Source organism: Chaetodon trifascialis, chromosome 8 (genome assembly GCF_039877785.1).
Source record: "Chaetodon trifascialis isolate fChaTrf1 chromosome 8, fChaTrf1.hap1, whole genome shotgun sequence".
In the NCBI taxonomy this organism is placed as follows: Eukaryota; Metazoa; Chordata; class Actinopteri; order Chaetodontiformes; family Chaetodontidae; genus Chaetodon; species Chaetodon trifascialis.
In genome coordinates, this window is record NC_092063.1 from 27,909,925 (window position 1) to 27,973,692 (window position 63,768).

The following is a 63,768-nucleotide window of genomic DNA, read 5'->3' on the forward strand; positions in this document are numbered from 1 at the left end:
AAAACATAGCCAATAAGGCAGGTAATAATTACTTTTGAGCATTTTTTGAAGGAAGGGAAAAAAGTGCAACCTCTCACTCCTTTTTAAAAAAAATACATAAATAAATAAATAAATCAACAAAAAATAGCTGCTGTTCAGTATGTTCTGCCTAGGAGCAATATTCAATACATTGCTTGAATATTTAAAATAAAGGGCAAATTCACATAAAAATAACTTGAAAATAAGAATATATGTCAGCTTATTTCTGACTGGCTTTTTGGGTGTAAACAAACCAGAATGACAAGTAACCAAGAAAAGAAAAGTATCAGTCATTGTAAAAGATATGAGAGTAAAAAAAATCAACACTTTAACACAATATGATAACGCTGTTGAACCATGTGTTACCTCATTTTGAGCCATTAGCTACCTCAGAGTAAGTCATTGAGGTTGGAAAATTTCTTTTCCATCCACGAACACGCGTCCTCCAACGAAGAACGCCAGTTTGTTCTCTTTCCATGCTTTCGCCACAGCCGGCAGTTGGTTCCATCATCTACTGACAGATCCTCTGCCAGCTTTAAGTTGTTGTACTTCAGCATCATGGTAGAGGATCTGTGAATTGCATGATGATGCCTCTGGGTTGGTTGTTATTGGGTTTCCTGTAACCAAGACGGTGCACCGTATCCATGACGTCTGGTAGTTTCTCCTTTGCCTCTGGTAAAATAGACTGGCATACCTGGATAACCTCTTGCCGCACGTCTCGCTTCTCCTTCTTGGCCAAGCCATAGAGTTTCAGGTTCCATCGGTGTGAGTAGCTTTCCAGGTGAAAGATCCGCTTCTCCTGTATATCAGCATTTGCCTTGAATTTTTCAAGTCATGATTCAACATTGACAACTCTGTCCTTCATGTCATTTATCTCGACACAGACTGCATCAAAAGACTTTTTTACAGCTGTGATTTGTTTTGTGTTATCTTGAACTGCCTTTTTCTGCCTGTGATTCACAATGGGGTTGCCACTGACCATTTTTCCAAAGTATCTGACCTCGAATTAATCAGGCTGGTGAGTGATGAGAACTGAGAAAGAACTAAATTTGTCTCCGTGTCCGCAACTCTTCTTTGCTTACCAGCAGGAAAAGCACGTGGCGTGAAGGGGAGAGAAGGGAACTCATCTTCCATCAGAGCACTTTGTGGTGGAATGGATACCGCATCAAGACAGTCATACATGGAGTTGATTATGGTGTTTTTAGCCTCTGCACGCTTACCGGGAGTAGTTGAATTGTCAGGCTGGCTAACGTTAGCAGGCTTGCTAGCAGAGACGATGTTGGCTAGCGACTTCTTGGCGTCACTCTTTCTTCTCTCCAGTTTGCTCATTTTGGTTCGCTGACTTCAACCAAAAGATGAAGGTAAACAGTTACTCTCAAAATTGGTGCAGATAAAGTCCTTGTTCACCATATTTAGTTTGAAAAAACAGTTAGGTTTGCAGAGCTCAAGAAGACGTGACTGCTCAAAGCACCATCTTGACCACTCATTTTTTGTACAACACCAGATCAACTCTCAAGTTGACCGACCATGGCAAACACAAACACGGACAGCGCCGTCATTGTCTTTTGCGAAGCGTAACAGCACCAAACAGGAAGCAGCAGCAGCAGCAGGAGAGAGAGAGAGAGTGAGAGTGAGAGTGAGAGAGAGAGTGAGTGAGAGAGGGAGAGAGAGAGAGATATCGGCTGGTGCACTGCTACCTGCATTTATGTGCTGGTAATGGCGCTGATTAGGAGCCTCGCTGCAGGAGCGGGACCGGAGGAGATGGGTCGGTAACATTGCCGTTACGGCACTGTGGCCCCCCAGTGGCGGGGCAGACCTAACCTGCATTTGTGATGCCAGGTACACCATCGTATTTGAGCTGTTCCCTCTTGGCTTGCTGTAGCAAGCCAACATCCCTGCTGTTCCACTCAAAAAAGTTGCTACGTGAAGTGATAAATGTCAAGCTTGACAACCAAGTCTGGCCACCCACCAAATCTGTCTTGCAGTTTTGTGCCTTCCCAACAACAGACAGTAAGTGCCTAAAGCACAATCTTTTATTGTTTTTATTGTTTTTTTTTTACGTGACATTAGTACAACAGTAGTATGATTCTTTTTAAATAAAGCATTCATTTCGTATTTCTGACTAGTCTATTTTTGTTTGTAATGCAGGATTTTACAGAAACACCCTGTAGTTTTAACACTTAAATAATTACCTTTTTGAGGAGCCCATTTTGAGGACACTGCCAGAGATGGATGTTATGCTTGCTGTGATATGGTCCAACCTGCTCAGGTTGTGTCCTGTGTGGATACAAGATGGCGCTTTGTTAGGTGGCCACCTGTTGCAGAAGCTCCGTCACTTTCATTTGTTTTTTGTTCATTTAGTGTGTTTTTTCAGTTTTTTTAATTCTATCTTTTTAGCTGTGCTTTTGGTAACTGTGTTGCAATGTTTGCCTGAAGCTTTGCAAGTTTTTTGGTGGTCCTCCTGTTACTTTTTGCACTCTTACAGAGAGGGCTATACAGAGAGGAGTGGGGGCATTGCCTACACATGCAAGCAGCTGTTTGCGTTGTGCAAACCCATGCTGCTGCTGAAGAGAGGATTGTAGTCTCGGAAGAGCTGAAGGGACAACGTCAAGACTGCAGAGCCAGAATCAAATGGAGGGCCAAGGTACAGAAATACAGATCATCCCTTCCGTGGCAAATAAGATGGATGGGCTCGTCGCGCTGGTCAGGACTCAGTGGGAATATCGACAGTGCAGCCTAATGGCCTTTACTGAGTTGTGCTTCATTCAGACGTCCCTGACCGCAGCATGGAGGTACCCGGCTTCAGCTTTGTGTGGGCGGACACAGACATGGTTCGGAGCGGTAAGAAGAAGGTAGGAGGGATTGTGCTGTTTGTGAATGAGAAGTGGTGTAATCCTGGACATGATACCTGAGTATTGTAAGATAAGAACTCCATTACCCAGCATGCCACAGTAGTAAGGAGCATGCGCAGGAGCCCTGCCGGTTGAGAGTTGTACGTAGCCATGCAGGTAGCACTGGACTGTTTGCTTATTATAAGTTTAAGCAAGACAACACAATACCGTCAAGGAACATTTCTGTAGCCCGGACATTGAGCTGCCAGCTGTGGGGATGCAACCTTATTATTTGCCTCTGCCATTGTGATCACTGTTTACATCCCTCCAAAGACTGACGGGGAAGCAGCGTGTGACGTCATCCACTCAACCGTAGCGGTTACAAACTCAGCAACCAAACGCGTTTGTAGTCATTACTGGTGACTTTAATCACAATGCTTTGGACAAAACTCTGCCAACATTCCACCAATTTAATAATTGTCCCACCAGAGACAACATCACACTAAACCTACTGTATGATTATGCAAAGGATGCATACAGTGCCACAGCCTTTCTCCCCCTAGGCAGAGCTGATCACAGCCTGGTGTTGTTAACACTTCAGTATGTCCCTCTTGTCCACAGGCAGCCTGTGTCCAGGAGAACAATTAGGAGGTGGACTCAGGAGGCTAATGAGTCACTGCAGGGGCCCGTTTCACAAAGGAGGTTCAACAAACTCCGAGTTTGATTCTGAACCCTGAGTTGATCTAGCCTGAGATAGGAAACTCTGAGTTTCCGGTTTCAGAACAGGTGATTTGAGTTAGTTCAATCAACTCAGAGCAGGTTAACTCAGAGTTAACTGCGTGCAGTTAACGGGAAGAGGAGGGCTACGTTTTTTACCCCACTAGAACTGGAAATCTTAATGCGCTCATATGGTGAATTTGAACATGTTTTTAGAAAAAAGTGCAACACCGCTGCAGCTGCAAAAGAGAGGGAGATGGCGTGGGAGAACATTGCTGCTCGGGTCAATGCGTAAGTTTAAATGTAGTCCTTTGCAATCACAATAATATTACAGGGGAAAACTGCTTGAATGGTAACTCTAATTTATTTCATGTAGGTGCAATCCCGTGGGGGAGAAGCGCACTTGGCAGCAGCTTAAGATGAAATATAAAAAAATTGTTCAAACAGGTAAGACCTCGGCATAATTTAATGGGGGTACCTCACTTTAATCATGTTTTACATTGTAAAGGAAATATTAAGTGGCTGTTTGAATGTGCAGTTGTTTTATCCCCAACATGTTGGGGATAAAATGTTGTTGTTTTATGTGTTGTTTTCACACACATAAATGTCTTCTCATCTCTATCATATTCTGTTAAATAATTAAGCCTATTTAAACTAACAAAGACTTTTGCTCAGCCAACAGAAAGAAGGCAGATGCCTGTAAAGCGGGTGGTGGCCCAACACTGCCACCTCTAACGGAGGCAGAGGAGCTGGCCCTAAGCCAGAATTTAGGAAGGCCAGTGGCTGAGGGAATCCCTGGAGGGATCTCATCTTCAGAGCTCCCCCCCAACACACAAGTGGCTTGATAAAATGTAATAAGCCTAGGCCTATATATCTTTTTTAAGCCTATTCATAAAAATATTTATTTCCCTTTCATGTCTTTTTTTTTCTTTTGTCCCAACAGATTCTGATGGTGCTATCTGCCTGGTGGAGCCTCCTCATGCCACAACAGAGCTTGTAACTGTAAGTAGGCAATAGTCCAAAGATTTTGCCAAATGGTAGTTTAAGTATACTGAAACATATCACTCATCTAGGATGAAGAGCACAAGGAAACTGTGTCTGCCGCCTTTACAGAGGGGGATCCAGAAAGGCCTATAGAGGTAACATCTTGATATGTTACTGATAGTTCTCTTCCATTTACATTTCCTAACATTCTGTTGGAATATAGAGTGTGACCTTTAGCCTACACTGAAGCATTAACACATTCTTATCCTTTTTAACAGGGCATGGCTGGGCAGCAGCAGGAGAGTCCCTCAACTTCCACTCCACAGATTGACACAGTAAGATGGATGTTCAGTAAACACCAGAGGTTCATTCTGTGGAATTCATGTGCGACTCTATAATTTAATGTCCTCTTTATAATTAAAATTAAAATTAAAATTACTACTCCCATTCTGAGGTTGCAGCACAATGTCATTAATGGAATATAATTTAAAATTCATTTGGATCTCTACACCATTTACCTGCAATCCTGTGGAACTCCTCCTTGATGACTCTGACAGGTTTATGTCCAGGGAAAACCACAAAGATGGGTAATAGCCGTTTCAGCGCGAGGCACACTTTTCTGACCGCCCTGCATACTGTACAGTTGCCTTGCTTAAGTGCTCTGCATCTCCGAAATTATACAAAAAAACTCCCATTTGCAAAGAAACGCAGTGCAACACACAATATCTGCTGGGATGTCAGAGCATGACTACAGCTGGTAATGTTGCAAATGTAAGGACGGATTAGGTTGTGTAGGTAGATGATGGACTGTGACATGAAACGGTACCGCTCAAAAAGATAATTGACTGGAAATGCCAGAACATCTATGCGCGGTCTAAATTTTCAGCTCAGTGTATAAGACAGCAAACATACTTAAGTGCACTCACAATAGGAGCAACAGCAATAACATAAATCTCTTGCATAACGAGTACAAAAAACATAAAACTACCCATATTGTTGTGAGGTGCTTGAACTCCAATTTCCCTGAGGGGTCCTCCCAAAGGGATCAATAAAGTGCAATCTAATCTAATCTAATCTAATCTAATCTAATCTAATCTAATCTAATCTAATCTAATCTTACTGTAAGATGAATGAGGGTGATAAAATGTTGTAATTATGTACTGTTCTTTGAGGAAAACCAGTCTAAAGTCTAAATTAATCTTGACTGTAAAACTGCACACTATAGAAGAAGGTTATGATTATGTATCACTCTGTGAGTACAGAATAAGTACAAAATATTTAGCTAAAGTACCTACAGACGACTTAATAAAAAACAGCAAATCGTGGCAGTAATTAATAATAGTGACAGTATCGACATGCACTGTGATGGTAAGGTTATGCAATGATAATAATGCACAATATCAATCAATAATAACTTAAGAACAGCTTATTAAAAAATAATGCTAACCCCTTAAATAATCATTTGTGTCTTTTGTGATTGCAACAAAAGACAGAAATGGTAAGACGCGATTAGCTAGGAGGAGAATGGAAAGGGGTCGGGAGATTGGACGAGGGTAGCTAGTCTCTCAGTCCCCAGGTACCGCTAGAGCCACCCACACACACAGCACATTTGTCTGGATACAAAGAAAATATTTAAGAATTATCAGGGTATTTTAGTGGCAGATGAAAACGTTAGCTGTTTGGATTCCAGATGTCTTTGTTTGGTGTTTGCGCTCTAACTAAATACAATAAATCACCTGAATCTTTGTATAATACACTCTTTCTTTGAGGCTGTTTTAAATGTTTATTGGAAAACGTGATAAGACCCATTTAGATCTTAAAGAATCATCAAAATTGCATTTCTGTTACGATGCTACAGACCTGTTTTCTCCCAGTGTGTTCTTTTTTCCTTTTCTTTTATTGCTGCCTGTGTGTTGGGCCGCCTTAATTTACTGTTAGGCCTCTGGGCTGAGAAGTATTGTAGGCCCTGTCCCGTCCTCCAAATTTACCGAGTCCCCCCCCCAGCTAGATAATAGCTTAATCAACATCACTTTTCAAACAATGCACAGCCATATCCAAATCATGAAGAATGTCATGCTCAATGGACATAAGTGTAAGGTTACTGACTCTGTCTTGCTGCATGCTTGATGGGAGTCTACAAAATACACTCCCTGCTGATGGTGAGTAACATAGCCATTCTCTACTTACACACTCACCGTTACTGAGTTTGCAGCTGAAATATGTTTTGGAAAAAAAACGTCTCTGTTGTTTATATGTGCGCTCTGACGCAGACATATCAGTGCTTTTATTTTGACAAGCCGTTGGTCCCATTTTTGCCCAGTAAGCGGGTACTTTGGGCCGGTCAAAGTCATTTCCCTTCACCTCTGTGTTCCTCTCCTGTGTCCGTTACCTCCAGCATCGGCGCGGGCCCCGCTGCTTCCTCCGCTGTCATCCGTGTGAGACTGAAAGAATCCCATTTGAGCTTTGGGATGCTCTTTAGTAAATTTTTCTTTCTGTTCTGTTTGTCACGAGCCGATTTTCTTTTGGAAGCACCAGTCTTAAACTTTTTTTGGGCCGACATCTTACACCTGCGTGCGTGACCAAGCGTGACCAGATTGACACATAGGGCTTTAAGTAGGGCTTTAAGTAGGAATAAAAAGGGACCACACCAAAGTAGCTTTTCTTTTTTTTAATTTTTGATGATGTCAGTTTAAAGAAGTTTACATGTTTTAGAAAATATTCAGGTACAAAAATCGAAAATCAAAGTACCTAACAAAATCACAGCATGTTTTTCTTTCTACGCAACAAAAATTGTCTCGCGAGAAATTCCGAGAGCGCGACTTCGCATTTAATTGGACACCTCCTCTGGCGCAATGACGTCGGCAGAAAACAAACTCGGCGCATCTGTGAACGTGAATCGAGTTTGGATCAGAACAGTTATGTTTCGGGTCCTGCTAATCTTTAACTCTGTTCATACAATGGCCAGACGTTGTCATCAGTTCACCCCAGAAGGCACTCCTCTGCGACGTGTAGACGGCCTGGCTGCAGAGCGACTATATCCAGAAAGTCCAAACAATTTAGAGAAGAAACTGCTTTAATCCTTTAGTGGATTGTCTCGGCTGCTAACGCAGCTGATCGCGCAATTGGCGAGGTTGTTGTTGTTTTTACTGAAGCCTGTCTTAATTATTTCAAACGAATATATATTTTCTTCCAGCGGCCTGTAAGACATATTACGAGACGGTGCGGAGGAGCTTCAGGTATGCCCAGGCAGCTCTTTCAGTTCAGGCAGCAGCTGTGAAGATTTCAGCTCTCAGCAGACAGAGAAGGAAGCGGGTAAGAGTCCCATGAATGCCGCTTTATTTTCACAACAATGTAAAAATGGGTTGAAATTTATTTATTGTTTATTATTTCATTGTTATTGACAAACATGGTTACATATGTTATCATGTGTTATTGTTTCTTAGCAGTAGTAATATTATATTAATACCTGTATTTACAGCTGCCGGAAGCAAGAAGGAGTGTCCTAGCTCTCCCAACTGCAAGAGCGGCTGGAGAGCGACCCAAAGTATGTGGGGACACACCGCAAGAGGCTTCGTATTGAGTCCCCTTCAAAGCAACAGGCACCAACTCAGTGTGACCCAGAGGCAGCAAAGAAGCATTTCCAGAGGCCTTAGACTCTTTTTTTCATGCACCATGGACCAGCGGCATGGGCCAACCCAGAGACTCTTATCAGTGAACCCCTCTGCACATTTCCTTGCTTTTTTTCCCCAGTAGTCACTGATTTTATTTGGTTGATCCTTGTTGATGTGTGTTTGCCACGATTTCATTCAAGACTTTTTCAAAATGTTTCTGTCAACTGTGTTCTTTGTGTTCTACTGTGTGGTAGTGTAGTTTTCAGAAGGTGGATAGTCAAACAAATGAATCATTAAAATAAAATAAAATATACATATATATACACATACATACATACATACATAAACATATGTAATAATTGTATTGTGTGTGTGTGTGTGTGTGTGTGTGTGTTGTATATATATATATATATATATAGTATTGTTTTTTTGTGGTGCACAGATGACCAATAACAGCAGAGTTGCCATCCAATTGCATGATCACGCATTTTAAAAGGAAACCCTCATGTGATTGGATAGCAACTCCAATCACATGAGGGTTTCCTTTTAAAATGCCTGTGGAATCATCCAATGGTTGTTTGTGAAACCAGCAGGCCAACCTGAGTAGATCAACGTTGGTAGCATTCATGTGCTGATTAGAGCTATTCTCACCTTCGCGGAGGTGCGAATAACCACGGCCCCACTGACGGAGGGTCCCAGGTAAGCCTGTGCATTAATGCGGCCTTGCCTGTGTGTTCTCGCGTCTGTCTAGCTGGGTGTTCACCTACACAGCTCCGCCTCCTCAGGTGCTCACCTGACGCACATGATCCTGATAAGGCACAGAGTAAAAGGAGAGAACCTGTTGCTGGATTGTCCCGAATCCCTGGCAGTGTCTTTGTTCATTCATTGTGAGTACTATGCTAACCTATCTCCTCTCCTCATGAGTTGTTAATGTTAATTGCTTTTGAACTGCCACTTATAGTGTGCTTTTGTGTTTCAGTATCTGCCTCAGTGTGTGCCTTGCCCCAAACCTGCTTCGTCGGAGCTCCCTTAGTTGCTGTCCCACTCCTTTTGAGTGTGCCTCATGTTATTTGTTAACTACTCCTTATGAGTGCGTTTGTTTCTCCATTTGTGTTTAAAATAAAGTGTATGTATTTTTTATATCTCTGTCTCTGATCTGCATCTTTGGGTCCTAACAAAATTCTCAGGTGAAAGCCTAACAGTCTCAAACTCAAATTACCTGAGGGCCACTGAGCACTTCTTCTCAGACAGCTGGGCCACATGCGCTCTGAGGGGGGTGGCAGTTGAAACCCTCAGTGTGGTGTAAGGGAAATTCTCCTTGTTGCTTGTTGAGAGTTGCTAATTCTCCTAAGAATTATAGACTCTGTGTGATGAATCAGGTCTCTTTAATACGTGCAGCATGGAGGGAAGACTCATGCAGAGTGTTCTCTCCAGATCTCCACAATGTCTTGGCTTTTATACTTTTCAACAAAAAAGGACACACAAACCTGGTAATCATAAATCTCTCCTTCAAAAACAAAGACCATTTGGGGGAGTTCACTCATCCTGTTTCTTTAGGGTTCATACTATACCATAAACTCCTCAGGTACCATGACTTGTACCTTTACCTTCCCCCTCTCTCCTGTGTCCCTCATTGAATGTCCTTTGATCATCTTTCTCCCCACAAAGACAAAGGGCCATAAAGAGTTTTACAATTCATAGACTGATTCCCAGGATTAGTAAGTCAACTAATTCCTACAGTGGCTTGAAGGTAAGACATCACTAAGTTTAGACCTAATCTTTGATGTATATCAATATTTGCAACTTGAAGCTGTAGGAATTAGATGACTTACTAATCCCAGGAATCAGTCTATGAATTGTGCAAGTTTTTGTGGCCCTTTCCCCCAAAGGTGAAAACTAGTTTTCCTTTTGTTGCTGGACAGAAAAGACAATACATTGTGGACATCTGCAGAGAACACTCTGCATGAGTCTTCCTTCCATGCTACATGTATTAAAGAGACTTGATTCATTTCACGGAGTCTGTAATTCTTCAGAGAATTAGCAACTCTCAATGATCAACGGGGAGGATTTCCCTTACACAGCATGCAGTCTTTCAGAAACTGACCTTCAGTGAACAGCTTTCCTGCTTTGGCGATCATCTCACTTTCAACATAACTTGCCTCTAGAGGCGGGCCGTACTATTAGGCAAAGCAGGCATTTGCCTGGAGCCCCGGGCCCCATATAAGGCCTTTGGGGCCCCAAAAATGCATTTTTTTTATAATTTGTCCCCATATTACTTTTTTTCAATCAATATCTCTTCACAGTAGTAGCATCGGGATGTCTAATTTGATCAATTACTCATGTTTTGATGGTCTTTCTACCAACCGTGCACCCCCTTCAGTCTGCACTGCATGGACTATTCCATGTTACGTATCATGCTCGATCGCGCTGTGCTTATGCGGAAACGATAACGGCGCGTAAAATCCAAACAACAAACAAACGGTAAAAGAGAGAAAGAGACATGAAGCAAGCATATGAAAGTGGATCGCAAAAAAAGAAAAAGAGGGACCAAAGGCAGCAGTTCATCTCAAAGCTGCCAAAGCTGTCAAGCTTCTTTACCGGAACCGCAGCAGCGGAGTCAGCGGAAGCAATAAGGACATATTAGGTTAACAGTCACTGTGTCATAATGTGTCACATAACTGATCTAATTGTTTTGTATGCTATTCTCACTTTGCAGGTGACACAAGATTGACCACAAGGCCCTTTCCCTAACCCTGTCTTTCAACATATTTTATTCTTTTTTTAAATAAATCTTTATTCATCCTGGAATAACAATTGTCAAGTCTTTACTAATATTGTATAACAAAGGTCACATCTTTGTTCAGACTTGAAGAGTCAAGATTATCTTGTCAGTGAAACATGCATTAGTCAGGGGTTGAAGAAGACCAGGAAAACTACATTTGAGACAAATTCAAATCTATTTGCACACATCCACGCTTTAAGACAGTATGAGAGTTTGCAATGTCCATGGAATATACATATAAGGTACATTAGACTGGTAGATGCAGGGGCCCCCAAATGACTGTTTGCCTGGAGCCCCCAAATGGCTAAGTTCGCCACTGCTTGCCTCAAGTGCCGATTGGCCTCCTTTCTTGCTCTTTGGAAAAAATTTTGTTGCGTTGACAGCCCTTTCTTTAGCTGTGCAGCTTGTTGTGTCTGCTCATCTCCCTGGTACTTTGCATACTGCTCCGCATGTTCAGTTAAATAATGCCGCCTGAGGTTAGACTGCTTAAGCACGGCAGCGTGCCAAATGTTTGGTTTTTTCCGCTTTCACGTGGTGATTATGCTGTGTTGAGGGTCAACTCGGAAATCAGATACTTTTTCCCCAGTCCCGACACCGAACCGGGCCTTGAATGCAGTGGGCCGTATTTCGATATAAATTGAGATCAAGTGGCAGGCAGTATGAAATGGCCTGGTGGGCCGTGTCTGGCCCACGGACTGGGAGTTTGTCGTCTTCCGCTTATCTGGGTAACGGAGTCGTGGGGCCAGCAGCCTAAGTAAGGAAGCCCAGACAGCCCTCTCCCCAGCCACTTCCACCAGCTCTTGCTGAGGGATCCTGAGGCATTCCCAAGCCAGGCGAGAGACATAATCCCGTCCAGCGTGTCCCTCCCTAGGGAGACGTCCAGGGGGCATCCTCACCAGATGCCCAAACCACCTCAACTGGTTCCTTTCAACGCAGAGGAGCAGCAGCTCTACTCCAAGCCCCTCCCGGATGTCCGAGCTCCTCACCCTATCTCCAAGTGTGAGCCCAGACACTCTGCAGAGGAAATCATGTCGGCCGCCTGTATTCCTGATCTTGTTGATCTTGATCTGGTTCATTACCCATAGTTCATGACCATAGGTGAGGGTCAGAACGTAGATCGAATGGCAAATTGAGAGCTTTGCTTTCCAGCTTGGCTCATCACGATGAACTGTTTGAGTGCCTGCATCACTGCAGCCATCACCCCAATCTGCCTATCAACCTCCCGCTCCTTCTAACCCTCCCTTGTGAACAAGACCCTGAGATACTTAAACTGCTCCACTTGGGGGAGGACCTCCTCCCCGACCCAGAGTGGGCAATCCTCCCTGTTCCAGCTGAGGGCCATGGCCTCAGACTTGGAGGTGCTGATTCTCATCCCAGCTGCTTCACACTCAGCTGCGAAAATGCCCCCGGCAACAGCTGGAGGTCATGGTTCGATGACATCAAGAGGACTACATAATCCTTAAAAAGCAGAGATAAGATCCTCAGGTCACCAAACCCGACACCTTCCAGTACTTGGCTGCACCTAGAAATTCTGTCCATAAAAGTTATGAACAGAAACAGTGACAAAGGGCAGCCTTGGCGGTGCCCAAAAGGTCCGACCTACTACCGGCTGCACGGACCAGACTCACACTCTGTCGGTACAGGGACTGGATGGCCCCCTGTTGGGGGCAATCACACCTCTCCAGGTCATGCTGTCATTGCCCACGTCCCCCAGCAGGACAATGGAGTCCACAGTCAGGGCATTATCCAATACCCATCCCAAGGACCCCCAAAAGGCAGGGTACATAAGTGCATAAGCACAAACAACATTGAAGACCTGTTCCCCAACCCAAAAGTGCAGGGAAGCAACCCTTTCGTCTACCAGGGTAAACCCCAATGTACAGGACAATAGTCTGGGGGCTATCAGAAAACTCACCCACCCAGAGTTGAGGTGAGCCCAACTACAGGTGCTGGTCATAAAATTAGAATATCATGGAAAAGTTGATTTTTTTCAGTAATTCCATTCAAAAAGTGAAACTTGTATAATGTATACATTCGTTTCACACAGACTGACATATTTCAAGTATTTACTTCTTTTAATATTGATGATTATACCTGACAACTAATGAAAACCCCCAATTGAGTATCTCAGAAAATTAGAATATTGTGGAAAAGCTCAATATTGAAGATATCTGGTGCCACACTCTAATCAGCTAATTAACTCAAAACACCTGCAAAGGCCTTTAAATGGTCTCTCAGTCTAGTTCTGTAAGCTACACAATCATGGGGAAGACTGCTGACCTGACAGTTGTCCAAAAGACGATCACTGACACCTTGCACAAGAAGGGCAAGTCCCAAAAGGTCATTGCTAAAGAGGCTGGATGTTCACAGAGCTCTGTGTCCAAGCACATTAGTGGAAAGGCAAAGGGAAAGAAAAGATGTGGTAGAAAAAAGTGTACAAGCAATAGGGATAACCGCACCCTGGAGAGGATAGTGAGACAAAACCCATTCAAAACTGCGGGGGAGATTCACAAAGAGTGGACTGCAGCTGAAGTCAGTGCTTCAAGAACCACCACTCACAGACGTATGCAAGACATGGGTTTCAGCTGTCGCATTCCTTGTGTCAAGCCACTCTTGAACAAGAGACAGCGTCAGAAGCGTCTCACCTGGGCTAAAGACAAAAAGGACTGGACTGCTGCTGAGTGGTCCAAAGTCATGTTCTCGGATGAAAGTAAATTTTGCATGTCCTTTGGTAATCAAGGTCCCAGAGTCTGGAGGAAGAGAGGAGAGGCACAGAATCCACGTTGCCTGAGGTCGAGTGTCAAGTTTCCACAGTCAGTGATGGTTTGGGGTGCCATGTCATCTGCTGGTGTTGGTCCACTGTGTTTCCTTAGGTCCAAGGTCAATGCAGCTGTCTATCAGGAAGTTTTGGAGCACTTCATGCTTCCTGCTGCTGACCAACTTTGTGGAGATGCAGATTTCATTTTTTAACAGGACTTGGCACCTGCTCACAGTGCCAAAGCTACCAGTACCTGGTTTAAGGACCATGGTATCCCTGTTCTTGATTGGCCAGCAAACTCCCCTGACCTTAACCCCATAGAAAATCTATGGGGTATTGTGAAGAGGAAGATGCGAGATGCCAGACTCAACAACGCAGAAGAGCTGAAGGCCACCATCAAAGCAACCTGGGCTCTCATAACACCTGAGCAGTGCCACAGCCTGATCGACTCCATGCCACGCCGCATTGCTGCAGTAATTCAGGCAAAGGGAGCCCCAACTAAGTATTGAGTGCTGTACATGTTCATACTTCTACTAAATCCTTTTTTTGTATCAGTCTTAAGTGATATTCTAATTTTCTGAGATACTGAAATTTAGATTTTCATTAGTTGTTAGTTTAAAATCATCAAAATTAAAGAACTAAACATTTGAAATATATCAGTCTGTGTGTAATGAATGAATATAATATACAAGTTTCACTTTTTGAATGGAATTACTGAAATAAATCAACTTTTCCATGATATTCTAATTTTATGACCAGCACCTGTATATCTAGTCAGTACCACTCTACCTCTTACACTAGCTCCAGCTCCTTCCCCCCCAAGAGTTGACATTCCATGTTCCAAAAGTTAACAAAGCTAAGTATTTCAATTATTATTTAGATTATAATAGAATATTTGTATTAGGGCTGTCAGTTTAACGCGTTAATTAGATTAATTAATTACGCTGCAAATTAATGCGCTATAAAAATTAACGCAATTAAATTTGGCCCTTTGAGTGACCCGTAGGCTGCAGTGGCAGGTCGCATATTACCTGCGCCACTAGTCAAAAGCAGGGTGACAACAGACATGGATGCGACACCGGAGAGCGAGGCAAGCCTACTTGGACCTTTGAACGGCAAGTTTATTTATAAAAAGAACAAAGACGGGACTATTAACAAGAACGCAGTGATTTGTACCTTGTGTAAAAAAGAATTTTCCTATCACCGTAGCAGCTCCAGCCTGAATTATCATTTAAACCCTAAACATGTAGTTGCTGCTAGTGCCGCTAGTGCTACCGTGAGCTCACTCCGCCAACCCACACTTGCTGAGTTAGGAAAACAAATGAGCAGAGCCACGACAGAAAAACTGACCAACTCAATCGCAAAGTGGGTTGCTGCTTATTGCAGGCCGATTTCAATCGTGGAAGACGAGGGCCTAAAAGAGGCGTTTCAGATAGCGTCATCTGACTATAATTTCCAGCTACCGTCGAGAACTACAGTGATGAAAAGAATTCACCAGCTGTAATGTGAATGTCAGTGAATTGTAATGTCCTAGAATTCAAATTCTTTATTTGGGGACCTTTAGCAGATATGAGATTAAAATGCGATTAATTAGATTAATTAATTACAAATCCTGTAATTAATTAGATTAATTTTTTAAATCGCCTGACAGCACTAATTTGTATATTTATAATTAGAATATTTGCTTTCTATAAATATGCTTTTGTATGAATGAGATGTTACATACAGGAATACAGTAAATATGGAAATGAAACCGTGAATATAGTATGTAAGCCGAACTTGGGGACTTAATAAGTTCAATAATTATAGAGATCATATACATAGACTACAATATACTGTTTACCTGAATTCCTTACTGTGGATTCAGATTTTATGAAATGTACAGAAACAGCAGCAGTGGCTTAACTGTGGCGTAGTGGTCTTGGCACATGACACCATTATAATATCAAACTGTACTTTTTATATTTTTACATATATTTCCACACTGTTTTCTGTTCTGTCTAATGTAGATTAAACATATTAATGTGTAAAGGTGTTAATGATTTGTATATGTGCAGGCAGGTGGATTTTATTAACTTTGGACAGAGTCAGACTAGCTGTTTCACCTGTTTCCAGTTTTGGGGTAAGTGAATCTTACCACTTTTATTTAAAGAACAGGTATGCAAATGGTATCAGTCTTCTTATCTAGCTCTCTACCAAAGAGCACATATTTCCCAAATATAACTTTGTTTTAACTTTGTACAAGTGTCAGTGAAAATCATCTCTAAATTTCATAGTGGTTTACTAAAAAACAGACGAAGAAATTGTGATTAAGTGGGACAGTCTACCAGGAGAGGAAAAATTTCAGCTGAGGAGAATTTTGGTATCTAGGATCATTCTTTGCTTCCAAGATGACCGAATGACTGAAACCAAGTGCTGCTTAGTACAAAGTTGCATCAATGGATATCGTAGGTTTCTCATTTACACAATGTTGATTAACAAGTTACTTACTACCCACCATGATAAGGGAGAAGTGGTGGAATCAATGTTTGATTTGTAAGCTTTCAGTGGATCTTCATTGTAAGCACACACACACACACACACACACACACACACACACACACACACACACACACACACACACACACACACACACACACACATTTGTACCTCTATCCTTGTAAGGACACTCATAATGCATTATCTAGTCCCTAACCTAACCCTTAAAACCATGTCTTCACCCTCAAACAACCCCTTTGAAGATCTGTTGTAAAGTTAGAACTGGACAAAATATCTTCACAAGTCATCTAAATAGAATATCCAAAAAGTGCAGACCATGTATCAGGTTTGTTTGTGCAGGTCTCACTGTTGTCTTGGACACAATATATATTTGCCATAACTTCTTATTTGCTGTAAAATACACTACTTGCTTTGGTGTGAAAACTTTGAATTACTGAATATTTTGAGACAGTGCCACAAAGGTATGCATGCATCTAAAATGTGTCTGCATGCCACCAGGATCAATGCAGTTAATCATCAGCAAGCCATTCAGTAAGATGGACAGTTTACAGTCTCCAATAGTACATTAATATAAACTATAGTACTAATACTATTCTCTAGTTAATGAATTAATAGATGCCTAAGACAGAAATGGTGAATGACTTAAGACATGTCCCAACAATGAAAGTTCCATCCATCCATTATCTATACCGCCTATCCCTTTCGGGGTTGCGGGGGGCTGGAGCCTATCCCAGCTACAATGGGCGAGAGGCGGGGTACACCCTGAACCGGTCGCCAGCCGATTGCAGGGCCACAATGAAAGTTCTGTCAGGAAAATACAATGTAGAACTGAAGCAGAGTCACCATGGTAGCAAATTGCTATAAAGAGAATGCCTCCAAAAGCCTAAGTATGTCAAGGAAATTAAATGTGTCCGTCAAATACTTAACATGCTTAGGGAGGATATCCTGCAATGAGTCCATTTTCCTGAAATATTAAGCAAAACCTTGAAATGCTACCAAATCCAAGCCAGTGTACTGCATCGACAGTTCGGCTCACAAAAGTCATATTGTTTCCTGTATCACCTGCTCTACTCTCTGCTAGTCTGTGCTGTTTTGTCACAATGTCTTATCTAACACAGTCATGTGGTGAAAGGATGTCTTATTTCAAACAGCAATGTCTTGAAACCTCTGCGGATTATTTCCCGCACTGCATGACCTTATTGCTTGGGCTATATCACTGACTGCTGTCACAGCCCCTGTCCTTGTTTGCGTAATCTCTGGGTGGCTACATGTGAGTCTGAGAGAGGCTTTTTGTGGTGAGAAGCAGGTAGCCTGAAGTTTGAAGGCAAGTGAGAGTGAAGGAGTGAAGCACATCCAAACACTGTGTCTTCTGATCTTGAGTTTTAATGCCCAAGTGATGTCAATGAATTCTTGTTAATATGTAGTGAAATTTGAAATTGAGGTGTAGTGAAATTTGATGTGCTTACAGGTTGTATGTTTTTCCTGCATCATCATTTGAACAGGCAAAACGCACTCAGTTTTACCACAGTGGACCTTCTAGTTGCCACAATAATGGTGTAGTGCAGTGTTGATGCACTGTTCTCAGTAATTTATTCATAGCTTTGAGGTTTTTTGCCGTACTTTTGATAAATTCTTCATTAAGAGAGAGAGTAAATCACTACCAACAGCATGAGGTTTATTCAGTCATGAATTGTGCATGGCATAGTCTGTTTATGTCATACTCTCGTGAACCTGCTTACATAGAAGAGTTTGAGAAGAAAGGAGTTTTTCCATACTTTGATGACAGCATGATTTAACTCTAAAACGTTAAAATGTTCTCACTTGTACTATTAGCATTCAGTAGTGGTCAGATCTCATATATATTTCTAGTATATTGTGTCCCAGATGTCCCTGGGGTAAGTTAATAAGGACTTGAGCTGATTCCAGTAGCCCCCCAAGTTGATAATATTACTTTCACAATTTTCTTGTTCATGCACTTTTTTCTGGATGTGAGCTTGTGTGTGGAAGGATCTGAGGGTTTGCTTGTGTGGCCAGGAGTTTTGTTAAGGTGGGGAGAGTATTGTTTAAGGAGGGCTGAATGAACTCTGGTGGGTTAGGGTCTCCTCTGTTCTTCCTAATCCACAGCCTTCATCAGCCCAACTTCCAAACATACAATGCCAAAAAAAAGTTCCCTCCCTTAATGCACATATGAGTTGAACTCTAAGATGATTAGAGTACTCGGAAACCTCTGGGGCTTTATCACCAAAAAACACAACTCCCTTTGGGTTCTATAAAAATCCACATGTAGTCAAGACCATGTCTAGTGCCCAAATAATTTCCAAAATTACAGAAAACACACACACAAGACAGAATTGCAGAACTTGACAATAAAAATGGATTCATCTGTAAAATGCGCAATATTAATGGTAATTGCCAAAAAGAGGGTAAAAGAAGGGTAAAAGAGCTAAACTGTTACACAGTGTTAGGTCCGCTTCGATCCAAGCCTTTCAGGTCAAGTACTGACACTGACAGAGTAAATCTGTCTGGGTTTCAAACTAACTCAGCACGATACACTGCTGCCCTGGTTTCCTGTTATAAGAGTGGTTCCTGTATGTTGACTAGAATGTGTTCGAGTTCATTTCCTGCCCCTCACACATTAAATAGATTTAGACTTAACCCTTAAAGCTGCAGTAGGTAACGTTAAAAAGGAAAAGTAAAGTAAAAAAAGTTTTGTTTTTTTTTTGTCATATTTGCTTAAACTGTCCCTATGCCCAAACAGCAGTACATGAAACACTGTAATCTGTTTAAAAAAAACAAAAAAAAAAACAAACAAAAAAACAAAACAAAACAAAAAAAACACGGCTCCATTATTCTCACCTACTGCTCCTACTGCAATTTGCAAGAATCCACAAAACACCCAATCTGAGCCAGAGGAGCGTCTGAGGGAGTGTCTGACATCTGTCAATCACTACTCACTTCACTGCCAGTGAAGTCTCTCCGGGGATGGTGGCATTGCCCTGCATGTTTGCGTCTGGGGCATGCGCATGCGCAGTTGGAGGAAGGGGGAGGGCGGGGCCGGTAGGCTGAAATGGGGGAATGGGTGGATGGCTTGAGGGGATTAATACGGGCAGTGGCTCCAGCGTGTATTGTGTGCTGTGTAACTAAAGCGTGCAGTGGCGTGCTGTGATTTAAATCGGAGTGCTGTGTGTTTAATGCTAGTCCAGTTTCTATCTAGCTCTTTAAGGTGTGGGATGAGCTCTGTAGCCTGATTTGTGATTCTCCCCTCTGGCTGCTTCTGTGTCTTATATAGCCACCATAACCCTGCATCCTAATTTAGTGTAATTTTAGGAATATTAATAAAGTATACATTTTATACACTTGGCTGTCCGTCTTGTGTGGGTTTGTTCAACTCCTCTGACTAAAACTTTACTGGTTAATAAGGTCCATTACACAGTGTTACTTTGCCGTTTCTGAGCCTGTTTCTCTCGTGTTGTCTATGGCATACTTTACTGTGAGTATCAAAAGAGAAAACATGTAGTAATTGTGTCTGTGAGAATTGTAAATAAAAACTTCACTTTTAGTTAAAGGATATTTTGTGCGTTTTTAGTCAGACTTTCGCCCTCTGTTTTATGTTGAATACAGTAAAACGTCATTTTCCAACTATGTAAAAGTGATATTTAGGGAATCATATCATTGCTTTTTTTATATACCTGCAAATGCATTTCCCATTGAAACTAGAACTTGTAGAAAATGTAGACAATACGGGAGGTAGAGCTAAATACTCCTGTCTGACTTGACTGTCTTCACAGACGGTTAAGGTCATGAATGAACAGCGCAGCGCACCGAGCTCTCTCTCCTTTTAAAAGTCACTGTAGCTCACCCAGTACTCTGATCGCTGTGTTTCTCCCTCTCCTTGCAATCAGTTTAAAGAGTAATGCAGTCAGATCAAACAAAAATGAATTAACAGGCATTAAAATGTCTGTTTTCGTAATGAATTGATGTATTGATGTATTGATCCACTTGATCCACAGCGAAAATATAGATAACGAGATAAGCCGCGTGTGTCACTTGTAATAAATACAAACTGTCGCGGTGAAATAATAAGCTACGGCGTTGAAAATGTTTTTTAAAAAGATTTTGAACATGGCATAATCAGCTAGACGTACTCGCTCTCCACAGTATGATACCAGTCATATTTGTTTAAGTGAGACTACCAGTTGGAAACAGCGTTAAATTTTGTAATTAAGAGGCCCACCCAAAGTAACTCTGGCCCACCCAAAATTGAAATCCTAGCGCCGTGCCTGACTTGCATTCTGTCCCCATAAGGCATGTGAATCCCCATATAATGTGACTGTCTAAACAGATTTACTGTGTCCCCAGAGCATGTGTAAGGCAGTTGGTAGCAAAAATTTTGAGAGACCAAGTCAGGAGTCAAATTTCCAGCCAAATGTAATGCAAATTTTAATCATATTTTCAGAAATTCAGCAAAAGATTAACATGTGTTTCCACTCTTGTAGTGTGAATATGGGTTAATTGGTTGATGAAGTTGAACAGTATCTGGAGCTAATTTTCCACAGTGCCATTAAACCATTGCTGAAGAAGGGGACACAACTGATGATGTCATTTAAGGATCTTGAAATATAAAATTACTGTTAATATCATGTATGAATTTGAGGAAGAGTATATTCTCCTCATTGTTCCAAATAGATCTGATGTTTTCAGCACTTCACTGGAAGTGACCACTGATCTTGAAGTCACATTTCATGGATGTCCTCATTTACTCACCAACTCTTTGAACATGCAGTATTTTCAGTCAGGTTCTTTTTTTATGCAAAATTGAATATACACATAAAACAGGTGGGTGGAAATACACTTACAGTTCTAACAAAATAATTATGGCAAAGTTTAAAATGTCAAGTAAAATCTCATAATGATGACCTAGAAAGTCAAAATAACACAGCAAAGATTTTCCATTACCTGTAAAACACCTTTATCACTGTTTACCCATGCCAATGTTACACCAGTCCTTACTGGTGCTCTCTATTATTGTGATAATGTGATTACTTTTTCACAGTGAACTTGTGGGCAACAGAGAATGTTAATATCAATTTAAGCAGTCGATCAAATGCTTCAACATGGTCATTTTAAACTCCAAAATAGAAAATGGAACTGCTCACCTAACATGAAAAAAGAAATCAGAATCAGAATATTACTACATAATATAACTCTGCATAATAATCCCACCTTACTTTTTCTACTGCAGCACATCCTAGCATCTCACAGACTCAATTTACTTGCTCACTGGATTTTAAAAGCCTATTGCATGATGGTCTGTGCTGAGAACTGTGGTACAGAATGAGGGATATCAGGGATATCCTCAGGTCATCCATCTTTACTTGAGCCTAAACCTCTTCTGTAATATTGACCCTAACATTATTTTATGGGATTTCTGAAACATGATGGTAGTGTTCTAAAAGTGTGTCCAAAGTGTAATAGGTAGCTTTGATGTATGTTAGTATCTGCATGAATAGCAGCTTTCAAAGGTCAGGGTCATCCCCCCTAAGAGTGTTGAACTCTTCAGGGGCCGAGTACTTGTCAGCACCTTGACCATGAGACCGGAAACCTGCTGCAATCTCATCAAAGGTGCGGCCCTTGGTCTCTGGCACCTTGAAGTAGGTGAAGACGAAGAAGCCAAGCAGCAGGACTGTGAAGATGATGAAGACATATGGGCCACAGAGTTGCTGCAGGGACATCAAAGGTACAACATGACTTCTTGTCAATGATGGACACAATCTATAACATGTAGTCAGCAGTTAGGAAGGTTAATGGCATCAATGGACTGAAGATAAAGTGAATATAGATATACAATGCCAATATAGTTTTTAATTAAAGCTGTCTTACCTCAACATACTGAAAACACATCCCTACTAAGAAGTTGGCAGACCAATTGGAGAAACCAGCAACTGCAATGGCAGCAGGCCGGGGCCCCTGACTGAAGAGCTCAGCCACAATGAACCAGGGGATGGGGCCAGGGCCAATTTCAAAAAAGGCTACAAAACTGAAGATGGCCATAATGCTGACATATGACATCCATCTGAACTGGTCCTGAGGAACACAGTGCAGCACACACTTTTGGACACTTTATTTGAAAAGTCTAATGGATTATGTAAAGGTGATCTCAAACACTTACCAACAATGTCATGGCAACAGTTAGAAAAACTGCTGAAACTGCCATTCCCATCAAACCAGTAAGATGAAGTAGTCTCCTGCCCATACGCTCCACTACAAACAACTGCACATGAGAGAAAGTATCTTATTACAAAATAAAGGTATAATACAACACCTATACAACAGTCTTTTTTTTTTTTTTTTTGCTTTGTTTTCAAATGGTTCTTTTGTGACTTACGGAAACCACAGTGAAGGCAGTGTTGACCACTCCTGCACCAATGGTTGCATAGACAGGCTGGGACACCCCTGCTCTCTCAAAGATCCCGGTCGAGTAGTAAAACACCTTACCACAATAATATGACACAACAATCAGTTACTTTACATTTACTAGAGTTCAGAGACCTGAACTAAGAATTGAACTCACTAAAACTACTGTTAGAATTGCTACTTAACTTGGACTTGTCTGCTTTGAAACTTGATTGACTTAATATTTGAGTATCTTAAGACTCAATGTGAAACATGATAGAAAAAACAAAATCTTACAATTGAGACAGAATTCATCACCTTCTGCCCACAATAGATTCTGATTAAACCATAAAAATAGTGTTAAACCTGTCATATTTTTAGACTGCTTTTATCCTTTCAACCTTGACAAACTAATTTCAATAATTTCTTCATCAAAATCATCAACCTGTATTTTAGACCCCATCTCAACTAAACTGCTTCAAGAAGTTTTACTCTTAATTGGCTCCTCTTTATTAGACATGATCATTCTGTCTCTATCAACAGGCTACTTACCACAGTCCTTTAAAGTAGCTGTAACAAAACCTCTTCTCAAAAAGCCTACTCTTGTTACAGGGGTTTTAGCCAACAATAGACCTGTATCTAACCTCCCTTTTGTCTCTAAAATTCTTGAGAAAGCAGTTGCTAATCAGTTGTGTGTCTTTATACATAACAACAGTGTAGTTGAGGATTTCCAGTCGAGATATAGAGTGCATCATAGCACAGAGACAGCACTGGTTAAAGTTACAAATGACCTTCTAATTTTATCAGACAAAGGACTTGTCTCTGCTACAAGTCTTGTTAGATCTTAGTGCTGCATTTGACACCATTGACCATGGTATCCTATTTGAGAGACTGGAATACTTCATTGGCATTAAGGGAACTGCAATAAGCTGGTCTAAGTCCTACTTTTCAGATTGATTTCAGTTTGTACACGTTAATGATGATTCCTCTTTGCATGCTAAAACCAGTCACAGAGTTCCACAGATTTCTGTGCTTGGACCAATTCTATTCACCCTATATATGCTTCCGTTAAGGAACAATATCAGGAAACACTCCATACTTTTTCATTGCTATGCACATCATACCCACCTAAGAAAAGAAGAAAGAAAAAAACTGAAGCTATAGTACTTGGCCTAGAAACTCAGGATCTGATGATATACAGTTGTGGAAAAAAATTATTAGACCACCCTTGTTTTCTTCAATTTCTTGTTCATTTTAGTGCCTGATACCACTAAAGGTATATTACCTGAAGAATACAATGAACATGACAAAAAAATGCAGCTGATTCCATAATACTTTATGTCCTATTTGACATGCTTAAGCTTAGCTGTATTTCCAGGGTATATAAGAGGCAATTTCATGTCATAAGCAGCACTGCACATGCAAAGGCCTGGAGTGGTTTCCTGCTTACATTCAAGCTGTAGCACAACTCAGAAGTTGTCAGCTCTCACATAATGCCTAAAACAAAAGAATTATGTGAAGCCACAAAAGCAGCTGTCTTGGCACTGCTGGAAATTGGCATGAGTGAAAGACAGGTAGCCAAAAAACTGAAGATCTCCAGGACAGCCGTTCATCTCACCAAGAAAAAGCAAGCTGAACATGGTACTGCCAAATTGCTAGCTGGTCGAGGCAGGAAACATCTTTCTACCCCAGTAGAGGACCGTACCCTCATCCGTTCCTGTGTCAGGAACCATCGTCAGACCACCAGGGACCTTAAAAATGAGTGGGCACTGTTGAGAAATGTGACTTGTTTAGCAAGGACAGTTCGAAACGACTTCTTGAAGCTGGTCTGAAGTCACACAGGGCACAGAAGAAGCCCTTCATCAACGAAAGGCAGAGGAAGGCCCGGTTACTCTTTGCTACGGATCACAAGGACTGGACTGTTGATGATTGGGCTAAAGTTCTCTTCAGTGATGAATCCAATTTTGAGTTGATGCCCACTCCAGTCAACTTACTGGTTAGGTGGAAGCCTGGAGAAGCCTAAAACCAGACTGTCTTGCCCCTACAATAAAACATGGGGATGGATTGGTGATGATCTGGGGTTGTTTCAGTATGGGTAGAACAGGGCAAATGTAATAGTATGAAGGGTGAATGAACCAGGTCACGTACAGGGCTACTCTTGAAAACAGTCTTCTTCCATCAGCTGATAAACTCTTTCCTGCCTTGAATGACTGGATTTTCCAACAAGACAATGCCCCTCGTCACATGGCAAGGTCAGTTAAAGCCTGGATGGAGAACCAGAACATTGGAACCATGCCTTGGCCTGCTCAATCACCAGATCTAAATCCAATTGAAAACCTGTGGAACATCATCAAACTCAAAAAGGAGAACCAGAAGCCCCAAAACAAAGCAAATTTGTTTGAATTTTTGCAACAGGAATGGGCTGCTGTGACAGCAGAACAATGTCAGAAGCTGGTGGAGAGCATGCCAAGATGCATGGCTGCAGTCATCAAAAACAATGGTTATGCAATCAAGTACTAACTCCTGTGTGTATTGTGACAGAAAAGAAAACATGGAATGCCTAAAAGCACTGGTTTTGGCAATACAATGCCACAGCTATTTGATGTAAGAACTTAAATGATTTTGGTTATTATCAAGAAAACCATGGAAAATGCTAGATACAGCTCTTAAATTAAACTCTTATGAGCTATTTTTGTTGTTAGCATTATATTTGTCCAAACAAATGTACCTTTAGTGGTATCAGGCATTAAAATGAAAAAGAAATCGAAGAAAACACGGGTGGTCTAATAATTTTTTTCATGACTGTAGCACTTATGGATGGCATTGCACTGTCCTCCAGCACCACTGTAAAGAATCTGGGAGTTATCTTTGTTGTGTTACATAACATTGCAAAAATCAGGCACATCCTGTCTCAAAACAATGCAGAAAAACTAGTCCATGCATTTGTTGCTTCCAGACTGGATTATTGCAGTTCTTTACTATCAGGCTGCCCAGATTCGTTGAGAAACACTCCAGCTGATCCAGAATGCTGCAGCACGTGTTCTGACAAAAACAAGGAAAAGAGATCATATTTCTCCAATTTTAGCCACTCTGCACTGGCTCCCTCTAAGAATTTAAAATCCGTGTCCTTACCTGTGTAGCCCGGTGATCAAATATGGGTTAAACTAATTTGTTTTTGGGCATAAGGGGATTTAAATTAATATATTTTTCAAAAAGAAAAGTTAAATAAACATAATCAGGGAGATGGGGTAAAGTAATTTGGCGAGGCCAATAAAGGGTTCAGTGCATTTGATTTATTCTGAAAACCAAAATAAAACATGAGAAATAAGATAAAACCAAGAGGATAAAATAATCTTTAGTAAGAGACCAGAGTAATTAATTGGAAACACTTAAAATATCTGAGTAAATAAGTAAAATATAGGATTATGATGTTAAATGTGCAGGCGTGAAAGGGTCGGGACACACAAGATTGCTGTCAATTTGTGTGTCAATGTGATTGGTTAGCATTGATGGTCAGATCATTCTGTTGGAGATGATTGGAAGGTGAGTGGGAGAGAGACAAGAGAAGTGATAGGGGAAAGCGCACATCACTCGTTGTTGGTTGGCTTTTGTTCTGTGTGTTTTTGTGCAACTTTAAGAACTTCTGGTAAATTTGCCATCGCACATTTACTCGCCAATTGACTTTTGGCTTAGGCGAGTGTTCGTGTGAGTGCGTTGGTGACATCGGGGCGAAGTTATGGGAGGTCCGACGACTGAGCCACTGACGTGCACGGACTAGGTCAACTCGCTGGTGGAGTTTGGCTGCTGCTGCTGTGTGGTTTCCTTCGGAGACGGCCAACACAGGTCGTTCCGCCCGAACTCTGTGCTTGGTGTGCCGGCGGAAGAGGAGGACGTTTCCACTTGTTGTGAGTGAGACGGATGGTTTCTGCACTGCCGGAGAAAGAGGACGTTCCCGCATGCTGTGAGTGCCACCTATGGTTCCTGCGCTGTTGCGGAGGAAGACATTTCCATTTGATGTGAATACAACCGCTACACTCATTCTCGGTGAGGAAAACTGTTCCTGTTGGACCAAATTTCAACGGCAGTACCGGAGCAGCTAACAGGCCTGCAACATTTTTTTTTCTTGTTTAAAGTGTGTGTGTGTGTGTGTGTGTGTACGCACGAGTGCGCGCGTGTGCGTGCGTGCGTGAGTGGGGACACATTAAGTAATAGGAAATTGCATTTATACTGTTTGAGCATTAACTATCTGCAAGGTTTTGGACATTAAGGTTCAGATGTTAAGTGCCATATTAAGGTTTTGCATTTTTTTGATACTCAGTTACAACAGTACTTTTGTCTGATAATTTGTGTTGCCAATTGGTCTAACTTGTTTCTTATTTCAAAGAGTGGTGAACACTTTAAAGGGCACCTAAGGTGACCATTTTGGACTTACATAACAATTTTAATATGTGTGTTCCTGCAGTGTTTGAGTAAAGTTTTACTCTTCTTCACTTTTAAACATTGTCTGGGGTCAGTTAATTTTAATGTTAAGTAAGTGTGTGAGGTGTGAACCAGTTAGAGGGGAGGTGTAACTAAGTTTATCCCTATCAGGTAAACCTTCGGGTAGCTACCTTTAACCTAAACGAACCCAAGTGCCCCATCAGTCCGGTCAAAGTGATTTCTCCCATTTTAGAGAGTGACAGTAGTGGGGTGCTACACTTGCAAAGCCATAAATGGTCAGGCACCTTCTTATCCTAAAGAGCTCATAATACCCTATTACCCCACTAGAATACTGCTTTCCCAAAATGTAGGCTTAAGTATTGCTCCTAAAGTCTCCAAAAGCAGAATGGGAGCCAGAGCATTTAGCTATAAAGTTCTTCTCCTGTGGAACCATCTTCAAGTATTTGTCCAGGAAGCAGACACCCTCTCTACATTTAAGAGTTGGTTAAAACTTTCCTTTTTGATAAAGCTTATAGTTAGGGCTGGCTCAGGCTTGCCTTGGACCAACCCCTAGTTATGTTGCTATAGGATTAGACTATTGGGGGACTTCCAATTATACACCGAGCTCCTCTGTTCTTCTTTCCCTCTCAACATGTACACTTTCATGTCCTACCAGGCACGTCACTAACTTAGCTTCTTCCCTAGTCTTCAGTCTTTGTGCTTTCATGTCTCGCAGGTTCCCATGGATAGTGGTTGAACCTGGAATGTGGACTGTAACTATGTCTCCTGACACGGCCCTGCCTGACATCCACTGCAACTGCTACTACAATTAGTCATACTTTCATTTTTATTAGATCCATAGTACTGTATTATGTACATGTATTATCTGTTACTAATACATACATATGCCACATACATAAATATATATGTGTATACTATGCTATATATATTATATATTATATTAAGAGTCTAGAATTAGAGCTGTCACTGTTACTGTGACTGCATTTCTGTCTCTCTCTCTTCTCTCTCTCTCTATAACCCAACCGGTTGAGGCAGATGGCCGCCCACCCAGAGCTTGGTTCTGCTTGAGTTTTCTGCCTGTTAAAAGGGAGTTTTTCCTTGCCACTGTTGAGTGCTTGCTCATGAGGGGATTGTTGGATCTCAGTAGTAGTAAGAGTACGGCCTGTACCAGCTGTATATGGAAAGTGTCCTGAGACAACTTCTGTTTTGATTTGACGCCATAGAAATAAAACTGAATTGAATAGAAATAGTGTAGGAAAATCTAAAAACTATCAAATATGTACTTCCTTGTGATGCATACAATTGTTACTTTGACCTGCATAAGACTGTACCATCGGGTAGACAGTGACCTCAATGAATAGGACACAGTGGTCTTTTGACTTACAGCATTGATTCCAGACAGCTGCTGTGAGAGGTGCAGCATGATTGCAACAAAGATAGGCTGGTGATAAATGGGGGAGCGAAACAGCTCTAGGATGGTCACTTTCTTCTCTCTCATCATCTGCTGGCTCTCCTCCTTCATCTCCTGCATGTCCTCACTCACTTCATCAGTACCCCGCAGCTTCATCAAGACTGAAAAACAGTAGTTCAGAATGGGATTTATAAAAACTGTCACACATTGAGGTTGCCAGATGAGCTTGGCAGGATACGTGAAATGAAAAGATGAGGTTTTCCTTTCTGGAAGAATTGGTGCCAGTTCATTTCACTATAACTGAGTTATATATTTGAGTAGTGAATATCATGATTGCTTTTACTTCTTTATACATGTGTTTTTTGTGAAATGTGTGTAGGAAATGTGTGCATCCAAGTGTGTGTGTCTCACTGCTGCGGGCTTTGCTCTCCTCGTTGCAATTGATGAGGAGGTATCGGGGGCTCTCAGGGCACAGGGGCAACAGGACAGACTGGACCACAGCTGGCAGCAGAGTAAAACCCATGAGGAGAGGCCAGAGGGAGGCATTTCCCAGCAAGGATTCAATCCCAAAGATCTACACAGCACACACAACATACTGCTTGCACATGTATACAACACTGTATAGTACACTGAACATTATACATGTATAGATCATGGCCAAACTAACAGGAACATTCTTTAACACCAATGTAAAAATGTACACAAGTATTCATTTAGTTTTTGCCAGTTTGACTTTCACAAGAAGCTGCAGCCCCCTCCCCCCAAAAGAGTAAATGAAATCTAAATTTCTTACAGCCCAGATTCCAAAAAAAGTTAAGAAGCTGTGTAATGAATAAATGAAATCAGAATGCAATGATTTACAAATCCTTTTCTACCTATACCTAAATGAACACTATATACACTATATATATCTAATATATATGTTCAAACTAATAAACATTGTTTTTTTATGCTGTACATTCCTCCCTGCTGCAAGCCCCTCTGTGTACTGGTCAACCTTCACCTACAGCCCCCCTTTCCACAACACTCCAATCACACCCACCCTGTACATCCACTGTATTTCCTGTCCAATGCCCTACCCCCGCCACCCACAACCTCCAGCACACAGCCCCCCTCCCCAATCTGTCCATCTCAAGAGACCAAGGGCAATATTCACAAACATTGTAGGAGCACATTCAGAGAGCTTCTGACTTTAGCCTAAAACAATGTAGTAAGAGTCCCAGCTTAGGAGTAATTTAAGAAAATTCTAAGAGTAACTCAAAGCAAGAAGGGACTGAAACTTTTATCTTTTGGAGGAGGCCTGGTAGACCCCGTTGCTAAGTGTGAAGCATACTTTGAGAAAGTGTGATTGGCTGATAAAAAGACATGACCAGTGGCATTGCTAGGGTCTCTTAGGGCTTCAAGCAAGAAATCCCTGGGTGCCCCACCCCACCCGTGAGCGCCGCAAAAATTTGGTTTTTGCACACATAAATGCACAATTTCTGGGACATTTGAGATGAATTAGACTTAGATGGTTTCTTTATTGATCCCAATTTGGAAAATTATTTTGTTGCAGTAGCAATTAAACATACAGCAAACACAGGATGTATACACAATTATTCAGAAAAAGTAACAAAAAATATAAACAGGAATAAAAATAAAAATAAACTAAATAAAACAAAATACAGTTATATAATATGTATTGTAATATATAATACATATTATATAATATCAGAACGGCTGCCTCGGTGTGTTGCTGCGCATTGTTTTGTTTTGTGTGTTAAATCTCACTGGATGAAAAGTCACATTTCCGTCAATTTCCGTCACTGTAAATTGCCGTGGAAGTTCTCCCTCAGCCACTGTGACCATGAGGTGTTAAAATGCAAATGTAAATGCTGCAAAGCTATACAAATGCAAATTGGGATTTGGAGTGCGTGTGTGTGTGTGTGTGTGTGTGTGTGTGTGTGTGTGTGTGTGTGTGTGTGTGTGTGTGTGTGTGTGTGTTCTGTGCCTACAGAATACAAAGATTTTTTTTTTCATGAGGATTTAAAAGTGTGTTTAAATAATTTTATAGGTTACATACAGGATAAGTGTCCTGACTCTCAAAGGTCTTTAATTTTCCACTTAAATTGCTAAATCAAAATTGTGAAAATTAAAGCATCTACAGTTCTTGGACACTGGTCACAATTTTTCACATTTTGCCACCACAACACCAGATGAACAATGTTTGTGTGATTCTTTAAGTAGGAATAAAAAGGGCATACACCAAAGTAACTTTTTATTTTCGATGATGTCACTTTAAAGAAGTTTACATGTTTTATAAAATATTCAGGTACAAAAATAGAAAATCAAAGTACCTCACAAAATCACAGCATGTTTTTCATTCTACGCAACAAAAATGGTCTCGCGAGAAATTCCGAGAGCGCAACCTCGCATATGATTGGACGCCTCCTCTGACGCAATGACGTCTGCAGAAAACGACCTCGGCGCGTCTGTGAACGTGAATCGAGCTTGGATTACAACAGTTACGTTTCGGGTCCTGCCAAACTTTATCTCTGTTCATACAATGGCCGGACGTCGTCTTCAGTTCATCCCAGAAGACACTCATCTGTGACGAGTGGACGGCCTGGCTGCGGAGCGACCATATCCAGAAAGTCCAAACAATTTAGAGAAGAAACTGCTGAGCGTCTTCAGTGGATTGTCTCGGCTGCTAACGCAGCTGATCGCGCAGTTGGCGAGGAGAATGACCGTGATAAAAGCCAGACTGCTCGCTCTGGAGGAGCAGCCCCGACAGAACTGCAGCTGCGGAGACGAAGAGACGGGTGCGTAAGTTACGTACGTAACGTTAGCATTTAGTACCACATTGTGCAGTTTTTAGGGCGCCAAACCGTTATTATTCTAATTGCACTACGTTCTGAACGTTTGGTAATTGTTCACGTTACATTTAACATTACAATGTATTTTGTATTTTAAAGGAAAAGGTGCGACGTCTGCACAATAGTGACGGACACGACAGCCGATATGAACCTGAGCAGGGGTAAGTTAATAAAATACACAGGAAATATTCTGCAGAATATAAGTAAACGTAAACGTTGCATGACCTGTTTGTACTTTTTGTGTTTTACAGACTAAACTCGCCCTACAACGAAACGGTGACGTCATATTTGATGGCGACTTTAACTGGGAGTCCAGACATGGATGGTGTGGACAGCAGTCTTTTAAACCCTTTCTGTTGTTTCTTGTTGTTGTTTTTACTGAAGCCTGTCCTTAATTATTTCAAACCAATATATATTTTCTTTCAGCGGCCTGTAAGACATATTATGAGATGGTGTGGAGGAGCTTCAGGTATGCCCAGGCAGCTCTTTCAGTTCAGGCAGCAGCTGTGAAGATTTCAGCTCACAGCAGACAAAGAAGGAAGCAGGTAAGAGTCCCATGAATGCTGCTTTATTTTCACAACAATGTAAAAATGGGCTGAATTTTATTTATTAGCTGCATTGTTTTTGACAAATATGCTCACATATATTATTGTTTCTTAGCAGTACTAATATTATATTAACACCTGTATTTACAGCTGCTGGAAGCAAGAAGGAGTGTCCTAGCTCTCCAAACTCTGCCAGACACTGCAAGAGCGGCTGGAGAGCGACCCAAAGTATGTGGTGACACACCGCAAGAGGCTTCGCATCGGGTCCCCTTCAAACTGACAGGCGCCAACTCAGTATGACCCAGAGGCAGCAAAGAAGCATTTCCAATGGCCTTAGACTCTTTTTCATGCACCATGGACAAGCGGCATGGCCCAACCCAGAGACTCTTATCAGTGAACCCCTCTGCACATTTCCTTGCTTTTTCCCCCAGTAGTCACTGATTTTACTTGGTTGATCCTTGTTAATGTGTGTGTCACGATTTCATTAAAGGCTTTTTTTCAAAATGTTTCTGTCAACTGTGTTCTTTGTGTTCTACTGTGTGGTAGTGTAGAAGGTGGATCGCCAAATAAATCAATCAATCATCAATCAAATAAAAAAAAAAAATATATATATATATATATATATATATATATAATAACAAATTTTAATATATTAATTTATTATATAGTATTTAATTTAATATGTATTTATTATTATTATTATTATTATTTGTGGCGCACAGATGACCAATAGCAGCAGAGTTGTCATCCAATCACATGATCACTCACTCATGTGATTGGAGTTGCTATCCAATCACATGATGGTTTCCTTTTAAAATGCCTGTGGAATCATCCAATGGTTGTTTGTGAAGTCAGCAGGCCAGCCTGAGTAGATCAACGTCGGTAGCATTCATGTGCTAATTAGAGCTATTCACACCTTCGCGAAGGCGCGATTAACCACGCCCCCCGCCGACAGATGGTTCGTTTCCGACAATTTTCGGAGCCGGCAAAGTTCCCCGTAAACTTGCCGTAAATCGCCGAAAATCAACGAAATTCGCGGGGGTTTACGGTCGAAAATGTGGTTTTTCATGCAGTGTCTGTTTTTTTGTGACGGTACCCAGAGCTCTTTCACCAGAGATGAGCTCATGAACATCAGGGTTACAACACCAGTGGATTTATCTCCTAATTTTCTGCTCCCAACAAAATTTTGGACATTCTGGTCAAAGGTGTGCTCACCTTTGCTCACGCAGTGAAACGCTGGAGGAGAGGAAAACGGGCCGGTGCGCTTGGCCCGCCAGCGCGGACTACACACAGTGTTACCAGGAATATTTCTCTCTAACATGCGTTCACTGCCCAACAAACTGGAGGAATTGCAACTGCTGTGGGGTAAAAACAGAGACTTTTTCCTCATCTGCGGTTTTGTGCTTCATCGAAATGTGGCTCCGTGGATTAATACCGGACTCTGCACTGCAGCTGGCTGGCTTCCAACTCGTCTGCGCTGACAGAGACACAGAACTTTCCAGCAAAACTAAAGGTGGAGGAATCTGTTTCTACATCAATGGCGGTTGGTGCAATGACGTGACAGTGATCCAGCAGCACTGTTCTCCTGACCTGGAATCTTTTACCATTAAATGTAAGTATTTTTATTCACCCTGTGAGTTCACTTTATTCATTCTGGTCGGCGTTTACATCCCGCCGCAGGCCAATGTGCACAGCGCGTGCTCGCCGACCAGATACTGCGTGTGGAGCAGACCAACCCAGGCTCTTTAGTTATTGTCCTTGCCGACTTTAACAAAGGTAACCTCACTCACGTACTCCCCAAATACAGACAGTTTATTAAATGCCCGACCAGAGAGGAGAATATTCTGGATCACTGTTACACCACTTTCAGGTATGCTTATCACGCCATCCCCCGCGCTGCACTCGGCCACTCTGACCACATCATGGTCCACCTGATTCCTGCCTACAGGCAGAAACTAAAGCTCTGCAAACCCGTAGTGAGGACATCAAGGAAGTGGACCAGTGAGGCTGTGGAGGATCTCCAGCCGTGTTTCGACTCTACTGTCTAGGATGTGTTCAGGACTGCTACCAACAGTCTGGATGAGTACACAGAGACTGTGACATCCTACATCAGCTTCTGCGAGGACTGCTGTGTTCCATCATGCACCAGGGTGAGTTACAACAATGACAAACCCTGGTTCGCAGCCAAACTCAGAGAGCTAAGGTTGGCAAAGGAAGAGGCCTTCAAGAGTGGGGACAAAGACAGATTCAAAGAGGCGAAGTACAAGTTGAGCAAGGCGGTGAAAGAGGCTAAACGACTGTACTCTGAGAAGCTCCAACACCACTTCTCAGCTAATGACTCTGCATCTGTCTGGAAAGGGCTCAGGCAAATCATCAACTACAAGCCTAAAGCCCCCCACTCTATCAATGATCGACGCCTAGCCAATGACCTGAACGAGTTCCACTGCCGCTTTGAGAGACAAAGGGACAGTCCAGCAACCATCCCCCACAACACCTCCCAACAGCTCCAGCTCCAGTCACCTCCACCAATTCCCACCTTAAAGGACCTGGACTCCGCAGGAACCTACGCCAGGATCCTGTTTGTGGATTTCAGCTCTGCCTTTAACACCATCATCCCAACCCTGTTTTAGGAGAAGCTCTCCCAGCTGCCTATAGTGAAGCGTGGGGGCAGGAAAAAACGTCATGCCGTCCATGAGGAAGCTGAAGCTCGGGCGTCATTGGACCTTCCAACAGGACAAGCATACCTCAAAGTCCACATAGCCCCATAGAAAATCTCTGGTGGGATTTGAAGAAGGCAGTTGCAAAACGCACACCCAAGAATATTACTGAACTCAAGGCCATTGCCCATGAGGAATGGGCTAAGATTCTTCAGGAACGCTGTCAGAAGCTGGTGTCTGGCTATGCATCACATTTTCAGCAGGTCATAATAGCAAAAGGGTGCTATGCTAAGTATTGAAGATGCTTGTCATGAATAATTTTGAGACTGCAGTAGTTATTAAAAGTAGCATTTTGTATTGATGGATCAAAACCCTTGTAATATTAGTTTCATTGAAATACTTAAATAGTTCTTGTGTACTTTGTTTATTGCAAACAGCTTAGAAATTGTACATTTTGCCAATAAGAATAATTGGGGTTGAATAATTCTGATTGCACCTGTACACGTTTTTCCCCCTTTCTGCAGCAGAGAGCATCAGAGGAACCAGGGCCTCAACAGGGCTCAAGGCAAGAGACAGACCAGCAGCTGGCAGCTTTGAGAGGGCCAATGAGCTAAACCATTGGCTCATTGTATAGGGGCTGTGTGCATGTGTTTTCCACAGTGGAGGTGTGGCCTGGCTGTGCGGAGGGCAGACGGCACACCTGACGCTCATCCACTGATTTTCCCCCTGCATTTAAGCAGTGTGGTGGCATGGTCTCGCTGCCAGATTGTTGAGCTTAATGCTAAATTTTCCAGCCATTCCTTGTCTTGCTGTATTCCAGAGCTTCTTGTTACCCAGTCACCTGTGAGCGTGTCTCAGTTTTTGTTACCTTGTTAGCCATAGTTTATCTTGTCTCGTGTTTATTTTCCCTTGTATTGTTGTGCATTTTATTCCTACCCGCTTGCCACGATGTAATTAAGATTTTGGTTTTTTGGCTGGTTTTGTATTGTGTGTTGTGCTCCTTTTATTTTTGTGCCTTTTGTCTGCCCCTTGGGTCCTACAAAATATACTTTGATTGGATAGATCATAACACTACACCTGTGACTCTCCTAGCTCTTTGCAATTTACTTGTGTTGGTTTTTCCATTGTCTCATTTGCCTACTACATCCTGGTCCTCATTTGTTTCCAGTGTTTTTCCTGAAGATTCCAGCCACAGCCAGCCCTGCTCTACTGTGTCTCAGATGAACAATTCATAATCCAGCATGCCCTGGTATACCACTCTCGATTTATACCACTAACAAACTGCACCCTTGGGCCTTTCACTGATGATTGGGAGAAATGCTGTGGATTCCTACTACAGTTCTCTATGGTTTTCAAATAGCAGCCATTAATCCTCACTTTGGACCAGTCCAAGGTACGATATATTATGAGGTTATTAAGAGGAAGGGCACTGGCGTGGGCTAAGGTGGTGCATGCAAGCAATTCTGTGGGCATTTTGCCACCAAGTTTATTGCTGTGTTTGACCACCCTGATCACTATGGAAATGCTTCTAATCATCTTTTAAGCCTATGACAGGGATCATGTTACGGATTACTCTGTGGATTTTTGGACACTGGCAGTGGATTCCAAGTGGAGTGACAAACCACTGTGAGGGGTATTCATTAAAGGCCTAAGTAAACAATTAAAAGATTAAATGACATCATGTAATTAATCAACCAACCTTGAATTTCTTGTCTCCCTGTCTATCCAGTTACACAACCACCCATAAGAGCAGTGTAATGAAGACTAGCAACACTCATCAGTCCTCATCAACCTCCTGGACCCCATCCACAAGAGTAAAAATTCAACCTATCTTTGGCACCTCTAATAATTCCTCCCTTTCTCAAATTCCTTCAGAAGATGAGCTCAAACAATAAGGCCAGGTGTGGCTGTTACCTGAAGAAGACTGCACCACATCAACACAGGTGAGTGGCTATACTGTGATCTGATCATTTCATTGCAAAATGTAGGGTTCATCAGTAGTGGTGGGGGTACTGGTAAGTCAATCTGCACCCTCATCACTATCAAAGCCCAGACTACAAAATCAGGCAACTTTCTGTTGTCAGACACTCACCACTCTTCTCCAAGATGTAGTTGATTTAGTGGCTAAAGATCATGATTTGGCTGGGATTAGATTGCTTGCGACACACAGGGATTCACATTTAGAGAATAGGAGCATTTGTGGTTACCAAATTGCCTTTGGTTGAGTTTTTATATAGTCTCCAAGTCTACTCTTGGGTCCTGGGTCCTTAAACGTAACATTTCTTTGAGAGTCTCAATTTGTTATTTGGATGTGTTAGCAGTGCCTCCAGTGCAGTGACCCGACCACCTGCCTTGTCCATATGGGACGAGTCTTCAGATTTTCCCTTCTATGTCGTCCACAGTAGCCTTAATTTGTGTCACGCTTAGTATTCTGCATGCACAGAGACTGCTCTTATCTCTGAGGCAAGACAACACTATGTGGGCTCACTGATGGCCTGCTAATGAAGGTATCCATTTTCTTGCTAGCCAGCTTTAGCCAGCTGCATCAGTGGTGAGTCTTTTGAGATGCCTCTGAAGTTTCTGAATTTTTTGTTTGGGCATTGATATTTTTGGATGCGTGGGCTGATAAATTGTTCTAGACCTTATGTGAAAAGGGTTGGATAGTTATTGGTGACTTCATTTTCAAGTGACTTCAAGAGGGTAATCATGATTCAAGAGTTAAGGGTCTCACCTGTGCCATGAGAATGCCAATCACTACACCAAGCTGATGCAGAGTGCCTAATGCTCCACGGAGAGATGTGGGGGAGATTTCCTCAACATAAATGGGCACAAAGCCAGTGGAGAGGCCAGAGTAGACACCCACTATGAAACGTCCAATGATGAGCATCTCAAAGGAAGCAGCCATCTTGGAAAAGCCCATAAACACAGCAGCATTAAAGGCGAGCACATTGGCCATGAGCATGGAGTTCCTCCTTTAGAGATAATAAGGGCATTCATTAATGGTCATTTTGTCATTTTTAAAAGAAGGTGTGATTTAATGCTGCTGGTTATGGGACGATTTCTTACCTGCCAAAGCGGTTGACGAAGAGGCTGACAGAGAAAGAGCCCAGCATTCCTCCCACAGAGAAGATGGCCACAGAGAGGGACCACAGAGCTGTTACAGTAGTCCAAGAGATGGGCTCTGAAAACCTGCTAATCCATGTCTCATTGTAGAAGCTTTCAATGATCTAAAGCACAAAACAACATGCAGTTGGCACAGTGTGTAAAATGAATAAAGACAATTTATTTCAAAATATATATTTTATATAAATATTCAAAATACATCTGAGAGAATGATGCCGTCTGCAATCGGATAACTAGTGGAGAATCATCCCTCGCTCTACCCCTCCTATAATTGGAAAAATATTTAAGAACTTTCCTCTTAGACAGTGTGGTGCCATCAAATTCAGGTAAATCAACAGGAGTGTCCTGGTGGTTATACTACAACAATTAGTTTTGGAGGGGGGCTTTTGCATAGTTTGGGGAAATTTTCAATGACTTCTCTCCTATACAGTGGAGTGTTAGGTTTGGTAGTCTGCCTCCCCTTTTCCTTGTGTCTCTGTTTCATTTTTCCCTGTCTGCCTGGGTGTGTCACGCAGGCTCACCTACTGGATTGGCTGCACCTGTCCACACCTCCTTCTCATCACCTGAGACTCATCTACCACTTCACCACCAAACCCTGGCTCTGCTCCCAGTATTGCCTGCTCAAAATAACTGTTGGATCATCTGATTCATCTGCTGCACATTTCAAGATTGGAAGACATTGTTTATTTCAAACCCCCTTGTCTCAGTGTCCTAGCTTAGAAAAAACATGACAGTGAAATGTCACCAAAATCACTTCCAATATCAGTGGTTGCCTTCCGGTTATAATACACCACTTTTTTTTTTTTTTTTGGAGGGGGGGCATTCAATAACTTCACTCTTATTCAGATTTATATTATATTTATATTTATTCAGAAGTTTTCTGTTTGACTTTAGTGTACAAGTGGCGTAGTAGTGCAAAGACAGCTTTCTGACAGCCTGTTGGATGGAGCTGAGGGTAGAGAGGAGAGAGAGTTTGACATCCTAACAGCCTGGTGGATAAAGCTGTTGGTGAATTAAATAGAGCAATTTTCGAATTGTCTCAATACTAAAGAAATTCTGAATAAAATCAATCAAAATAGACCAAAAAAGAAATATTTGGCTTTGTATAACTATCAGGAATCTCTTGATGTTTGATGTGAATTTGGTGCCACTGCACTTTATCTTTGAAAAACATTAAGACCATTCAATATTGAAACATTTTCTCAAGCCAAGTATTGCAGTATAACAAACAGGAGATAATTGAAGTGCGAAATGATTTTGGTGACACCTGTGTTTCAGAGTGAAGGGAGTTTGTTCCCCATTAAAAAGTACAGCCTCAAAGAGCCCATAAGATATACAGGTACAAATTGTATGTTAATACAAGGTGAATGTGGGGGTCTTCCATTCTTTGTCATCCCCTGATTCACTTTTAAACAGTCACATCTTTGTAGATGTGGGCAGAATTCCTTTCCCAAACAGCCATACAGCCATGGCCAAAAGTTTTGAGAATGACAAAATTATTGGTTTTCACAGTTTGCTGAAGTTTGCTGCTTCAGTGTTTTTAGATCTTTTTGTCAGATGTTACTATGTTATACTGAAGTATAATTACAAGCATTTCACAAGTGTCAAAGGCTTTTCTTGACAATTACATAAAGTTTATGCAAAGAGTCAATATTTGCAGTGTTGACTCTTCCTTTTCAAGACCTCTGCAATTCACCCTGGCATGCTATCAATTAACTTAGCCACATCCAGACTGATAGCAGCCCATTCTTGCATCACCAATGCTTGGAGTTTGTCAGAATTTGTGGGTTTTTGTCAAGTTCTCAATGGGATTCCGATCTGGGGAGCTGCTCTACCTTCTTGGCAGAGGTTGTTGGGGCTGAATCCAGCTTGTAAAAAAGCCTGAAGATCCTATGTAGGACTGAAAAAGTTGCCCTACTCCTCTGCATGTTTGGATAAAAAAAATTTAGATGTTTTTATTTACAGATCAATCTTCCTAAAAACGGATCTTCAATCAAAGATAATGCAGTAACGGACAGGGCTCTTTGTAGTAAAGATAGAAATAAAACATTATATATATATATATATATATATATATATATATATATATATATATATATATATATATATCAAGGAAATTATAGGTGATTGTTAGGATAGTAAATTATAATACAGCAATTTATGCATATTATTTTGTTGTTGTTGCCTTTTCAGCTTTTTTAATCATCTCTAACACAACAAAATACTTACATTCTGAGGAGCATTGATGACACCAGTGTTGTAACCGAACTGGAAAGAACCAATCACAGCTGTCCCAACAGCCATCATCAAATGGGGTGTCACCTGTTATTATAATAGAGAAACACAGGTAAAGTTCTGCGTTAAACAAGACAACTTAAGCATACATGTGGCAAAGGTCTCAAAGTTGAAAATCAAGTGTATTTCCCCTTTCTACAATATAGTCTGTAGACTCAAAGACATCCCGCTGTAATTGAACAGGCTTAGATAGATAGATCAGACACTGATGAGGACAAATCACCTAATGTCAAGTCGATGGTAAAGTGTAAACCCAGGCACACAGTTTGCTCACATCCCTGCATTTTGTTGTTGTCATGGACTGTGTGGGAAAGGAAACATTTATTAATTTAAAAATGTGACAAGTCAAGCGCAGACTGTCCTACCGTCAATAATGATGAGGTGATCAAGTTGTTTTGCTTCTGATCTAAAATAATTTCATATTCAATTCAATTCAATTCAATTCAATTCAATTTTATTTGTATAGCGCCAAATCACAACAGAAGTTGTCTCAGGACACTTTCCATATAGAGCTGGTACAGACCAAGCTCTTTTATCTACAAAGAAACCAACAATTCTATATATTGTTATATTATATATTGAGTATCTGATGAAACCATTTACCATTCAGTACTTATTTTTAACATTGGTGGTTTGTTATCCATACAAAATTCAGCTGCTCATTGCATACTTAGGTATCAGTAAGATTATACTAAAATTAGTAAAGCAGTTTATATATGTTTGAATATGGTGATGAGTTGAAGGCTATTTTCATCATGGGCAAGAATAAAATACTGAAGTTAATTTTTCAATAAACAACAGCACTTTATTGTAATATCCATCCATTTTCTATACCGCATATCCCTTTCGGGGTTGCGGGGGGTGCTGGAGCCTATCCCAGCCGTTAACGGGCTAGAGGTGGGGTACACCCTGGACCAGTCGCCAGTCGATCGCAGGCTTTATTGTAATATTAATCTGCAAAATGTCACTACAAAACTACAATGAACAAGGTGGCCCTGCTGCCTTTTACTTGTCTGTGCCCAAGGGCCCATTGTTTTGCAAGCCACATACTTCAGCACCAAAGACAGCAATTTTGGAACTCACTCTAAACACCTGTTGTCAATTTACAGTAAATCTGCTTCTTGATCAATTAGACACGATCAGATATGTTGTTGATTGAGAGTGAAGGAGCCAAGAGAGTTAGGGTTACCATAACCCTGAAAAAGCCCTGAAGAAACACATCTCCTTACCTGACGCAACCTAACCCAAAAGCAGGTGAGTGCAACACAGTTAGCTTTGTAGCCAGCAATATGCCCTTCCACATCAGCTGAGAGAATGAAAATATCCTCAAAGATACTTGCCTTGATAAATTCAACACAACATACTAAAGTACACGAAGCTGTTTTTTTTTTTTACATACAAAACCAATGATGATCTTATAGAACAATGTATGATAACTGATGCAATTAAAAAACTGTTCAAACTACTTAAAATTAGTTCCATCTTGACAAATTACAAGTAGAAATTCATAATGAATCTTTAATAATTCATGCAATAATAATAAATTGGTGCCATACCACTGCATTATAAGTACTTTTACTTTTGATGCTTTAGAAACTTTGTTGATACTTCTTTATACAAGTAATAGAGGTAAACTATGTTGATTCCCTACATAAAACTGCAAAAAACCATAGGCCTTCTATAAATCACTGAAGCTGTAAACAATAAAAATAAAAGTATATATTATTAAATACTATAGAATTTAGATATATCCAAAACACAGTGTGATCACTTCCCCTGGTGTTGAATGTCAGCCAGTCCTTCTAATGAGAAAATGATGCTTATATGAGTGCAAAAATAAAGAAATGGTGTGGACCTGTGTGTGTGCTCTGCAGTGACCATTTATTTGGACTACTATCAGATATTATTGTCAGAGCTACATTATTCACTCAGTATGACCTTGTCTTAAGCACTGTCAGAAGGCCTTGCTATTATCTGACTTATATAACTTGATAGACTTGAGGTCGCCAGTAGACTAGTCACTTTATACCATTGCCATGTATTGATCTCAAAGCAGTTACCTTGCTGCTAGTCTCCATCCTGGCTGCTTGGATTACTCACAAACTCCAGACTTCAATTCTGCAGTATTAAAGAATCCGGATCGATATTAATCTGTCAGGTCCATGTATTCTACATTCTACCAATATATGTCATCATGCTGCTGTCTATAATATCATTTAGTCCAACATCAATGAAAACAAATCTTTCTCAGTTTCTCCCTCCATTCACCTGCTGCAGTAAGAAGCTTAATGACGTCAGCACTAAGTGGATCTTGATGGCCTGGTCCCTCCCGCAGAGCAGGAGAATCACTGTGCTGATTGGCTGAGAAGAAAACACAGCAAGAAAAATGTGTATTGTAAGAGTGCTAATACATTAACAGAGTAATAATCAAATAATAATCATAATTTCAACATACATGTAACACATTTGAAAAACAATTTGTAAAAAGACAGTTCAACCAAATAAATGAAATCTTGTCATTTCCCTTGTGTATATGCTCCATTTAAACAACTATAAAATTCAACATGAAGCAATAATTTTTCCATTTAACTTAACAGCTTCATGATGCTGGGTGTAGTTTGACATAAAACATGTTGTTTCCCAAAACTGATACAGTCCTCAGCAACACATAGTGTATGCTACACACTACAACAATAATAAATATTATAGGACTGGATTGTCACATTAGTAAGTTGTTATTATTATTATTATTATTATTATTATTATTATTATTATTATTATTATTATTATTATTATTATTATTATAAGTAGAAGTAGTAGTAAGTTATGTGTATTCTGTGATATGTGAATTGTTGCTGCAATGAGGTATGAAAAGAGTTGAGTTCCAAACGTGTGGAGTTTTTATTTAATGAAGAACTGTTTAAAGGTGTAATATTAAATCAGTGTAAGACCCCTGTAATGCATCATTTGAAAACAAGTTTAGCTAATTAATCTATCATTGTTTTTATATCAGTTTGGTAATTGATCACCTGTTGGAATGACACATTTTACATCTGGACCAGGCACATATAAAATGTACACTGTCCAGACAAGATACTTCTAACACAAAAGGTCAAATCCTTCTCAGTACAAGTTCCGGTATCAAAACGTTATTACTTGTAGCGAGCATCATGACATAACACAGAAAGGCAGAAAATACTGGTATACCACAAATGAACATGTTGAATAGTGTGAGTAATTGTATGTAGCTACAGTCTGTTATTTGATTAGTACCATATTGTTTAGTTCAGGGTCATATATTAGGTGCCACATATGAAGAGTTCATATTCTTAATAACAGAATTATTAAGCTACTTGGAAAGTGTAGTGAGCTAAGTTACCAGTTACTGCACATTAAATGAAGCTTCACTACACCGAAGCTATCCCCAGAGAAAAGTAGCAAGCAAAGCTACAGCAACATCAAAGCTTTTTTTTAATGCATTGAACAAACTTCATTTCAAGTTAATAAAACTGTCAGTCAAATAGATAGACAGGCAAAAAATGTTAAGTGCCAATTATTATTTTCATCCATGTTTGTGAGTGACTGTGTGTGTGTGTTGCATGGGTATGCTCAGTTTAGACCTGGGCATTTGCATCAGCCCAAGGATTGGTACATGATGTCTCCAGGGTATGCTTTTGTAGGTTACACATCCAAGAAAACTACTGCCAGCTACTAACAAATGTAATTAAACTAGAAATGCCCCTACATATAGCACCACTACTCCCAAACACTGGATATTCCATTGATTGCATAATAATAGAAAAATAAATAAATAAATAAAACAAGATCGAGGGAAATTCATTAAAAGGGAGATCCTATCTCTATTTATCTTGTGTGGATCAGTCTATATACCATGTTGTCCGCATGCAACTGCGTGCACCGAACCAGGATGCCCATACCATGATGGTTCTAGCTGTGTCTGAGCAGGTGAAACTAAACAGATGCCTGCTGCTACTAGAAACCGGCAGAATTTGCTTCCTGAAGAAACAAAAATTAGTTGAAAGAGGCTAAAAAGCTCTGTAGAGCTCGGAGGAGCTATATAGTCTGTTAATTCTCTGTTTGTCACCATGACTAACCACTTTCACTATTACACATGACACATTTGATCAAGTAAGATCATTGTGTACTTGCTGTGATACAAAACGAACATGCTACAAGGGTACAGAGACAGCACCAATGTGAGTACAGTATCAATGATCCCATCGTGGTGTGTACAAAGTCCAGTGCAATCCATGTAGTTCAGTGTTGTTGAATGTATATGGTCTGCAATCAACATTGACCTGAACAGCCTTCAAAAGAACAGTAGGAAATTTTATTTTATTCTTTATTTCTTCAAGGAGAATGTAATCTGATGAAAGATTCTGCAGGAATTTCAACCTAAGTTAGTCAGGAATTTGGGCCTATGTCAATTTAAATGTTTGGCAGTGAATACACCAGAGATCATAATAAAATTGTTGAATTATTGCATGTTTTGGTATTATTTTGGGCTCCAGTGCTATATTAACACACAGAAGTGACCAGAGGCCAGCCAGGTCTAGGCTCCTGACTCAGTCCAGCATGTGTGCGTGTGTGTGTGCATGCAGTGTGTGTGCATAGGAGTCCCTCCTATTAGTATAGTGAGAGGCTGTTGCTCTCTCACTAATCCTCTGGGCATACGAGCTATTTATACATCCACTGAGTGGTTAAATCCATGCTGATGCTGTGGCCACTTTTTAACACAAGTTTTGCAAGCAAGATGTCTTTTTCTTGCTGGAACTTCAAAAAAAGTCATCCAATAGTCCATGAATTTCAGTACAATTAAATAGTCTTACTGTGTATTATTTATGAATCTGTGTGCCTACAAAATGAGAAAGAAAGGGGCAAAAATAGAACAAAAAGACAATCCCCTGGGGAAATTTTGAAAGGGCCATGGGGGCTACTGCTTAAGCTAACATTAGCATGTCAAATAACACATTAAAAAGATTTCAAACACCATTAGAATGCATTTAAGAATCATTTTACCGTAGGTTAGCATGTTAGCATTAGCATTATAATCATTAGCATATTAACACAACAACCTGATATCACAAGTCAAACCTGTATGCACCAACAAGTTCATAGGACTTCATGTTAACACTAGCCGCTGTCAGCATTGTGGCTAAAGCTAACAGGCCAACATCACTCAGTACATGACTAACATTTCAAACTCACCAGTTCAGTAGAATCACAAGGCACACACAAGATTACAGGTCCCCAGCACAATTACACACACACAGAGACAGTCTAGCCTTTCAGGAGCATTTCCTGATTGTGTCACGATGTCATAACTTCGTCCCTCTGAACCCGGGAAAAACACACGTACGGACACAAAAATTTAACAGACGACAGGCAGACAACAATGGAGCCAGAAGTTTTGATTTTGTGTTTTTAAATATTTTGTGTTGGAGGCAGAGGAGAGGTGGCTCCAGCAACACCGGCAGCTTGTTTATCTCCAGATGGGAGAGTGCTGTGGGGAGGTAACATTAACCTGCTATTTTAACCCATATTAATGTTCATACATAGCTAGCATAGTTCATGATAATTAATGTACCCATTAATAAACGATACCGTTTAGTGACAAACGGTAGCCATATAAACTTTGGACTGACATATATGTCATTTAACCATAAGTCTTGAGGGTTCTGTATGCTGTAATTTTAATGCTGTTTTTAAGATCTGAAAAGTGATTGAATTGAATAGTTGTGTACGAACCCTGTAAATAACCCTGACTTAATTCAATAGCCTATTAAAATGTTGTGCTATTAAACATCAGAACCATATTGAGAAGCCAAAGTGTAATAGATGGAGAAATTAAGCATTATTGGTCGAAGCTTTAACATTCACTACAGTTGTCGTATCAACTAAAATTCAATTGCTCTTGTTTAATCCTCCTGTTCTTACCCTCCTTTCTCCATCCAGGCAACGCCGATGTACTGCTGCATAAACATCGGTGTTCCCATTCTGCAAGTTTTTTTTTTTCAAACCATCATGACATCAGACAAGACTTTAGGCTGAGCAGAGAGTCCCTGGCGGTGCTGCTGGAACTTCTCCACCAGGAAAGGCGACACGGATGGGGTGCCACAAGACCTTGGTCTGTCTCTTCTGGCTGGCGAGTGGGGACATCCTACAGGGTGGTGGCAAGGGTGTTTGAGATGCCTTGCTCCACTGTTCACCGCATCGTCCATCGAGTTACTGAGGAGGTGGTGGCCATTCGCCACAGGGTCATCTACCTCCCTAAGACCACAGAAGACCTGGCAGCAGTAACTCAGGGGTTTGCAGGGCTGGCAAGACACAGAGCTTTTCGAAAAGCTGCTGGAGCAATCGACGGCTGCCATGTGAGGATCAAGCCTCCAAGCAGCCCTGATGGTCACTGTTATCGGAACAGAAAACTGTTTGCTTCAATAATCTTGCAGGCCGTTTGTGACCATCAGGGCCCCTTCACTAATACGTACATGGGCTAGCTGGGGTCAGTGCACGACTCCAGAGTATTGGAGCACAGTACACAGCCCACTTTACAGGCGTGGCATCTACCCTCCTCCAGGGCACTTCATCTTGGCAGACAGCGGGTACCCGTGCCTCCAACATCCACTAGCCCTCATCACTCCCTACAAGCGGCCGGTGCAAGGTGTGGGAGCCCAGCGCTTTACCAGCCATCATTCCAGGGCACGCTCCATCAAAGAGCGTGCCTTTGGAATGATGAAGACAAGGTTTAGAGCCATCTTCCTCCAAGCGCTGGAGGTGCACCACACCTTTGTGCCTCATTTATGTCATTACACAACAGAATTTTGATTATTGTTAAATGGTGAGCTGAGCACCAGTAAATTAAGTTAATTAATTAACTTAATTTACTGGTGCACACTCAATTCAACTCAACTTGCTCATTCAATTTATCTTTTTTTCTCTTTTCTACAGGTCATAACAGCATGTGCCGTCCTGCACAACATCTGCCTGGGTGCTGGTGACATCATGGCCCCAGAGGATGAAGTGCAGGACGACATGCCGGAGGATAAGTGGGAGAACGGGTTGGAGGCAGCCAGTGGTGCTCCTTGGCACGACCAGCTGTCTGATGAGGTGTCTGCCCTGGAGGAGGGTATCCTTGACCATGATTACCTTTAGAGGGCAAGTACATTAATTTTGAAGCTATTCCTATTTAAAGTGTTTTGTAAACGGTTGAGTTTGTTGAAGTAATTTGTGTTTTTATTCTTGCCTGTCTTTTAAACATTTTTAGTAACATGGCAGGCGTTGATTGCGTCAGCCCTGCAAACCCCAATGATGGACGATGTGGTTGATAGTGGAGACATGCATCCCCCACCCCCCACCCCCCACCCCCCACCCCCTAGATGATGTCCCACTCACAGCCAGACGACTCCAAGGTCTTCCATGTGGCATCCCATGCAGTCCAGCAGCACCACCAAGGACATCCTGCTCTGCCTCAACTGTATATATGTTCTCTGTAAATCTGCAAATCTCTGTAAATGGTAATTTCTTCTGATCTTTTGTAAACAGTTGTACATTTTAAGAATGCCCACTGGTAAATACTGGTATACTGGTTAAAAATATTCATATTGTATCTTTGTAAATATCTGTAAACATCACAAAAATTAACTAATTGTGTTGTGAAAAGTAGTTCAAAAGTCTGCTTATATTGTAAATAAGAAATGGAATAGATAATGTAATGAGGTTATAAGATTTTAATTTAGAAAACAATATTTTCAATTAACAGTTAATTATTCAATTAACACAGAATGTAATCGAACAAAAAAAAACATTTAAAAAATTTAAAATGTCTGTCAATCATCCTCTCTAATAAACCAAAAAGTCTGTCCATCCTCTCTCTGCTCTCTCTCTCTTCTTTCCTCAGCCTCCCCCTGCAATTGCATGTCCTCCCTAATCAGTTCCAAAAGCTCACCCCTTTCCCTTCTCCTTTTTCTGCTTCCTGCTGCTGATGTTTCTGGCTCTCCTCCTCCTCATCCTCCTCCTCCTCTTCCTCGTCATGCTGCCCACCAACTGCAGCACCTGGCCCTGGTGTGTCCTCAGGGATGGAGGCAATTAGGACAGGCGGGGCAATGGAGGGTCTCTGTCCTAATACCTCATCCATAAGGACAAACCAGGGCCAGGTAGCAGCAGTGGGCTGCCCGCTGACTCCCTGTCCTGTCCCTGGATCTTTGCATTCCTAAGGAAGTGGAAATCAATCACATCAACAACAGCAATTTTCTGCAGTGTTTATTTAAAGCCCCTACAAGGAACTTTTAATTGGATATGAAAAAGTCTCTCGTTTCTGCTGATGTCTCTGTGTGACCTACAACAGCAAATGAAGCCCTCAGTTTGAAGATAAGCCATTTCTAAATATCATAACTCTTTACCTTCTGGAGGCAGCGGACTGGTTGGACCACCAGATGATGAAACGATGTAAGAACTCAGACCAGAGGAGACGGCACATTTGACGAGGCTACAAATAAGCATTGCGTTGTAGCTACACTAGCGAGTAAAAAACAAGAGTGCCTTGGAGATTTTTTCTACGTTTCTTTATCAAAGTGTTTATTAACTTGGGTAAAACAAATGTAGTTTCCTTATCATTATCCAAACCTGCACATACTTTGTATTTTTTCTTTAAGTTGTCCCTTTTTTTTTTTTTTTTTTTTTTTTTTTTTTGCCTGTTGGGTCTCCACCTTTCCCTCCAGGCCCATTTTTTGCAGAATATCACATTATCACAGATATGTACAGATTCACAAAAAGTGACATCAGGACAGACATAAAATTCTCACCCCCACCCAAAAACAACATTCATTTAATGTGATCCAAAGATTAGATTTGTACTTTGGTCTTTGTACAGGATTTGGGTTCATTTATGTAACTTTTACATACAAATACAGTATGTATAGAGAACAAATGGGCTATTTATGCCTCAGTTACCTCCATCCAAGTGTGGCCTTGTTTTTGTCCCCTGTAAACAGACGGTCGTTTTGACCACAGAGTTTAATAAACTCCTCCGTCTGCTCCTTGCTCCCTACAACAAAATGACATGTAAAGCATATTTTCTGTTATGTCAACAGACAAAATTATTGTTCAATATAATAACGACAATAACAATAATAATGCTCCTGTTAAGGCCGGGGCTGAGAAACTGGACTCAGATGCGGAGAACAGAGATTAGTTTATTGAACAAATCAATAAGGCAAAAATGATAATCAGCCTGATGGCGAAAATCAGAACCAAAGGTGGCAGTCTAGCTGGAGATCCCTCGACAGCTTCTGGAGAAAGAACAAAAAACACCGTTAAACGGGAAAGCACTCAGGCTATAGCAATCCGCAGGTGCTGGAGGGAAAACTCAACAGTCACTGGGTAGAGTCACTTGTCTTCCTGAGAGAGGCTGAAGCAGGAGTGAGCCGGTCAGCGCAGGACAAAACACAAAACTCCTCTTCGGGGAAAAAGCTCTCAGGCAAACCAAAAACGACAAGTACTGGAGAAACTCAACAGACTCTGGTAAGTAACAAAAAACTCCAAACGGGGAAAAGCTCACAGGCTGAAACAGAAACTCACAAGAAAACACAGGAGAACAGCGTGCGGACGTCCGGGCGACAGGACACGTGGCAGAGGCCGAGAGATCGATTCTGGCGAGACACAAAGGCTAGAACAAAGGATCATCTGGCACCAGAGTATAGGAGAAGACCCTAATGAGGGAGATTAGAGACAGGTGTGTCGACTCGCCGCTCACCGTGGAGGAGATCAGCTCCGCCCCTGCCACGCTCCGGCCCTAGACGCACATCAGTGAAAAAGGAGAAAACAAAACATAGCCTGGAACCACAGCCATAACAGCTCCTCAAGTTAACTCTATAACTATATTAGCTGTAGTTAATCGAAACATTTACAGAATTAACAGGCTAGAAATACAGCAGGGCTCACAACCCATCGTTAACGTTATTTCTGCATTCAGCTTTGGGTGCAGAGAATTGCCCGGACAGCTCCTGTCACTTGTAAGAGGAGCAAAATGTAGCCTATTATACAACTTATGAGAACAAATTCACCTGATGTGAATATCTTCACAGTTACAATAAGATATTAGTTGACATCTGAGCTTGTGGGTTTTAATAAGGCTAACAGTTCATTTCAATTCAATTCATTTGCATAGCGCCAAATCACAACAGAAGTTGTCTCAGGACACTTTCCATACAGAGCTGGTACAGGCCGAGCTCTTTTTTCTACAGAGACCCAACAATTCCCCCATGAGCAAACACACACGAGGAAAAACTTCCGTTTAACAGGCAGAAACCTCAGGCAGAACCAGGCTCTGGGTGGGCGCCCATCTGCCTCGACCAGTTGAGTCAGAGAGGGAGAGCAAGAGTAAGAGAGTGGGACAGACAGAGACAGACAGACAGACATGCAGTCAAAGTAACTGTGACAGTGGATGTAATAACAGTAGTAGCAGTTGCAGTGGATGTCAGGCCGGGCCAAGGCAGGAGACGCAGTTGTAATCCACAATCCAGATTCAGTCACTGTGGAACCTGCGAGACGACAAAGCACAGAGACTCTGGGGAAAGAGCTAAGTTAGTAACACGCCATGGTAGGACATGAAAGCGTGCAGGTGGAGAGGGAGAGAAAGACAAAGGAGCTCAGTGTATCTTTGGAGGTCCCCTGACAGTCTAATCCTATAGCAGCATAACTAGGGGCTGATCCAGGACAAGCCTGAGCCAGCCCTAACTATAAGCTTTATCAAAGAGGAAAGCTTTAAGCCTACTCTTAAATGTAGAGACAGTGTCTGCCTCCCGGACAAATACTGGAAGATGGTTCCACAGTAGAGGAGCTTGATAGCTAAATGCTCTGACTCCTGTTCTGCTTTTGGAGACTTTAAACTTTACAGGGAGCCAGTGCAGAGTGGCTAGTATTGGAGAAATATGATCTCTCTTCCTAGTTTTTGTCAGAACATGTGCTGCAGCATTCTGGAGCAACTGGAGAATATTCAGCAAAGAATTTGGGCTGCCTGATAGTAAGGAATTGCAATAATCCAGCCTGGAAGTTACAAATGCATGGACTAGTTTTTCTGCATCATTTTGAGACAAAATATGCCTGATTTTTGCAATATTACGTAGGTGAAAAAAGGTAGTCCTTGAAATTTGTTTTACATGGGAGTGAAAGGACATGTCCTGGTCAAAGATAACTCCCAGATTCTTTACAGTGGTGCTGGAGGCCAGTGCAATGCCATCCATAACTGCTATGTCATCAGAAAGTGACTTTCTAAGATGTTTAGGGCCTACTACTATAACTTCAGTTTTGTCCGAGTTTAGCATCAGAAAATTGCAGGTCATCCAGGTCTTTATGTCATGAAGACATGCTTGTAGTCTAGTTAACTGACTGGTTTCTTCCGGCTTCATTGATAAATATAGCTGGGTATCATCTGCATAGCAATGAAAATTTATTGAGTGCTTCCTGATAATCTTACCTAAAGGAAGCATATATAAGGTGAATAGAATTGGTCCAAGCACAGAACCCTGCGGAACTCCATAGCTGACTTTAGCGAGCACAGAGGAGTCGTCATTAACGTGTACAAACTGAGAGCGATCTGACAAGTAGGATTTAAACCAGCTTAGCGCAGTTCCCTTAATGCCAATGAAGTGTTCCAGTGTCTGCAATAGGATACCATGGTCAATGGTGTCAAATGCAGCACTAAGATCCAAGATAAGACTAGTAACTAGTAGTTAACTGAGCTCCTCATATGAACAGCTTATCCTTAAGTTACACACAGCTGGCTCTACATTCCGGTGGTGTGAGCTTGGTAGTTTTTGCAAAAAGAGGTCAGGAGATATTCTGTCTTCAGTTAAGGATATTTATTAACACACTGATAAAATAGATAGAGAACATGTACATGGATCTCATTCTTTTGGGAAATCGCAGTTTGCAAGCAGTTAGCTGCAACCACCCGTCAGAATGGGAATGCCTGACGATTATACAGAATTTTAAAAAGAAATGTGCAGCTATCTGATTGGTCAAAACGGGTGGTGATCATCGTGGTTTCGACTTTAGTGCTCCCTCCTTGGTCCAAAGGCTGGTCCCAGCTTCTTGGCACACGACCCATCCAATCTATAGGAGACAGCTAGACCCCCCCCCCCCCCCCCATATGTAAATTATGTGTTACCTGACACGAGATATGTTAAGTTTCGTTTTCTGTGTTTTATGAGGTTACTAAAGGTCATATTGCCTGTGTGGCTATGTGTGTGCAGTTTATAGTTACTGGAGGGCATGTTGGTTGTGTTACCATGTGTATGTAGCTTATAAAGAGATGAGAGTAAATATTTAACTCTAACAAATCCCTCCTTTTACACCTTTTAAGGTGTAAATCATGAGGTAAAATATATATTAGAAAAATAGCTATGTGAGAGTTTTTTAGGTATCCCTCCTTTCACACCTTTTAAGATGTGAATCATGAGGTAAAATTTGTATTAGGAAAATAAGTATTTGAGAGTTTTTTGGTATCCTCCTTTCACACCTTTTAAGGTGTGAATCCACAGTGTCAGGACTAATCACAGATTTACTTTTGTTCTATTCATACAGCAGTTACTGTAGTGTAAAATCTACTCTTATTATTTTTGTTGTTGTTGTTTGTTTGTTTTAGTACCATAGTAAAATAACAGCTACATATAAAAATAAAAAATAACAAGACATAGAAGTATAAACACACAAAGTATAAAAATGTAAAAGTAGAAAAAGTATAAAACTGAACTAGTTAAGAATTCCTTTATTCGTCACATTACACACAACATGCATAGTTGAGGAGGGAAACTGTACACGCCATGCAATTGTGAAATTCTTTTCCGCTTTTTGACCCATCCATGGTCAGTCCTTCCTCCACGGCAGACCAGGAGCGGTGGGCTGCCAGTTGACCAGTGCCTGGGGACCCAACTCTCATTTGTCACCATTGGTCAGGTGGTGATCTTCTTGCATGTTTTTAGTGGGGGTATTTTTCATGGAGGATACCCCAGGTGAACACAGGGAGAACATGCAAACACAAAAAGGCCCCTTATTTTTCCTCAAGCAGCAGGCACCAGTAGCAGGCATGGTGGAGGCCCCCTGCACCCACAGCGGACCTTCTCTATACCGCCTATCCCTTTCCAGCGGGGGGCTGGAGCCTCTTGCGAGAGGCGGGGTACACCCTGAGGCGGTCGCCAGCTGATTGCAGGGCCACATACAAGGACAAACAAACATTCACACTCACACTCACACCTACGGACAATTTAGAGTCATCAATCAACCTAATGAGCATGTTTTTGGTCTGTGGGAGGAAGAGAACCCACGCATGCACGGGAAGAACATGTAAACTTCACACAGAAAGGCCCCGTCTGACCCGGGGATCGAACCGGCAACCTTCTTGCTGTGAGGCACGCGCACTACCTGCTGCGCCACCGTGCAGCCCGAATAAAAAGATAAAAGCAAACAAGTGCATAATATGAGTTTATAATCAAACAGTGCAAAATCTAAAAGTATAAAATCAAACAAGTGCATAATATGAGTTTATAAAAATAAAAAAATTAAAAATGAATGAATCATGGTGTGACAGTGTACAGCACTGGACTTAACTGAGCTAGCTTTCCTAAACCCTTACTTTCAACAGATCCTCTGCTGTGACCCGAAGCCCTTGAAACCTTCTGTTCTTAGAAAACCAGCTACACATGTTTGATCTTACATGTAGAGGTCTATCTCTCCGTCCGGATTAAGCCAATCTGGTTACGGGAGGAGATCAGGAACCCTCTGTTCATCACCCTCCTTTTGCTCCTCTATGTCTGTCTCTAATTCCATTCCGTCACACGTCACTTAAAAGGGGCATTTGGTATAATGAGGGTTCGGCTTTTCTTTGGACAGAGCAGTCACAATCAAACGATTTATCAGAAACCTGAGGCATGGGATGAGACCGCAACAGACCAGGATACCAAGGAAACAACCTGCTGAGGCCAATAAGGAAATTACTAGACTCTTCCATTTACCAAACTGTCTGTCAAACCATCCATTCAGTGGGTTATCAATGCCTGAGTTCTCAGCAAGCTGAGACCGGCTAGAGCCTTAGTAATACTACAATCTGGGGCAGTGTTGTTTGGGATATAAGTACAACAGAAGTCTCCGAACATTTTTCATATACCTCCTTTCTCAGCCAATAACATATTTAATGCCATTCTATTCTGCCATGCCATCAGGGAAGCAGGACCTAGTTGTTCAGCAATGCCTTTAACTGCATCTCTGGTGTAATTGACAAAACACTGCTGATTAAAGTAGATGTAGTTGATCCAATCCACATTTTTATTCACAGAGATAAACAGATGTAATGATTCAAAACCTGATAAGATTTCTGGCCTTAAACTCATCCAGAATGCCTCTGGGTATGCCTATAGCATCTAGGTACATTTGGGAGTCGAACGAACCACCTGGTGCGCTTCGTCTGGCTCTGTTGTGGTGAGTCAGCAAACTCTTGACCTGCAAAAGATCAGCATCGATAGGTAAGACTTGAAAGAGTATCAATAAATACTCAAAAGTATGCAGGTTGTGCCTCTCAGGCCACAGAACTCAGGTTTTTTTTAAAGTTTCATTTTAGTTTTCACCCCATATACAATAGGTTGGATACACACACCAAAGTTAAAGAGGGTGTATGTGCGGGTACACAATGTGTCAGGTGGTGCCAGACAGCCCCTGCTTTACCTCTCACTTGAACAGCTTGAGACATGATCTCTGTTACTTGGTAAGGGCCTGTCCACCTGGGATCAGTCCACTTTCTTTTGTGAACTTTCACTCGTACCCAATCACCAACCTGAACCACAGGCGTAACTTCCATGGTTGTTGTGGTTGCCTCAGGCTCGGCCAACAGCACCTGCTTAGACAGAGCTTGGGTCAAATTAGTCAGTCATATATTCATCACAGGATACCTACCAGACATCCAGAGGGGGCATATGACCTCCCTCTCTGGGTGAACCGGGCATGGGCCTGCCTGTAAGCAACTCATAAGATAAGATAAGATAAGATAAGATAAGATAAGATAAGATAAGATAAGATAAGATATACCTTCATTAGTCCCACAGTGGGGAAATTTCAGGTATTACAGCAGCAAAAGTGGATAGCAAACATAGAGGGCATCAGTAGAAGGACATTAAATATCAAACCAAACAATATAAACAAGGAATAATGAAATATGAACAAACAATACTGATATTGCACATTGATGTGTGTGCACATCATGTGGAGTCAGGTGTGTTTTGACTCCAGGACATAAGTGCTAGAGGGAGTCTTTGCTATCTTTCTCTTGAGTGTCTGGTTAGCTCTTTCCACCAAGCCTTGTGATGATAGATGGCTCCAAATCAGTGAGTGAGCCTTTCTTTTCCCAGCCATTTTCTTCTCATTAGTCCAGTTTCTGCTGGCGTAGAATGATGTGGTTGTTTTGGGATTCTTCCTCGGAACTCTCCCATCAGGAAGCCATTCATCTCTGTATCTGTGTTTTCCAACCATCCCTGTCATTGGTCAGCAGATAAGGCTCAGTACAATTACTGTCTCTCAGGTCTTTGAGCTTATCTTCATCCTCTGAATCCTCCTCTTCACTCACCCAATTATCTTCATCTTGTTCCTCTTCTGCAGCTGGCCACCATTGGTAGGCCCCAGCTGCCTCTGTTATCAGTGGGGGGTGTGTGTGTTGGCCTTCCATGCTGTCATCACCGTGGTTACTTCTCTGTAAGGCTGTTTTTGTTGAACTGGATGTGCTTTTCTGTTTTTATTTTGTTTTCCTTTACTTTTTTACTTATTTGCTTTATTTTATCTTTTACTATCCCCGATTTTCTACTCACGAGCACTCCGTCCAGCACTCCCGTCCAGGCTGACCTGTAATTATACGGCACACAGAGATCAATGAACACTCAATCCTTTCCAGTGGCCAGTCAGTCTGTATGGAGTTCACCCGGGCAACTGACCCAGACACCACTGGTACTCCCCCACAACAGCCATTCAGTTTGTATGGAGTACGCCCGAGCAACTGAACCATAGAGTGACCACAGAGCAGGCCTTGGGCTGACACCGTTAGGTTTCCAGCCTCTGGGTAGACTTGTGTTATCACCGTTAGGTTTCCGTCTACCACTTGAAGATTTCTCTCTCTCTCTGTAGTCACTCTGACACTGCTGGTGTCTTAAACAATCCCCAATGAAAAACAATTTGTAATAATAATAAAATAAAATAAAATAAAATAAATACAATAAAATGAAATAAGACAAAGGAAAAACAATTTCTAACAAAAATACAAAAAAAATGAAAAAATATTCCTAATGAAAGAAAATTAAAAAACAATCCCCAGTGCACTTTTATTGCTTTTCTTCTCTTTTCTCTTTAGGCCTATTTATCTCTTTATCTCAGTTCAGAATTTCTTTTTACACAGATGTATCAGTTCACTATTTCTTTTAAGCCAAATTTAACTTGGATAAGCATAACATTCAGCATGGGCCGGACTTCAGTGTCGGACCTTTTTTTCAAAACATTCATGTTCAAACCATGTCAGAAGTTTACACAATTATCCGGACTATTGAATGCTTTATACCTGAACAGAACTGGCCCGTTTGCTGCAGGCTTTTGGATACTCTATTGGTATACTTTCAAATCAGCTCCATGATTACTTGCACTAAGCGCTATAGAAGGGCATTTCACCGGTCACTGATTCTACTCTTTTTCCTCAACCAACGTTTCTGCCAGGATTTACAGAAAGCACTCATGCAGCCAATTTTAATCATGACATCTCTTTTTCATCTCACAGTTCTCTTTTTCATCTCATAGTTCTCTTATTCACTTTCACTTTCTTCTTATTGTACTTTAAACCCACCATAGGTCTATTTTACTAGTGTTCTCTTTGACTTCATTGCTTATAATCTATTACTACAATATTTTGACTCTTATGTTCTTACCTCTCAATCACTCACATAAATTTAGTCATATGCCAAATGCAGAAATTTGGTATAAAAACAACAGGTTTTCTGCTTACCTTTCTTAAAGCGGTCGCTTTGTGAGTGATGAGAAGTCAGGGCATGGAGTCTGCCCCCACTGGGAAAAAATCCAGTCCAGGACGTGCCAAAAAAATCCTGGTCCTCTCTGCAATCACGTCGGTTTCACCATTTTGTGAGTGTGGTTGTTTTTGCAGAAAGAGGTGAGGAGATATTCTGTCTTCAGTTAAGGATATTTATTAACTATGGCTACGTGTTAGCGTTATTAACATTCTGTATTTTAACAGCCCTTTAGAGGTTTTAAGGCCATTTGAGCTCCTGGTGTTACGCAAAAACCTGTTACTTACATTTAAATATGTATTCTGCACCACTGCTGGTGCCAGTGCCAGTGCCATTGTTTAAAAAAAACAATCTGTGCGCAAAGCATCTTGGGATATGGGAGGCCGTGAAGGATAGTAGCAATGCATCCTCCAAATACATGGACAAGGAGGACGCATTTGGAGGAGCCTTTGAATTTGGACGAACTGGGACAGCGTTCATGCAGCGTTATGACGTAATCAACATTCAAATGCACCCTCCGAAGGATGCAGTCGCTGAATTGGGACACAGCTAGTGTTTCTCAGTTCCGGTCCTCAGGCCCCCCTGCCCTGCATGTTGTAGATCTTTCCTGCTCCAACACTCCTGATTCAAATGATCAGGTAGTCATCAAGCTCTGCAGTGGCTTGATAACGAGCCACTTTTCTTATCTTACTTACTATTATTGGTGAGTTTGAAATGTTAGGACCAGAGGGTGGGAGCACATTACACCGGTTTTAGAATCGCTACATTGGCTCCCCGTGTGTTTCAGGATCGACTTTAAGGTGCTTTTATTAGTTTTTAAGTGTCTTAACGGTCATGGGCCATCTTATTTATCTGACCTGTTTTTATCATATCAGCCCTCGCGGATCCTGAGGTCCTCTGGCACAGGCCTTTTGATTGTTCCAAGGGTTCGGACCAAAGCCTACGGGGAGGCGGCATTCAGCCACTATGGTCCAAAGCTTTGGAACAGCCTGCCGGAGTGCATCAGGACCACAGAGACTGTTGGTGTTTTTAGAAGAAGGCTCAAGACTCACCTTTTTAGTTTGGCTTTCAATTGATTTCTTATACTCTTTTAACTCAGACATGTTTTATCCGAGCACATTGTCTTTTAGCTCTTAGGTCCTTTTATTTTATTCAGTTTTAGGTTTTAGGTCCTTTATTCTATTGTCTTTTAGATTTTAGCTCCAGTGCTTCCTCACGGGGGGCCTCCGCGCTGGGAGGGGTGTCTGGTCTGCTTGCCGGGGCGTCGTCCTGGGGACCCCTCGGGCCCAGAGGACTGGGGGGGGGGGCTCTGCCCTGCGTGTGTAAGTAAAGACAATACAGAACCTGTGAAGTCTACCATTTGCCACCATTACTGCCTTACACTCCTCAACTCTTACCTGCTGCCATTCTCCCTCTCATCTGCTCACCTCAGCCAGCACTCATCACAGTTTAACCATGCCCATCTGTTCAATCACCTGACACACACCTGGGTCTCATCACCAATCAGTTCAATACTTGAGCGGCTCTCTTCCATCCACTCAGTACCAGATTGTTCTTCGCCTTCATGCCAGACTCTCAGATCGACCTCCTGGTATAGACCTCACCTGTCCGTGACCTTGCCTGTTCTCTGCACCCCTGGTAATTACCTTCTCCTTCTGTCTCTGACTATGTGTCTAGCCTTGACCCTGTTGAATTCAAGATTGAGTAGAATTATTTGCTGTTTGGCTCACCAAACATTTAATGGATCTGCTGTCCATTTCAAGTGTGCCACAGTACAGACTCTGAGACTTCAGAGACTTCTGGGTTCCGTTAGCGCTGCTCTTGGGTCCTAAACCAGCCGTTACTTTACAATCTGGTCAGTCATGGACCCAGCACACTCTTCTTCTCCAAGGAATCGCTTCAAAAGAATCAAGGAGGTTCTTCAGCAACACAATGCCATGATGGCATCCACAACAGCAACAGTTCATCAAGCCGCAGCTGCTCAGGAGCAGGGACTAGTGGCACTCTTTAGTCACCACCAATCATTCTGCCTCCTCCCATCAGTGAACCCTGGGTGGGCACCCCAAAACGTTATAGCGGTGACCCAGAGACATGTCACACCTTTCTGACAAACTGCTCCATCCTGTTCGCCCTACAATAGTCGAACAGTTTCAGGAGAAGGAGGAGAAAGCGACCAAGACCACGTCAATTTTGTCCACCTCCTGCCTTTTAGCCCCTGTCACCTGAGAGAGTGAGGAGAGGATGAGAGCGGCCACAGAAAACCAGCCCAGGCCCAGCACCTGCCCTCTGGATTGGTTGTTAATCCCTCAGAACCTACGCTCTGACATTCTTCAGTGGGTATACTCGTCCAAGCTCACCTGTCACTCCAGAGTCCAACACACTTGGGATGCCCTCCGACAGCGGTTTTGGTGGCCCACCTTGGAAGAGGATGTCAGGGGATTCGTCAACCATATGCCATGTGCAACCAGCAAGCTATCTCACCACGCCCCAGCTGGCCTCCTCCAGCCCTTGCCTATCCCGCATCATCTCTGGTCCCACATCTCTCTGGACTTTGTCAATGGACTCCCTCTGTCCCAAGGGAACACAGTTATTCTGACTATTGAGGACAGATTCCACTAGATGGCCCACTTCTTCCCCCTTTCCAAGCTTCCCTCATCTAAAGAAACTGCAGAGCTGATGTTGCACCACATCTACTGTTTCCATGGCCTCCCGGTTGACGTGGTCTTGGATGGAAGACCCCAGTTCGCATCCATATTCAGGAGAGAGTTCTGCAGCCGACTGGGAGCCACTGTGATCTTATCATCCGGATTCCACACCCAGTCCAAGCAGATGAATCAGGAGATGGAGACCACTCTTCGCTGCATGGAATCACAAAACCCCTCCTCCTGGTCGCACCAGATCTTATGGGTTGAATACACACACAACACCCAACACCAGCCTGTCTCCAGTCTGTCTTCCAGTGTGAGTACAGGTTTCAGCCTCTGCTCTTCGCATGACTGGAGAGGGAGGTCTCCTGCCCCTCCATCTAAGATCCATCCGCTGCTGTCAACGTGCCTGGGTTTGAGCCAGAGCCTCACTCCTCCGCACCATGGGTTGCTACACCATCACTGCCAACCATTGCCGTACACAGGCACCAGTCTACCACGTAGGTCAGAGGGTGTGGCTAGACACTCAGGACCTCTCGCTCAGGGTAGAATTCAGGAAGATGGCTCCCAGGTTCATCAGACGTTTCCCCGTCCAGAGAATCATCAGTCCCATGGTGATGAGGTTGAGCCTTCCTCGCTCCATGAGAGTTCATCCCACATTCCAAATGTTTTGTACACCATAAATCATACAATGATGGATTGAATGTCTTGAGGAATATTGCAGCCAAACTTCAGCACACACTTCATGGAGTGACAACACCCAGTTGAAACTGTGTTCCTGAGTGGAAACTACACCAAAATATCTCATGGGAATGTGTGTATCCTGGAGCATGTGTTGTTTCAAACAACTATGTTCAGCTGCAGGAGTGAGGTCATTTCGGACATTTCTGGGGAATGCTGGGTTACATATTTACTTTTCTGTGGAACATTTCTACACTGATCTAATAGAGCTAGTTTTTTCTAGTTTGTTTCTAATGCAGAGCTGCAAACCAGCAGCCAGGCCCTTATACCATATGCATATCACCTCACCATATTTCCACTGTTACCACAGCATAGAGGTAGGACATGGGAAGAGAGTAGAAACATGGAAACAATTGGCCCAGTGTGTGTGAGCACACCATAGGAGCCCAGTGAATTCTTCATAGAGCAATCCATCACCAGATCCCCGAGAGAACAGTTACCTTCTTTTCTTTCTTTCATTTTTTTGTAGAGGAGGAGTGTCTCTGTATATGACATCACAAGAAACTTGAAACCGTCATTTTCAACAGCCCTCTGTCCTCCCTGCCTGCTCCTACATTTGCTCCCCTCTCCCCAATCTCTCCCAGATACGGTCTATGCTTCTCTGCTGGCCTCCAAAAAGAGGCCAGCATTATCATCCTGCTAGCCAAAACTACACCTCTGGGTCACCAACAAGAACTTCACCACACAGTTTACTGCTCTGCTTCACAGAGTCAGCCGGGCCTGCTTCTGGAGGTAAGTCACTCCATACTTCTGGCTGATTTTGAGCTACTATGTTGCCACATGCTTTGGCAACTTGAGGAGTTCTGCTCGGGAAGAGTGAAGAACCATGGGAGAAGACTGTAGCTTTGTAAGTGGTACCAACCGTACTCAGAGACTTTAATTTTGGCTTATCAGACTCATTAATTGTATGCACAGATTATGCAGCTGTGGTTCACGTCATCCAACAGTTTGAACAATTACTGACAGCCAGTTCTTGGTAGCCCCTTTATTCTATCTATCTATCTATCTATCTATCTATCTATCTATCTATCTATCTATCTATCTATCTATCTATCTATCTATCTATCTATCTATCTATCATTTAGGTATAAATATTAAGTAGCTTAACTTACTATAAATGAGCTTGAGCATGATTCTTCCTGACATTGTAATGTTATTTCTAATCTACTAAAATTTGTTTTGTTCCTAATTATTTTTCAAATGAGTTATGAATGCTTTGTTAACAAAGTCAGGGGTGGCTGCAATATTAAGAGTTTTTGCTTAACACTGAGTTTATTTGGTATCTATTTTGTATAAATATGGAATCCTAGTCTTTTGGCTATGTCACATTTTCAACATTGTCAATGTAATCGTGAGCCTCAGCGCATGATTGTGATAGAGATCGAACTATCTCAAGAGAGATCTGTGTCTATAGATGGAGGATTTAATACAAATGTAATAAAAATGTTCAGTACATTTTTAAAAATGTTCAGTACATTTGTATTAAATGTGCTGCACATTTAATAAAGAATAAACACATGAAAAAAGGAGACAGTCTTACATAAGCTGTATATCTACACATTCCATGTTTGGAACATAGGGAAGGGCCTCATTCAAGGACACATCGTACACCATATGTTCCATCTTACTTTAGTGTGTGGCAGATTGTAATACTGTCCAGGTCAGATGAAAACAGCATGTTTTTTCTGTAGGCTTATAAGTGAATAATGTTTGAATAGTGTCAAAAAGTGTTGCCTTCAGAATTAATTAAGTTTTTCTTTTTAGAAATGTGAAATGAGAAATAAAGGGAATCATGAACATGCAGAATTTCCTTAAAGGAATAGTTCAGTAATTTTGGGAGATAGAATTATTCACTTTCTCTTCACAGATGGAAATTGCACATTTTCACATTTCTTATGTTTTCAGATATAACATTTAGACAAGTTAATCAATGAGCTTTAGAAGTGTTTGTAGGTGTGTTTCTCAACTTTGGACAGAGTTAGGCTAGCTGTTTTCCCCTGCTTCCGGACTTTATGTTAAGCTAGACTAACCACATCCTGCCTCCAGCTCTGTACTTAAGACAGATATTGAACTGCTATCCATCTGAATATCTCACTCTAAGAAATCAAAGGTACTCCCGAAATGTTGAACTATTCCTTTAATATATTTCTTTGCTTACTCAACCTACTTAGCATCTATTCAGTTCCATGTAATAATTTCAGTTTGCATGTCTATGCAAGTTTACATCTGCTAGTTTCTACATAGGCTAAATTTTTGTTGAACCAACATCTGGACATTATGTAAATTTAAAGTCAAAATCATGTTCACACTCTATTGGTTGTTGTTGCATAAGTAATAATTTGATTCTCAACGACCCACTGTAAGCATGTTACAGTACAGAGTCTGTCATAAGTAGAAGTTTCTGTTTACAGTTGTACATGTCCTTGGCCAAAAAGCACTGGCAAGAAATTCTTCAACCTGATTGGTGCAGAGAATGGGTGGGTGTAAGTGCATCGCAGTAAGTCAGATAACAGCTTGACTTTGACTTTTATATACTCTACTGACAAGTTTCTTTAATATTCACAACTGGCATTTGGGATTTTGTATGGGATATTGTCCTCTATAGTTAAATGTATTCCCTAATATAAAAAGCAGGTTCAAACAACTATTGGATTGTGTGTGTAATAATCATGTGAAACTTGTTAAGCAAGCTGGGATCCTATCAATTATTATGTGATCACAGTCAGAAATTTAGAGTCACAATCAGGCTAAACAGTGCTTTTTTAACATGATGAAACACAAGGAGCAAACATGCACCCTTCCTCTAAGTATCATTAAAGTAGGACCAGTGCCATGTGACTTATAACCTTTGAAGAGACAAACAAATCCTCCTGCTCTGGATCAGCTATATGATTATATGTCATTTGTCAGTTTGCAATTTTATAAGTGAGCACACAAACCACAATGACAATAGTATAATCAAATGTATGTCCATCTAATTAAGATATGATTACTTGATTTCTCTCTGGAAAACATGAATATAGTAATGTGATAAAATGCATGATGAACATAAAATGTCTCTGTGCATAGGGACAGTATTTACAGATGTAGTCCATGTGACAGCTACTGTACAAAATGTCAATGTCTTAGGAGCCAGCTCAGTCATGTTTGAGGAGGGAGGTCATTCTCAGCTGTTATCACGTTGTCTCTCAATACTGAGGCCTACGGGGAGGAAACAGCCAAAACTGGAGCCATCCAGACTTGGCTTCACTCCAGCTTCTTATCTGTAAAGCCACGTTACCTTTCACTTAGGATTGGAAATTGGCTTACCAATGCAAATTGTATTATTAATATATCACAATTCTGGATAAGGTTTTGTTCTGTGAGCCAAATGTTTTGTTTTTATTAGCAAAAAGCA

At 41.6% G+C, this 63,768-nt stretch overlaps 1 protein-coding gene across 2 annotated transcripts; it reads right to left on the bottom strand.

Moving 5' to 3' along the window:
• Positions 1-20,933: 20,933 nt before the first annotated feature.
• Positions 20,934-42,207, bottom strand: LOC139335165 (solute carrier family 2, facilitated glucose transporter member 1-like). 2 transcript variants are annotated; one of them, XM_070968641.1, is made up of 10 exons: positions 41,980-42,207; positions 39,854-39,946; positions 37,568-37,728; positions 37,233-37,473; positions 28,856-29,018; positions 28,418-28,605; positions 22,586-22,690; positions 22,370-22,471; positions 22,081-22,284; positions 20,934-21,883 (listed from the first exon to the last, which is right to left on the bottom strand). In XM_070968641.1, exons 1-10 carry the CDS (start codon positions 41,995-41,997, stop codon positions 21,692-21,694), a joined length of 1,467 nt encoding a protein of 488 aa, XP_070824742.1. In that variant the 5' UTR covers positions 41,998-42,207; the 3' UTR covers positions 20,934-21,691. The 2 variants fall into 2 exon arrangements, with proteins under 2 accessions (XP_070824742.1, XP_070824740.1); XM_070968639.1 differs by having other exon boundaries at positions 20,934-21,920.
• Positions 42,208-63,768: the final 21,561 nt, after the last annotated feature.

Excerpts from the sequence above, each read along its gene's own strand:
- LOC139335165 (XM_070968639.1), bottom strand. Across the intron at positions 22,285-22,369 it reads CTGTTGCCATGACATTGTTG|GACCAGTTCAGATGGATGTC; the intron begins GTAAGTGTTTGA and ends TGTGTTCCTCAG. Across the intron at positions 21,921-22,080 it reads TGTGTTTTCAGTATGTTGAG|CAACTCTGTGGCCCATATGT; the intron begins GTAAGACAGCTT and ends ATGTCCCTGCAG.